The sequence below is a fragment of the Hibiscus syriacus genome, unplaced genomic scaffold (assembly GCF_006381635.1).
Source record: "Hibiscus syriacus cultivar Baekdansim isolate YM2019G1 unplaced genomic scaffold, ASM638163v2 tig00112921_pilon, whole genome shotgun sequence".
Lineage (NCBI taxonomy): Eukaryota > Viridiplantae > Streptophyta > Magnoliopsida > Malvales > Malvaceae > Hibiscus > Hibiscus syriacus.
Window position 1 is genome coordinate 70,673 of NW_024063419.1, and position 72,089 is coordinate 142,761.

Here is a 72,089-nt window from a genome sequence, read left to right on the forward strand (position 1 = left end):
GCTTTAATGAAGTACATCATCCTATTTTTCCAATAGGCATAGTTAGCCCCATTGAAGAAATGAGGCTTGTTGACGGGCATCGAATCGAGACCGCAGTCGAAGTTTGAAGTAGAGGCCATTGATGACTTTGATTATCGATGTAACTCTTCCCGAATCGACTCAAGAGGTGATTAAAACTTCAAATGAGTTAGGCTCTGATACCAATTGTTGAGTTAATATATCGACGAATATAGCCAAGAGGGGGGTCAATTGGCAATTAAAATTTTGGTGGAAGCTTTTGCAGAAAATAGAAAGTAATTGCACAATGATTTAGAGTGGTTCGACTTTCTCAACCAAAGTCTACGTCCACTACCTTAGCTATATACACTAAGGATTTTCCACAAATTCACTAATTTGTCTTTCTTTTGAGGACAAAGAGTAACCTTACAAACCCTCAAGAATTATACCCCAAATTCTTGAGAACACTCTCTCCCAAAGAGAACAATACAAATTTGCAAACTTACAAGGAAAACCTCACAAGGTAAGATGTTTGCACAATTCTAGAACAAGAAAAGAAAACTCAAAAATAATTACAAATGAGCACAAATGGTGTTCTTGAAAGCAAAATGAATATTGAAAGGAAAATTGGCTTGATTTGCACAAACTTGGTGTTTGATGCTTTCTCTCTTGTTTCTCTATGATTTCTTATTGATCAAAGGCTTCAGAACTTGTTTAAATACACCTTGAATCACTTCTGAACGTTGGGGATGATTAGTGAAGATAATAGAGCCATTTAAGTGTGAAATCATTTAATAAAACAGCTTGGAGCGTGGGGGGAATCGGTACCCCTTCATAGGGTATCGGTACCTGTAATGTAAAATTCAAATATTTCGACCGTTAAATGCCTGAGGGTATCGGTACCTAAGTAGGGGGTATCGATACCATATCATGGTGGTATCGATACCTACTAGGGGGTATCGGTACCATCCGAGCATTCTGTTATTTCTCGAACCAAAATGTTCATAGGGGTATCGGTACCATCCGAGCATTCTGTTATTTCTCGGAACCAAAATGTTCATAGGGGTATCGGTACCATATATGGGGGTATCGATACCATACTAAATAAAATTTATTTTTGGCTCGAATATGGCTCGAAATACTTTGTAAAAATTGTTTCAAAATTATTTTAAGATTGAAACTTAATTTTACACTTGAGTAAGGATTGAAAAAGACATTTGAAAACTCGGAGTAATATTTTTGATATTCAAAAAAGTTAATCGAAATATATTTTAATTTTCAATATAAAATCTTAAAATTCATTAACACTTAATTTGTTATATCGAAACATCAAAATGTTTTCAACAGGAACGATTTAAAAAACTTTGTACACGTTGCCCACAACACGAATTAAGTGAGCAAACGTTACTTCAATACTTTTATGAAGTCCTTTTACCAATGGAGATGAAAATGGTGGATACCGCCAGTGGAGGAGAATTAGTCAACATGACCCCAACAACAGCAAGGGAATTGATTTCAACCATGGCAGCCAACTCTCAACAGTTTTCAAGTGAACCCAGCTGACGGGTTCACGAGATAAGTACTTTTTCCCTTAAGAGTAAGTTAGACAAATTAATTGAAGTAGTTAATTCACTTGTTGTATGAAAATCTGGAGCAACAAGAGCATATGAGATATGCATAAAGCTAGACCATCCGATGGATTGCTGACCGCTAATACAAGAAGAAGCCAATGCAAAAATCAATGTCATAGGGAACTTTCCATGTCCTCCACAAAGACAATACAACCCATACAACAATACTTATAATCCAGGATAGTGAGACCACCCAAACTTCAGCTATGTGGCAAATCAAAAACCAACTTATCAGCCAAGACCTCATCCTCAACAGCAAATGCAAAAACCATCTTTGGTGGAACTCATAGGAAAGTTAGAAATTTCACAAGAAAAGTTCATTGCATCCAGGAAAAATTCCAAAGCCGAACCAAAGTATATCTTCAAGAGATAGATAACCAAGTGAACCGACTAGCTCAAACTATGGAAAATTGGAATCAAAAACTACCTTCTCAAACGGAGTTAAATCCGAAAGAGAATGTTAGTGCCATCACACTCAAAAGTGGAAAAGTTATCTCACCCGAAGTTCCAGCAGAAAAAGACGCATATCAGAAAGAACAAGAGAGCACGTCACCTTCAGAAATACATGGTACGTCTATCACTTATCCTTCTCTTTCTTCTCATGAAATCACTCCACCACCTACCCATCAAGATTCATAAAGCGTGATAAAATATCTGAAGAAAAGGAGATCTTAGAGGTGTTCCAAAAAGTTCAAGTCAACATACCTCTTCTTGAAGTAATTGACAAGTACCAATGTATGCTTGATTTCTAAAAGAACTTTGCACTACAAAGAGGAAATTAATGGGGCACGAAAAGGTAAATTTGGGAGAACATGTCTCTGCAATTTTTCAACGAAAGCTCCCACCAAAGATGAAGGATCAAGGTATGCTCGCTATACCTTGCAAAATAGGTGATTTTAAAATTAAACGTACAATGTGTGACTTAGGAGCTTCAATTAATGTTGTTCTATTTTCTACATATAAAATGATTACTAACGAGCCTTTGAAGGAAACAAGAATAATCATACAGTTGGCTTATCGATATGTGATCTATCTAGTGGAGTAATGGAAAATGTCTTAGTAAAGGTCGATGTATTATTTTTTCCTGTAGATTTTTATGTCATTGACATGGAACATGATAGGTCGGATACGTATTCCAAAGTACTTTTAGGCCGACCCTTCCTAAGCACAGCACATACAAAGATTGATGTTAGAAGTGGTATACTGACAAAGGAATTTTATGGTGATATCGTTTAATTTGATGTTTACAAAGCAATGAAATACTTGGATCGAGTTGAAAGAATTAATTCTATTGATATTCTAGATCCTTTAATTGATAAATATATTGAATCTAATTTTTCTTATAATCTTTCCAAGAATCCTGAACTTTGCCACAAAGAGGAAGCACCTGAGATAGAATTGAACAAATGTCGAAACACTTAAAGAATGTCTTTTTAGGAAAAAAATGCTACTTCGCCGGTTATTATTTCGAATAAGCTTTCAAATCTAAAAAAGATCTGAAGAAAACCTATGAGAAAGCCAAAATCTACAAGAAAAAAATAAAAGAATTATACGATCGTAGAATTTCTCATAAGGAAATTCTTAGTTGGAAAAAGAGTATGAAGTGGAGAAAGTATTTTTCTTGAAACCTATAGTCTAAATCAGGTCATCGAGCTAACGACATTAAACAAAAGTGCTTGATGGGAGGCAACCCATTTCATTATATTTTTGTTTTATTTTCAGAGAACTTTATTTCATTCTAATTATTTTATTTTGAGTAATTTTATTTTATTTTTCTCTGAAGAGATTTGAATTCCGATTGAATATTTAACAAAAAAACAGTGCAGAAAAACTGACTTGATTCGAACTATGTAGAAAAATTCGAACAGAACAATGCAGAAAAAACTGATTTGGTTCGAACAGTGTAGAAAAATACACGACATATTCGAACAATACAGTGCAGAAAAAAAAAGCAGATTTGGTTTGAACTATGCAGAAAAGTTCGAACAGAACAATACAGTATCAAACATTCTAATCTACAATAGCTCTCTCGATGTGGCAGCGGTCGCCACTAGATTGGGGATTATTCATTTTCCCTATCTTTGTTTTTAAATTTGATATACGTTTTGGGACAAAACGGAATAAGTGAGGGGGAAGGAAAAACATGTCGTCAAATTTTTCCTTGATTTGTTTAATTGTTTGAAATTGAGTTATTCTGATGTTGATATGTTGGGATCATTGGTTGCTAGTCTTGAATTTTGTTTTATACTCTTACTTCCTTTTGGATTATGACCATGTTTTTGATCGAATTTAATTTGCATGATTGGTGATTGATATAGCTATTGATTTTTGTTGAGTATTGATATTTCATGCTTTTGTTGATAGAGATGAACTTGACTCAATGCACATAAACTTTTCTTGTGAGATTTGGGCCTAACGAGCATCCATTTTCTGTCTTGCTCATTGTTTGAATTGTGTGTGTCGAACTAATTAGGATATTCTAGAACTTGTAATCACAATGCATATCGAGAATACATGTTGAACGTAATGCTTTAATGTGATAGGGCACCTAGGATAAACCCACTTTTCCCAAAAAACTACTCGTTTATATATCCACTAGTGAACCAAATTTGAGCCTATTTCCATTTCTTTATTTTACACCTCATAATTAAACCCGAAGCCTTTATTTTTATTTTTCATCTATTTTTACACCCTTACCGAGACTTGAGATCTTGTATCACTCTTGTTCCACGAATAAAGAGAAAAAATGAGAAAAAAATTCACTGATTCGAAAAAAATCGAAGAAAATAACAAGATGTTCACTATTTCGAACAGCAGAAAAAAAAACAGACACTTGTTCGAAGAAAAAAAGAAGGAAAATCGATCGTTTCAATTATATTTCATCTATTATTTTTTCCTTGTTTTGTTCTTCATTGTGCTTCATGTTAATTCGTGGATTGTTCTTAATTATTTTGATCTCTTGTTTTGGTATTTTAAACCTTTCTTTTCAACCTTTTCCCTACCTTAACCTAAGCCTGTTAACCTTCTTTAAAGACACCTTGATTATTGCATTATGTTCATTTTTCGTAGTGGAGACTTGATTGGATTCCAAGCCTATGGTAATATTTTTGTTTGAGCGATTTCATTTACCCCAAACACTTTGAGATATGTGTAAATCATTGTGAGGTATTGAGTCATGTTTCATTGAAGTTGGCAATTAATTTTGATATCTTGCTTAGTTTAAATTTTCTTCGTTGTATCTTTGCTTGGTTGTAACTTGAATTCGACAAATATCATGGATTTAGGAAGTCTGGGAATCTTGAAATTAAAGATGGCAACTTATGGTTTTGATATGTTAATTGATGAATGTTAAGGACAAGCATTGAATAAGTGAGGGAATTTGATAAATGCTTAATTTAGTTAATATTTTGCTTTTAAATTACTCCTTAATCATTGGTTTTTGTGGCTTAATTGTTCGTTTTGATTCATTTTCTGTGCAGGACGTCAGATTTTGGAAATTGCACAAAAAGGACAGAATTCTACAGTTTTTTATTTTCAAAATCAAATTTGGATTAGTGGGCATGAATTCGGACATGAAACATCCGACAAAGCGATGACATCATCACCTTCTAGAAGATCCAGTCAGCGTTTCTAGAAGCACGAATGGATTGGCAGCACATTTCTGGAATTCGGATTGGATTAAATTCAAGTTTTAGGATAATATTTTAAACATTATATTTTATCTTTGTTTTAGGTATTTTATTTTAAATAGGTTTTAGTATTTTAATTAAGTTTTAGGATATTATTTTTATATTTTTTCTTTGTTTTAGGTATTTTAGTTTAAATAGGTTTTTAGTATTTTAATTAGGATTTAGAATATTATTTTTGTTTTAGGTATTTTAGTTTAAATAGTTTAAGTTTTTAATTAGGATTTAAGATGTTTTAGCTTGTTTTTAAGAATTTGAAGACTATAAATACCCTCTCAGGGTAAGCCTAGAAACATATCTCTCTCATTTGAGAATAAAATCTTCTTTTTCTCTAGGTTTCTCTCTATTTTCGCATTCTCCTTTATTTTTCTTTAAATTTCATTTTCAACAATGCTAAGTATGACTTTGGTCATGCTTAGCTAATTTTCTTTCAAACTGATGGCTAAAATGAAGGCTCAATTCCAAATGTGAGAATTGTAAGGTACTTAAATTGCTTCGGATTTCTCTCTCTATTTTCTGATCTTACTTTTCAAATCAAAATGATTTCGACATTGGTTCGGATGTTGTTATGATTAACGTTTGAAGAAGAATTTGCTCATTGAAGCATACTCGACTTCACAAGAACACACTTAGCAAGATTGTTTGTTAAGAAGAAACTAAGATCGGAATCAGTTATTGTTGAAACGACACAATCTGACTTGGCAGCGAAGAATTGTCCTTGTAAGCCGAAGTAAATCTTGAAGTAAAAATCTGTTTCTATGATCCGAGGAATTTGAGACAAAGCTGAAGTCTGAGGTTGTTTTCACTATAAGTTTCTCTTTATCTCAATCTCTTTACTTTATTTATTTAATTATTTTCCTTTATTTAATTCTTATTTTTATTTTAAAAAACAACTTTTAAAAAACCTCATTTTTATCTTTACTACTACTATTTATTATTTTATTATTTTCCTTTTTATTTATTATTATTTATTTTATTATTTTTTCTTTTTAAATTATAATTATTTATTTTATTTTATTATATCTTTTCAACTTCATCTGGAATTCTACCCTCCTCTAAATCAAAGAGTTTTATTAAATCAAAAAACATAGTCCCTGTGGATCGACCCTACTTCTCTATATTACCTTTTCCTTTCTATTTATTAAGAAGCTGGAATATTTTGATAGCAAAACAACGGTTATCACTGCTTCCACAATAAGTTTTCTTTATCCCAATTTAATTATTTTATTTATTTTTTAATTTAGTTTTTATTTTATTATACTTCGTTAAATAATTTTAAATCCCCTTTTTTATATTTATTAATATTTATTATTTTTCCTTTTTTAAATTATAATTATTTATTTTATTATATCTTTTCAACTTTACCTGGAATTCTATCTTTTCCTAAAATCAAGAAACAATTTTACTAAATCACAAAAATCATAATCCATGTGGATCGACCTTGCTTCGCTATACTATCTTTTCCTTTCTATTTAATTAAGAAGCCAAAATTATTTTGATAACGAAACGATAGTTATCACTATTGTTAGTATGGTTTAATGGCATAGAATCAGTAGTAGACATGTACAAAACAGAATAGAAAGAAGGAATTGCTAGCTCTTTGAACAAACTTTAGTGCTATAGAATTTCTTTCTAGAAGAGGTTTAGCCAACTACGATGAGGGGAAAGGAATTTGGTTATTGGAAATTTGGGTATTAGAGATTTTAAGGATTTAAAGGTTTAAATTTAAAGATTTTAGAGATTTAGGATAGTTGAAATGTTGATAGTAGGTTAGTGTGCAGACGACGATGGGTGAATATCATTAGACGATGGTGGCGGCGATCGAAGATGATCAACAACAATAATAAGAGTTTGAAATTAAGAATTATAGGAGTTATTCTTTTTTTGATTTTAGAGATTTTTTTAGTTTTTTTAATAATAATATTTTTTTTAAATGTTTTGAACGGTTGATGGATTTTTTTAACGGTCAAACATAACGAAAAAACAACTGCCCCACCCGTTTGTTGGTTTATCCTTGCTCGAGAGACTAGGGTATCGGCCCCATAAACCCAATGCTTCGGTAAAAAATTTAGATAATGCATATGAAAAAACATTCGTGAAATGATGCAACCTGTGAATTAATTGTTTAAATAGGACAAATGCTACAGTCGAAGACGGAGTTGCATTGGTAGCATGGAGTCCATGGTGTGTCGCATGGAACACCATATATCTTTGGCCACAAGGGTTTAGGGTCACACCAACTGCAGTGCATCTTCCACCAGCTTGAAGCTGTCTTCGGCCATGTTTATAAGATGGAATGCAAATACAAGAGAAGCTATCTGTAAATATTATAAATTCAGCTTTGATTATTAAATGCAATTAGTGCATTGACTCAACTCTAAGTTTAATTCAGCTTTATCCAAATTTAGATATTAGATGCTTTGATTATTAAAAGCATTGGTGCATTTATTCAATGTATGATCAAATACTTTGTATAAAAAATTAATTTAATAAATAAAAATAAATAAAAAAATCATCTATATTAATTTATGAATAAAATAATCTAAAAAATAAAAAAATTACCTTCGAATATATTTCTTTCTTCTTCTTTTTTCTCTCTTCCCTTATTTCTTCTCCTCTCCTTTCTCTTTTCTTCTTAAATTTGATTTCTGGTTATCCACACTCCCACCCATAACACTCCTATAGATCAAAACTTCCCATCCCCATCTTTATTACACCATTATTGTTGCCATGCCGTGCCATGCATGTTGCAGCTTCACGGGCCATGCAAGTTCACGGGAGACAGCTTCAAGCAAGTGAAAGGTGCACCGCATTTGGTACGCCTCTAAAACTTCATGGCCGAAGACGCATGGTGTTCCACTATGAACGCCATGTTTCCAATGCGATTCCGTCTTTGACTGTAGTATTCATCCTATTCAAACAATTAATTTACGAATTATATTATTTCACGAATTTTTTCACATGCATTATCTGAAAATTTTGTCCAATGCTTCCTTCTCCATAAACCAAGTCAATGTTCGTTTCAACTTGTAGGTTTTTTATTTTACTATTAAAATATTACGTGTTCAACTTTAAATTCGAATGATTTAGCTTGGGGAAATTGGTGGTGGCCGTAGAATATTGTGTTAGTGGGAACATCTGCATCTTCTTCCATGTTTAAAATAAACACATTTAGCAATAACCGAGACGGATAGGAAGCTAGTAAAATTCACTCACAATGTTTGTCCTGGTCAGAATATTCTAATCAAACCACACCAACAAACAATACCAAATAAAATAAATCCACAGCACATGATCCAAAGCTGAATAAAAATGTCAACTGTGAGTTTTTACTTTCTTTGCAATTATTATAATCAATGTGGTAGTTTATTTATGTAATAGCTTTATAAAAGTCAGACATTAGAACAACAACTAGTTTTTCTTTTTCTCTTTTGGACTAATATGGACCGATCATCGTCGTACACCTAATTTTGGTAGGTGAGTCTCCCAACAAGGATTGTCTGCATATACAAGGACTCGAACTCGATATTTTGTTTAAGCGATATCAAACTATTTACCATTTGAACAACAATTAGTTTGTAAGTTATTAACGGTCACGAAGCAAAGAGATCAACCAATCAAGGATAGATTAAAGGGTGTTGAGATCCTAATCAACTTAAAAAGTTGAAAATTTTATATAATTTATTTTTTTATATTTTTAATTAAGAATTTAATTTTATATCTCTTAAAATTTTGTGAATTTGTACCCTTAAATATTTCATATAGTTAAATAATGACTAGGAATGAATAGAGGAGTTGTCGGGTAATACGACTGCACTCCTGAAAACTTTAAATTCTCGTATAGTTTATATATTTTCTTTGTATTTTCTATTGATAATTTAATTTCACACATGGAATTTTATAATTTTGCATCCTTAAATTTCTACTATAATTTTTTAAGTTCGTACCCCTAAATAAATTTTGTAAAGTATACAAATAATCCTCTGACTATAGGATGTTGCTTTGTTGAGTCTCTCGATTATTAAAATTTACAAAATGGTCTCTCAACTATAGGGCACTACCTTTCTGAGTCTCCGACTATTAAAAATTATAAAATGGTCACATCATTGTTCATATGTTCCAAACTCATATTTTTCGTTAAAAATTGACGATCGTTTGAGTTGGACATTAACCTGATGAATAAGATATGATAAAATCATATTTTAATAACATAATATTTCAAGCACTAGCTAGATAAAATAATGCAAACAGAGAGTTGATCTACAAAATATAGTTCAAACGGTTCTGAGATCAAATTTTATCATATCATAGTCAATATATTAACGTTCAATTCAGACGACAACCAAATTTTTTACAAAAAAAATAATTTAAAACATATAAATAATCGAATGATTATTTTTAATATTTAATATTCGGAGAACTCGATAAATAACTACATAGAGACAGAATGATTTTATAAATTTTAATAGCAGTACTTTTGTCTACTTTACCCGATAAAATTCTGCGTTGACTTTACTCGGTAAGATTGAATATAATAAAACTTTTCATCCCAACTTGCTTTTCATTTGCAGTTATATAATCGTATCATTGTCAAGCCTGTCTCCATGAAATTTATTCGATTTCGATACTGTTGTGCTCTCTTTGCTTGAAACAATGGATATATCAAGCGCCGTCGACCTGATAACGGGCAAGATTGTCTCCGTTTTAGAAAACGAAGCCTCGTTGCTGATGGAGGTTGGAGCTGAAATCGACCAAATCAAGGATGAGCTCAACTTCATGAAAACATTCCTTCACGCAACCGACAGAAGATCCGTAGTGGGACCCAACAACGAAACGCATAATCAGTGGGTCAAATATGTCAGAGACATCGCCTGCGAAGTTGAACTCGTCGTGGACGAATTCATGTACCACTTTAACAAGCAACGGCGATGGAGGGGTAAACCCTCGAGGTTCTCTTGAAGCTCGTTCATTTTCCTAAGAATCTGCTGGTCAGGCACCGACTGGCTGTCGAGCTACAAGATATCAAGAAAAGGATCAAGAGCAGTGATGGGAGGAACAAACGATACCAAGTTTGTTCGGAATCAAGAAAATATAATGAGCAAATTAGAAGAGAGTATCATATGAACAACGGATGAAAAATATGAGTGAATCTGCCATTTTCTTTAAAGATGGTGACCTTGTTGGGATCGATACGGCACAACAAGAGTTATTGGGATGGTTGATGAACCAGGAGCTTCAAAGGACCATGACTTCCGTGGTGGGATGGGTGGTCTAGGGAAAACAACTCTGGTCGCCAACACTTTCAACAAGCAAGTTGTCAAGCAACATTTCGATTGTTGTGCATGGATTACTGTCTCGAGGCAATATGTTGTGACGGAGTTATTCAAGTCCATGATCAAAGAGCTCTACCACAAGGCCCAAAAAAACATAGATCCGGCGATCAACCTAGACTCCATGAGCTATCAAGATTTGGTGTACGCACTGGTGAACTTCTTGCAGCCAAGAAGATATCTAATTGTGCTAGATGATGTTTGGAGCATCGAGCTCTGGCAAGATATCAGCATGGCACTACCTGTCAATATGAATGGAAGCCGAATCTTGCTCACAACGCGGAAGGAAGACGTTATTTCTTTTGAATTTGGAGTTGCAAACCACATCCTTAGGCTCAAAAACTTACCTTTTGATGAGAGTCTGACCCTTTTTTGCAACAAAGCTTTTGAACGCAAGGGCGGACAATGCCCTCCATATCTTGTATCTTCGGCAAGAAAGCTGGTTGCAAAATGTGAAGGCTTGCCATTAGCTATTGTGGCTTTGGGCGGTTTGATGGCTACCAAGAACTCTATTGCCGAATGGAATGAAGTTTATAACAACTTAAATAAGGAGCTAAGCGAAAATGATTCATATTTTGAGAGGCTCAGGTATATTTCATTGCTTAGCTACCATGATTTGTCTTACGCTCTCAAGCAATGTTTCCTATATTTTTGCATATTCCCAGAAGATTATGTGATTTAAACGGAACAGGATCATTAGACTTTGGGTGGCTGAAGGCTTTGTTGAACCGTGTAAGGATCAATTCCGGAAGATGAGGCAGAGAGATGCCTAAACGATTTGATTTCCAGAGGCCTACTTCAAGTTGTAAGGAGGACTGGATCAGGGAGGCCTAAAGCATGCAAGATGCATGACATTTTGCTGGAGTTCGCAGTTTCCATATCGAAAATGGAAAAGTTTGTTGCCAAATCTGATGGCAAAGAAGTGGAATATGATGGAATCCGTCGTTGGTCGATTACAGCAAAGGCGAAAGAGATGAAAGCCGGAAGCAAGACAGCGTTATCTCGGGTTCGTTCTTTGTTTGTTTTTCTGTTCATGAAACCTCTAAATCTTCCTTCAATAGGCTGCTGACTGGTTTTAAATTGATGAGAGTGTTGGATTTAGAAGACACTCCAATCGATGAACTCCCAGATGAATTGGTGAATTTATTCAATTTGAGATATCTTAACCTCACAAGAACTCAAGTAAAAGAGCTTCCAAAATCCATCGGGAACCTTTACAACTTACAGTCTCTAGTTATGAAGAAGACGCAAATCAAAGAGATTCCTGCAGGAATTGTGAAGTTAAAAAATCTTCGGCATCTAATCGCTTATCGTTTCTGTGAAAACCAAAGGGCATTTGACTTTTGCTCGGCAACGGCATAGTAGTTCCATCCAACATTTGTTTGCTAAACAACTGACAAAATTTCACCTTTGTGGAAGCAAGTGGCGATTTCATCAAACAACTCAGTAAAATGGCACAATTGAAAAGGCTTGAAGTAGGCAACGTCAAGGGAACTGATGAGAAAAAACTGTGCTTTGCCATTGCAAAAATGACACGCCTTGATTACTTAGGGGCGAAATCATGTAATGAAGATGAGCTATTGAAAATGGATGCAATGGAATCAGCTCCCCCTGTCCTTGGGATACTTTTCTTATCTGGGAAATTGGAGAAGGTACCGCACTGGTTTAACTCGCTTTACAACCTCAAATGTTTATGTTTACATTGGTCTAGATTGAAGGACGATTTTCTTCCAAGCATCCAAGCATTGCCTGACCTTGGAGAAATCAGACTACTGAATGCTTACGAGGGAGAGCAATTAGAATTCCTTGAAGGGTTCCAAAAGCTTAAGATTTTACAAATCGGCGGATGTCCTCGATTGAAAGAAATTGTGATCAATAAAGGAGTAATGCCTGGTCTTCAAAACCTAAAAGTCATTGAATGCCAACAGTTCACGACATTGCCTCATGGTTGGGAAAGCGAATCCAATCTAAATGAAGTTTATTTGTCTGACGTTTCACCTGAACTTATGGAGAACATATGCAGATCAAAAGGGATGGATCGGCAAGCAATCACATCCATCGTGTTAAATAGACAAGAAGGCGCTGAAGCTGTGTTCAATATAACAAGATGGAGCGCTGAAGCTGTACTCAATATAACAAGATGGATTGAATGATTTCCACTGGATGGGTTAATTAGTTAGTGCTTGTGTCTCTAGTTGGTGATTCGTCTGTAGGTAGCTTTGTGATGTTGCTCGTATTGGCCTCGGGGTCTGTCCTCACCTCGATGCTGTTTTGTTTGATCGGTTTGTCGCTAAATCTCATGGTCTTGATGGATATCCTTGTCAAGTCTGTTTGGTCTCCCGAGGGGTTGGTCTTCGTGCTTTGCACCTGGGATGCTTGGAGTGTTAGTGTTCGGAGGGAGTTTGGCTGTTGTTGTGTTTTGCTTTGTCGTTGGTTGGGTGGTTTTGCTTATGGTGTTGTAATTATAAGCAGTTTTCCGTTTTGGTCGAATTCTACTCATATAGCACTGACATGAACACTCTTTTTCCTCCACGAGACTTGGGGAGATTTTTTAACGAGATTCATGTCATTGTTTTCCCTCTCTTGTATGTTTCAGTCATAATCAATCATATATTTACCTTTCAAAAAAAATTATCATAGCCCATGATTATCTCTTTTATTTCATAGCTGCAATGAAGTGATAGTCTGCCAAAAAATTGAATGAGCATTGCATACTGTGCAGGGCTTTTCTGATTTTAAGGCTTACTTGAGGTTTACTCTTCTCACTTGTCTTGCTGAATAGCTTTTGCATCAAGTCTTCACCTTTACAGCATAATTTTCAGGATTTATATATATGTTGTTATGATAATTGGTTCACCACGAACCGTTTGTAAATTACTTTTCTGTGATTTTTATTTTTATTCTTATGTCCAGGAACAAATCTATGCATTGTCCAGTGGGCATGCCTCCATCTTTATATAATTTAAAAATATACATGGGTAAATATCAAATTAGATCTTTTAATTTTAATTATCTTTTCTTTATTAATAATCCTTTGTCTCCTTAAACTGATATCACGACTCCGTCCCTGGTCATGCCAATACTAACATCATCTCTATAGCAACACCCTAGTGTTAAGGCCATGACAAGGTTGGCAATCCAAGTTGTTTCATCATCATTATTTAGTCTTTGTTGTAAGATTTGTTACGCCTTGTTTTCAACTACTTTTCATATTAAGAACCATTTTATTATATTTTTTTCATTTGTTTAAATCATTAATTAATTTCAGTTTTTTAATCATCAATGATTAATCAGAATTTAAGATTTAATTAATCCTCGTGAGGTAATACTCACTATTCACTTGTTCGAATATATATGCTTACACAACAGATATTATATATCTACAAATCATAAAATCACTATTAAAGAAACAAATTGCAAATTCTAACAACAATATATTTATTAAACATAAAAAATAAATAAATATATTTTCTAAATGTATACAATGAAATCAAAACCCTGAAACCGGAAGAATAACAAAAAAAGAATTGAAAATAAAATTTTGTAAGCGTAATTAAAGGTGTTTTTGGAAAGCCACCAAGTAATTAAATTTGTGTTTAATTGCTTGTAGTTATATCAATTTGACATATAATTATATCAAGAAATAAGATGATCATTTTAAGTAAGGTTGGGAATAATTTTAACAGTCTTATGATTTATATCTGTTGGGAAACTGGGTTATTTCCCACACAAACGTAGTTTCAAAATTGACCTAAAATGTCAAGATCAAAACCACCAAAGGTTGCACAGCGGATAAACCCGTCAAACTATTGAATATTGAAACACAATGGAAAACTCAATAAAGAACAATAAATGAGAGAACATACCAAATTTACGAGGTTCGACGAGAATATCGTCTACTCCTCGGGCACCACACCGGATGATAACTTCACTATCAACAAAATATTACAACAAATGGAATTCTTTAGAATTCCCAAAGTGAGATAATGAAGAAAAACAAATGGAAGAGAGAACTTGTTTTTTGGGATGACTTCTAATGAAATACTTAGGCCTATTTATAGTTGAGTTTTAAGGACTAAACTTATAAATAACCTAATATTTTAGGAACAAAATTGAAATTCCCATATGCAAAGTTGGCCACCTACCAAAGATAAAATTTCCAATAAGTTGGCCACCAACCAAGATGAAATTTTCCAATAAGTTGGCTACCAACCAATATGAATTTTCCAACTTGCCAAACTTAATTTCAAGACAAACATAACAAATCTCCACCTTGGCTTGAAATTACCAAGACTACTCAACTTCTTCAACTCCCCAAATTTGATGTTGTGCCTCTAATTGTGCTCACAAGCGCCACACACCCGAAGGTGTTCATACTTTCTGGATGTTAATCAAGTTCAAACAATGATTGAATTTGATTACTGTTACTACATTGGTCATCATGTCTGTAGGATTTTCTGCTATCGCAATTTTCTAAAGCATAATCTTTCCTTCTTCAAAGATCTCCTGCACAAAGTGATACCTCACGTCGATATGCTTAGTCCTTGAATGGTAGACTTGATTTTTCGCTAAGTGAATAGCGCTCTGACTGTCACAATAGAGACTAATGTGACTTTGAACAACTCCCAAGTCTTCCATCAACCCGTTAAGCCAAATTTCTTCCTTCACGGCTTTAGCAAGAGTAAACAAATACCCATTAGTTGATTGACACTTATCCAAATCACCAGCATAATCGGAATCAACATATCCAACCACACACTGACTAAGTGTTTCTTCATGTTCAAAAACTAAACCAACATCCACGGTTTGTTGGAGATACCGTAGAATCCATTTCACAACTTTCCAATGTCCTTCTGCAGGATCATGCATGTATCTGCTCACAACTCCAACTGCTTGTGAAATGTCAGGCGCATACACACCATTGCATACATCAAGCTCCAACTGTATAAGCATATGAAACTTTTGCATATACTCTCGTTCTTCGTTAGTTTTAGGAGATAATTGAGAACTAAGTTTCAAATGAGAAGCCAGTAGGATACTTACATGTTTGGTATTTTCATTCATGCCAAAACATTGTAATACCTTTCTCAGATACTGATTCTGTGTTAAACAAAGCTTCCCTCTCTATCTATCTCTGCTTATTTCCATACCAAGAATCTTCTTGGCCTCACCTAGATCTTTCATCTCAAACTCTTGATTCAACTGAGCCTTTAATTTGTTATCTCCTTTTGAATCTTCGAAGAGATCAACATATCGTCAACGTACAAGAGAAGATAAATGAACGATCCATCTTTGAGCTTTTGCAAATACACAAAATGATTATATTCGCTTCTAGTGTACTTTTGCCTCCTCATAAAGCTATCAAATCGCTTGTACCACTGCCTCAGAGATTGCTTCAATCCATATAGCGACTTGTTCAGCTTACAAACCCATTTCTCACAACCACCATCATTGCATCCTTCTAGCTGAGTCATATAGATCTCCTCTTCTAAATCATCGTGCAAGAAAGTCGTCTTTACATCAAGTTGAGCTAGCTCCAAATTCAACTGTGCTACCAAGGCCAACAATATTCTAATGGAGGAATGCTTCAAGACAGGCGAAAATACTTCATTGAAGTCGATTCCCTCCTTTTGAGCGTAGCCTTTAGCTACCAACCGTGCCTTGTAATGAACATCTTTCTTGCTATGAGATCCATCATTCTTTGCAAATACCCACTAGCATCCAATTGCTCTTTTACCTTTCAGTAATTATGCCAGTTTCTAAGTGTTTTTCTTTTGGAGAGATTGCATTTCTTCATCCATGACACTTTTCCACTTATCACTTTCCAAGCCTTGTATTGCTTCTTGGTAAGTGATAGAGATATCATCATCAACAACTGGAAGAGCATACGACCATATCAACAAATCGAGCAGGTCTACAAATTTCTCTCCATGGCCTTGTAACTGCAAGTGGTTTTGTGTCTCCAATGGTTCTTAGGTTTAAACCTCTTCATCTTCTAATTTTTCTATTGGATTTGAAGAATCAGCTGCTCAACTTCTGGGATCATCATCTTCTGAAACTCCACTTGTTTTGGAGTATGCTCCACCTGCTACGGAGTACTACTTGTCTGGACAACTTCATTTGTTACCTTCTTTACTAGGGCAGATTCATCAAAGGTAACATCTCTGCTACAAATTATCTTCTTGGTGTCTAAACACCAAAGGCGGAATCCCTTCACTCCATGGGTGATTCCCATAAAAATAGCCTTCTTTGCTCTTGGATCAAGCTTGATTCCTTCACATGATAATAAGTAGTGGATCCAAATACATGTAAGGAATCATAATCAGTAGCAGGTTTTCCAGACCATACCTCCAATGGTGTTTTTCCTCCTATCGCTGATGACGGCAGACGATTGATGAGATAGCCAACATATGTCATAACCTCAGCCCAAAATGCCTTGCCTAACCCAGTATTAGACAATATACATCAAACTTTCTCCAATAGTATTCAATTCATATACTCTGCCACCCTATTCTGTTGTGGTGTATTTCTAATAGTGAAGTGTCAGACAATACCATACTCATGGAAAACGTCAAAGAATGAGTCATTTTTATATTCCCCTCCATTGTCCGTCCTAAGATGTTTGATCTTTCTACCAGTCTGGTTCTCGATCATATTTTTCCATTTCAGGAAAATTTGAAACACTTCATCTTTAGACTTCATCGGATAACCCAAACTCTTCTGGAAAAGTCATCTACAAAAGTTACAAAATAATGGTTTCCTCTCGAAGATGATGTCTTTGAAGGACCCCATACATGTGAGTAAATATAATCCACAATACCTTTTGTATTATGTATAGTAGTGCCAAACTTCACTCTCTTCTGCTTTCCAGAACATAATGCTCGCAAAAGTTCAATTTGTAAGCCTTTGCACCTTTCAACAATCCTTTCTTTGCCAGAATTTGCAAGGATTTCTCTCCAGCATATCCCAACCGCATATGCCACAACTGGGTTGCGTCTAAATCATCACCTCCGTAAGCTGTTGCAACTGCTCCAATAATTGCACTACCTTGGTAGTAATACAAATTATTTTTCTTGATGCCCTTCATCATCACAAGTGCGCCATATGTGACTTTTAAAACTCCATCTCTCATAGTGACTACTGAGCCTTTGGATTCTGAGACTCCCAACGATATGAGATTTTTCTTCAAATTGGGCAAGTATCAGACATCAGTCAGAACTCTGGTTGATCCATCTTGATTCTTCAATCGAATTAAACATATCCCAATAGTTTTACAGGCATTGTCATTGCCCATATAAGCAACTCATGCATTTAGTTCTACTAAATCAGAGAACCACTCTCGATTAGGGGACATATGATAGGTGCAACCCGAATCTAATATCCATTAATCTGAATGGAATGTTGTTGATGAAGAAACCAATGATATGTCAGAGTCATTTGCACATGCTCTGCAACACATGCATCTGGAGCAGCTTTTCCTTTCTTCTTCAGCTTCGGACAATCTTTCTTCCAATGGCCTTTCTCATGACAAAAGACACATTCATCTTTTCCCAGTCTAGACTTCGACTTTGATCTCCTCTCCACTTTGGCTTTTGACTTTTCAAGCGACCTCTTGCCACCATGGCCTCCGCTGCTTCGTACTTGCTATCCTTCTTGGTTTTCTTCCCGAGTTCATAACTATACAAAGCAGCAGTTACATCTTTAAGGGTAATATTATCTTACATTAAGTAATGTTGTCTCAAGGTGCTCAAATTCATTTGGAAGAGATGAAAACAACATCAAGACCAAATATTCATCTTTAAAGGTTTCATTCATGCCCAATAAGTCTGCCACTAGCTCATTGAACGCAGTGATGTGTTCATTCATACTGGTGCCTAGTTGATAATCAAATCTGAACAATCTTTCTTCATGTGGAGACGATTTTGAGAGCTTTTCTTTAGAAATTTTTTCTTCAATGCTTTCCACATCTTACTTACATAAGTCTCTTTCTTGTAGCCATACTTTTCTCCCTGAAAAGACAATATCGAATCGTGCTACATGCCAAACGATTTATTGTTCCCCATTCTTTCTCCTCCATATATTCAGGCTTTTCTTCCTCAATGGTGATGTCTAGACCTTGTTGGAATAAAGCGTCTAACATCTCGCCTTTCTACATGCCAAAATGACCGGATCCATCGAACAACTCCACCAAGAAGTTTGCATTTGACATTACCCTCCTCATCGGTCTAGATAAAGAGCTTGATGTCTCAACTGATCCGTATTTTGGCATTTTAATTCTAACGAAAAATATTCAATAGCACGAACTGTATCTTTTCAGCAACAGAACTACCAGAATAACCTCAACCGAAGCTCTGATACCAATTTTTTGGGAAACGGGTTATTTCTCATACAAACGTAGTTTCAAAATTGACCTAAAATGTCAAGATCAAAACAACCAAAGGTTGCATAGCGGATAAACCCGTCAAACTATTGAATATTAAAACACAGTGGAAAAACTGAATAAAGAACAATAAAGGAGAGAACAAACCAAATTTACGAGGTTCGACGAGAATATCATCTACTCCTCGGGCACCACACCAGATGATAACTTCACTATCAACAAAATATTACAACAAATGAAAATCTTTAGAATTCCCAAAGTGAGAGAATGAAGAAAAACAAATGGAAGAGATAACTTGTTGTTTGGATTATTTCTAATGAAATACTTAGGCCTATTTATAGTTGAGTTTTAAGGACTAAACTTATAAATAACCTAAAATTTTAGGGACCAAAAATGAAATTCCCATATGCAAAGTTGGCCACCTACCAAAGATAAATTTTCCAATAAGTTGGCCACCAACCAAGATGAAATTTTCCATAAGTTGACCACCAACCAAGATGAATTTTCCAACTTGCCAAACTTAATTTCAAGGCAAACATAACAATATCAACGTCAAACTCTTTCAAATTTTAAAATAATATATTTCAGGAACTTAATGAAGAAGTAAAAAGGTGAGCTATAGAGGTGTAAAACTATAATTGGTGGAAAAACTTGTAGTTTAATGATTTATCTGTGTTGATTGAAAAATATCTTTCCCGCCTCTAATTCCAGACCGCTGCTAATTTGCTCAGAGCGGTCTTGTTGATCTTCTGATTTATCGAAAAAAGCTTACATTGTGATTTGTTAATACCAAAAAGCAACAACAAAAGGAACCAAACCCAATCCCCCATAAATCAAAAGCACTAACAAATCCCATATTAATTTCTTGTATTTTTCTTCCTAAAATGCCACATCGGCATCGCCATTCTTTTCTTTTTCTCGGAGTAACTTCTTCTTTTCCTTTGCCTTTGCCCCACCCTGCACTTAAAGCATGTCTTTTTCTCCCCCAAAGGATAAGGTATTTAACCAAGAAGTTATTATTGGTTGGGGTTCATGGCGAGCTCCAGCGGAAAGGATTTAACTCCGTCAAAGAGGATGTCTTGGGCTCAAACTATGTTGGTGGAGATTCCTAATGAGGATAACACCACTGCTGACAGTGAGTTGGTCCCTTCTAGTTTGGCTTTTATTGCCCCTATTCTACGTGTTGCCAATAAAATTGAACAGAATAATCCCAGAGTCGCTTATCTCTGTAATTCTTTCTCTTTCCCCACTTTTCCTTTGTATTTACGTTTTTGAATTTGTAATTGATTTGTCTGCCTCTTTGAACAATAACTTGTTATGTAAGTAATAATATGTGCTTTAGTTTACTCCATTACTAGACAGAACTTGGTTAATGGCGATGTTCATAGCAGGGTTTTAAATAGCGGACCAAAAACGCTATAGCAGCCGCTATTCCGTGGTAGCATCACCGTCCAAAATTGTTATCGATGATTTTAACGGTGGGTAACAGATTCACATCAATAGTGGTCTATAACGCCCGTAATTTAAAGGGCAACGGTGGGAAGCATCGATAATGGGACGCTATAAGCGTTATTCCACCGTTATTGCAAAACAAAAAGTCCAGAAATTTCTACGGTTAAAAGAGGAAGAAGAAAGTAAAAGGAAGAAAGTAAAAGGAAGAAGAAAGTAAAAGGAAGAAAGTAAAAGGAAGAAAGGAGTTATATCCAGGGAAATGAAACAGTATCAGGAGGAATCTTCGTGGTCATCTGACTGGAACTTGCAGGAAATGAAAGCAAAGGAGCTGAGAAGTTTAGTTCTGGGTTTGTGAGTGAATGTGAAATAGTGAAAATGTTTGGTTTGTGAGCCGGAAAGTTTGATGAAAATATGAAGATGAAGGCTGGAATTTGGGTATTTTTGAAGCCCACTCGGCTGGTCCACTCCCACCTTATTTTTTTAAATAAATTTTATAATATCCTAATTATAATTTTAACATCTCTCATCATTTAAATTATATAATTTAGATTGTAAAGTTTAATTTTTATTTAATTTAGTCATATTTTGAGTAATCAAAATTTCTAATATTTAAATTTTATACTTTTATTTTAATTCTATTTGATTTAACCATTTTATATTCTTTAAATATATGTCACTTTCACTTAGAAAACATTATAAAAATCATTAAAAACGATTCCTTATAATTATAATTATTGTTATTATGTTTTAAGATAAGTTGTGCGAAATTTAAAAAAATTCACGACCGTGACACCCGCAGTTACCACTATTGCATCCGTAATATCCGCAACCGCGATAAAAGCGACGCGACCGAAAACGTGATCGCTAACGCTATTTAAATCCCTGGTCCATAGTCATCATAGTGGTAGCTACATGTTCTATATCGTGACCCTTGTTTAATTTTTTTCTTCTATTAGGCCGTTTCCACGTCTTCGAGAAGGCTCACCAAATGACCCAACGTCAAGTGGGCGAGGTGTTCGCCAGTTTAAGACTTATTTGCTGCACAGACTTGAGAGGGTAGACTTCTAAAACATGCTTTTATAATATACTCGTTTTCTTGGATGCTTTAAGTACAATTAAATTCTGTAAGCCTCTCACCCCTGCCCCTTTCACAGTAGCAAGACTGACGGTTTAGCCAAGTGAAAAGAAGATATAATCATAATAGCACATACTTATCTAAATGATGTATCAATTGAAGAACATGATAGATTGAATTCTGCGACTCTAGGTTGAGACTATCTCCTTGGTAATATATATTGCCGCTGAACTTAGATGTTTGTCCTGAAATTCTAATATACAGGCTGAAAATTTCTTCTACCTTTTTTTTATCTGCATTACCATTGAGGATACAAAATATATTTAAGTTATGACTCGATTCATATTGAAGAACGAAAATGACATGGGGTTGTCTTCTATTTATAAGATTAGCATCATGTCGAGACGTTTCTCTGCCCGGTGACGGAGATTGCAAATAGTACACCCCAAACGGTATAACTAGTCTTGAAAAAGTAAGTGTTTATTCTCCTTGAATCAAATGAAACACCAAATTGTAGAATCGCCACCAATCTTTTAATTTGGTGAGATTGGACACCAAAATGTTATATTATTCTAATAATATTCCTAAGAATAATATTAAAATAATACAACTCGGGTCTGCTTACTAAAAAATGAGTTCGAGAGTCAGTTATGTATGGGGAAGGATTAACACCACCATAACGCCCAAAATTAGTACCGATGTTTATTAATTAGTGTCTTTGCAGTAAATGATAAACTTGTTTTTAAAATTTAAATAGCTTAATATAAATAAAAAGTCTATTATTAATCCTATTAAAATATTATTATAATCATATAAATTATATTACAAATTATAATGGTAATCCTAAAATGCGAATACTAATAATAACTAGTTAAGTAATAATTAATAATTAAAGCATAAAATGATAAAATTAATTAGCCTTATTTGAAATAATACTAAAATTATGTACTAATTATATAATTTAACTTAAATCATAATTAGGAACTAAAACATAATTTATTAATATTTAAGGACTAAATATGTAATTTATCCTAAATATATATATAAAAAAGAGTAGTGACTAAAATAAAAATAATTAAAATATGAAAACAAAATTAAAACACCTAAAACCTGATTTCAGGACCAAAATGCAAGATTTAAAAACTGAAGTGGCCACGGTTGTAGTTTGCCTATAAAAAATTTACACAAAGCCCCTTCCCCAAAACGATGTAGTTTTGGAGAGGGTATAAATGCACACCCCAACCGGCCCTTTAAGGGCAAACTCTCTCATTTCTCTCTCTAAAAGCCCTTGCCAGGGCACATCAGTCATCGGCGGAGAATCTTACGCCGCCGTATTCCACCGCCGTCGTATTCCGCCGCCGCTGGCCACCACACATGGTGGCCGGAAACATAAAATGACCCCTGAACAACTCTCTTTCGATACTAAAGTCAAATCTGGCCTCCTTTCGTTCTAAAAGTCTCTTAAACGGCCTAGATCGACAATTTTACCTTCTAAATACGACGATATCTGATGGAGTATGGAGGCTCCGATGACCACTGTAAGTCTCTTGATCACTTTTCCTTTTGGCTTTGCTCTGCTTTGTAATTTTTTTTTGCTTGTTGCCTCTGTATATCTCTTTTTTTTGTCCTTGCTCTTGTTCTCTCTTCTTTGAAGGTGATGGGGCTTTATATAGCCCCTGGAGATCCTCTGTAATGATGAGGAAATCTGGTGATTCATCGGACCTATGGTGGTGATTCACCATAGACCAATGTGTTATGCGGTCTGTGTTGATCTTCTAGAACCTTCGGGATGGCTCTGGAGATGCGACTATCGTCGCGGCAGCGTCTGGTTGGATCTGCTGGAGGCGGTGGCCGGAATAGACCTTAGGGTTGCAATGAGTACCCTAGGTTTTGCTAGTTCATTTCTGGACCTTGGATATATCTCTAATCGAACGGTTGAGAGAGAGTGGCGCTGGAACGACTAATGGAAACCCTAGCTGTTGATGGGTTTCTTGCAGGCCTGCTGGAATTGGGCTTGGATGGGCCTAGGCTTAAATCTGAATCGGGCTCGGGTTTGGTTGTAACCGAGCTGTGATTTGCTTTGTAAATGGGCCTCAATTTGTAATAATAAATAATAATATATATATATATATATATATATATATATAATTTAAAAAACACTCGGAAGAAAACTACTGTCGACAGCTGCCCTTCTTTGCTTATTTTTGTGTAAACAAGAATAAAGCAAATATAAACAGACAAAAAGTTTTCGTCGAGTGAACTTCTTGCTTTTTCGGGAATTAGTTCCACTACTCTTTGTGGAGATCAAATTTTGGTCTACTCTTGTTCCTGCTTCACTACTCTTCTGTGAAGGCTAAGGATGACTTTCAAATGATTTGCTTCACTACTCTTCTGTGAAGGCTGAATGACTTCATTACTCTTTCATGAATGCTTCATACTTTGCTGAAAAATCTATTCCACTACTCTTCCGCGGAGATCGAATTTTGATTTGTTCTTGCTCTTGCTTCACTACTCTTTTGTGAAGGCTGAATTTATATTACTTCATTATTCTTCAGTGAAGATTGATTTGGAATGACTTGAACAGAATATGTTTCACTACTCTTCCGTGAATTTTAGACTCAAACTTGGATTGATTCATTACTCTTCCGTGAAGGTTTCATACTTTGCTGAAAAATCTGTTCCACTACTCTTCCGTGGAGATCGAATTTTGATTTGATCTTGCTCATACTTCCTTTTTTGTGAAGTCTGAGAATGATTACTTGATAAGAATTTAATTTCACTACTCTTCCGTGAAGATCAAATTCAAGGTTGGATTTACTTCCACTACTCTTTCGTGGAGTTTGATTTGACTTGAGAAAAATCATCTTGCTTGAGAGATTTTCAATAATTTTATTTTTGGAAAAGATTAAATGAGAAACGTTGAAAATCGCTTTCTCATTTTTGGAAACAACTTGTTGGTGGGCATGCCCCAAAATTACTGCTTCCTCTATATGGATTGCGTCCATCTATTCTTCAGATGTTTGCCTCTCCAAACATGACTCATATGATTTGGATTCTACCTTATACTCGTAAGGTATTTGTCCCTGCATCTTTTTGTGAGAAATGTATTTATGCAAATGTAATCAAATATATCCATGAAATGCATGATTATTATGCAAATAATGTTCTTATAAATGCAAAATATCTATTCAATCCTCAACTGACTTCGAAGTTCACTCTTTTTCCACTCAATTATTCCTTTTCATTTCTGAATAACCATCTAGTTAACTTGTATCTTGGTGTCTTATTTTATCTTAAGAAGAACTATTTCATTTATGGGACTCTTGCCTTACTCAGAACTATGATCTTGTTGCCCCATTTTACTTGATAAAACCAGCTATCTTTACCTGAACTTGTGTAGACATCCGATAAAGCTTTCATCTTTGAAAAGAGAATCTATCATCTTTGAAAAGAGAATATATTATCTTTGCAACATGTAGATATGAATATGCTAAACTCAACAGAGATTAATCAGGACATCAACCATATCTGTTCTGATTTGACTCTTGAAACACTTCACAAGAAGGATTTATCCTAATTCCTTTCATGTCTCCACATCTAATCATATCTCTTGAAATAGCTCATAAAAAGGATTTATCCTAATTCCTTTCATGTCTCCACATCCAATCAGATCTCGAACAAGGTTCTTCAAACCATAACCCATCGTTCAATCTTAGTTGGCTCCACTAGTTTCTTGTTGTTAAAGTTCCAACGTTCTTTCATGGAGAAAAACCTTCATTATTTCTTATCTCTGACTCTTGGAGTGTAAAGAAAAACTTTATCTTGTGTCAACAGATATAATACCCCATGATCGCAATATTGGTTCAGTACCATAATTACTGGTTCGTAAAACATTTGACAACACATTCATCCTTTCTTGTGGTTTCTACATAGATTTCTCAACCAATGAACTTTTTACATGTTGTTTGAAGTCTTTTGCATAACATCTCAATGATATTTCAGTAAGAATATAAATGGGATGCTTTAACTTGTTACCATTATATCAAGGAACATTTTACAACACATTCATCCTTTCCTGTGACTCTGTGGGGATAATATAATTGTATGATGGACAAAACAGTGATGTATAGTCAACTCTACTATCATTGTTTTACCATTTTCACTCTTCATACCTTTTTGTTTCATTGGAAATATTTACTTAAATTAAAGTCCTTTCCATAGGATGATAAGGGCCTTCAACATGCCCCAGCCTTTGCTGATGTAATTATTCAAAATACCCTGTTGGATCATTTTTTGTCTGAAATGGGCCTTCAGCATACCCAACATGCTAAGTTGTAAGGTTCACTCTTAATATCTATTTGATTTGAATCTCAAGCTCCTCACGAGGTCCAACTTTGATATTATCCCCTCGTGGGTACTCGTGGCTCTATGCATGCCAAATTTGTTCATCTTGAATGCTCTCGTTCCTTTGACAGAAATGTGTGATAGACATACATCTTCCGAACGAAATAATCATCTATTCCTTGATTGGTTACATTCTTGCTATTTTGTTAGGGTTTGAGATATGTGCCTTTCTTTCGAATGAAGCGATCATCTTTTGTTTGACGGTTTGTCACAAAGGAATATTATAAGTCCAATTCCCCAGACTTTGGTTTCTCAAGCCACTTGCTTTCAAGAATGTGAAATGCTTCATCATTCTGGCCTTGCTCATTGACTTGCTTCATGAGCCTTTTTCATTTGAGACCATCCTGTTTAAAAATGTTCTTCCTCCTTTCTTTATCAAAGAATGAAAGGATTTTGGAAAATATTATCGGTTACTGGTTCACAATAGAATCAAATCATAAGCATGAATTCAGAGAATACCAAAAGAATCAATAAGTTTTACTATTTCAGAGTTATAGTTCTTTGACAAGTATCAAGATTGAGGGGTTAGTTTCAGGTTGGCATCCATATTTTCTATGGTATCTTAGTGAAGATGTCACTCCTCTCTCGCTCTTTTGTGAACATTGTTACATGTCTCACTTTCTTTGACTTGGTATCTTTAACCGGATGCATATAAAATGACACAACTAGCATAGCAGTTACTAGACCTTCTAGAATACTGCCATTTCAATTCTCTGAAATCCTTGACTCTATTCAAAGCAGTGTGAAATATCAGTCTAACAATGAAATTTATGTGTACAGATATGTGAAATAGACTATAACAAGTATTATTTCACTTTTTACAACTTCTTCTTTTTCCATTTTGCCATTTTGGCTAGCTGAATTCAGCTTTACTGAAATTAGCCTATATTGGGCTAATTGAAACTTATCCATAAAGCTAGGACTATCAATCAATTGCTCTAGAGGGACAACTTCTCTTCTTATATGACTCTAACTCTTTAATGAGAACCTGTTATAGTCTATGTGTTTGGTGGAATTCAGAAAATCTCATTACCAAATTTCAATTTACAAGAAACTGACTCTAGACAAGATTTGTCAAAGTTTCATCGTCGAATCTCATCAATAGAAAATAATCTAGTAAGCTTTGCAATGTCATGAAAGATGCCCCACGTTGTATGATTCTAAATATCAATACCAGTGTTTTGACTAATTTCTTGCATTGGAGAAGGCTCTCTCAATTTGTGGGAGGGTGTAATGTCGGGTATATTTCATCTGAGGTAAGGTTAGGGTCCCTTTTTTTACTGGTGTTCAATCTTAATACTTTTGTCAAAGATGTATAACTCTACTTGTAAAGAGTTTTTTAATCTAATGATACTCAAAGAAATGCAAGATTGTAAAATTGATTCAACGCTCATAACCTTAAAAACAACACATTTTATTTCAAAAGGCGGAGAAAGGAACCAAAACATGTTCAAACAAGATGCTACAAATGAAAGGTACAATAGTGGTAGATAACAACTTCCACTGCCCAATTATTCATTGGATGTCTGGTGTATAATCAGACCAAGATCTTTGTCGATATTTGCCCCCCATTTCTTGAACATTTCTTGGGTAACTTCTTTTGATGAACCTTCAGATACACAAATCTCTACTTTCTCCTGAGCTATTTCCTTGTCAAATTCTATCATCATCTTTTCTGACTGACAATTAGGTTTAGTTTAAATTTCAGTATCAATCTCCTTGGTGACAATAGTTGTATCTTGATTCTGAATGCTCATTGCATCTTTGATTGGAGTAGTATCCATTAAATTCTTTAAATTGCGCCCTGCTTCCCTTGATTTCAGAAAATCTAATACAGGTGTCTTCAAAATTGTATCTAAGGTTGCTTTATTCCTTTTCAACCTTGTTGGCCAATCTTGAATTACTTTTCCTTTTGGTTTTTCATTTTTCCTTTTTGTTTCACTCATCAAAGAAGTATCAAGAATTAAATCAGCCATACATACTTAATTTTCCTTGATTTTGCCTTGTCCTCCATTTGTCTTGACACTATGAACTTTATTATGGGGGTTAACTCCATGATGTTTGATTAGAATGAATTTACTATTGGCATCTACTTCTATAATTCCATGAGTCAAAAGATCTTGAACTTGTCTTTTGAAATTTCCATAATTTTCAATGGAGTGTCCTTGGACTCCAGCATGATACTCACAAAAGACCTTTTTATTATACCATCTTGGGTAAGGAGGTACCAAAGGTTTAGTCAGACATAGAGCAATAAGTTGGGCTTTATGTAATTTGGCATATAGCTTGTTGCATAAGACCGAAGGAAAACAGGGTAGAGATTCCCTTAATATGACTATTTCTTTACTATTGCTTTCCCGAAAAATGTTTTCTTTGAATGTCTGACTTTTGATCATCGTCTTGAGATAGATGATGACTTGAAAATTTCTCTTTTTAATCCAGTTTTGAATTTCTGAGGAGCTTAGGTTTCCCATTTTCGAAACATAACAACCCTTCTTCCATAAGGTATTGGACTTTTAATTTCAGCATTATGCAATTTTCTGTAGAGTGACCAAAATCTCCAGAATGATAATTACATAGATTCTTGATATTTTTCCAATTTGGATGCAAATAAGTACTGGGAGGAATGGATGTTACAAGACCACTTTCAAAGAGAAAGGGTAACAACTCTGAATACGAAATTGGAATTGGAAAGAGATATGTCATCCTTTTTTCCTTCTTGCCTTTTTTATCCATTTTCAATGGGACTTGTTCCATGTTTCTCTTCTTTGAACCAACTTCAATGTCCATGTTTTCTGTCATATTTGCCGATCCATAAAGTTGAGTTGGATTTCTAAATTCAACAACAGGTTCTTGGTTATTTGTCATTATATCAATAACTATATTATTAAAATCTAAACTTTTTCTCAAGGCTTTCATCTTTTCATGCTCCATAGGGTCTTCTAACATCTTCTCCCCATACAGTAGAGTAACCATCATATCCATCATTTTAGACATCTGTTCCCTTAACTCAACTTGGAACCTTCTTGTTTCTTCAAGCATTTCTCCTTGGATTTCTACAAGTTGTTCTTGGATTCTTTCAATCTTTCCAACTCGAGCTAATAATCCATTCATTGCTTTCAATCTTTTTTAAGACCTGCCCCAATTCTTGAATGTACTTTCAGAATTCCTGATTCCAAAATCCTTTACTAATTACTCTCATGCTTTGATAATTAACATATGCTATATAGAACATGAATATATGTGAATACATGTATGAAAGGTGTAATTTAAGAGTAATCATCTTAAAACAGCTTTTATTGAACACAAAAAGGGTTTTTCTCATCAAAAGATCATTACATATAAGGGATAGCTTTCCCTCCAAGTTTCTCTATTTACTTAAAAAGCCAAGTTGACTTCCATTTATGCTCAGGAGTTGATTCGTCATTCTGCTTCAGTTCCCTTGTAAAACCGGCTAAGTTTACCAGCTTATGAGTTACATTGCTTGCTTGGGCATCAGCCTTTTTCATGTCATTGTCTTTTTCTTGAATCTTACCTGCCATTTCATGAAGTCGTAGACAATAGTGCTCATTTTCCTTCATCAGAGAACCTTTATGTTCAAGAAGTTCTTGTACTAGATCTCCATAATCATCCACCATTTTCATCAATGTGTGGTTCTGAGCTCTAGTGGATTTTAATTCAGTATTACTCTCACATTGATGGATCAAGTTGGTTATATCCTTCTTCAATATCTGGTTTTTAGCTTGACATTTTTTCAAATTGGTGATAGTTGCATTGTATATTTCTTTAGCAATTTGAAAGTCATAGGAGAATTTCTTTGTTTGATCTTCGTGTATCTTTTTCCAGTAATCAACATCACTCTTTAGTTTAATGATTTATGTCATCCATTCTTCAGGGGTATTTCTAAGTCCAACATCTTTAAGGTTTGACTAACTTTTTGGAAATCATCAAGCATCACTTCGATCTCTATGCTCAATTTCTTGTTTTCGTCTTTCCAAAAACAGGTTTGAGCTTCATAAAAATTCTCTCCCTTGTGACTGCTCCCATTGATGCTCTTACCATAAAAAGCTTTCGATACCAATCTAACAGGATTTTTGTATACATACCCTCCATTATTTTAAAATATTCCTTAAGATACCATTCTTTGGCTACTTTGTCGTTTACTTGATCATAAAACCCTTTGTCCATAATAAAAACCTTTAATTTTGATAATTACTCTTGAATCCACACCCTTGAGTATGTCATGATTATGAAAATGCAAACAGAACAATCAATATATGCATATTCAGAATATATACAAAAACTGGTTAGTAAGAAAAATCATATCCTAACATCGTGCTTTCTAGTTCCATGCTTTGTTTGGAAAAATAATCTAACCGCATGATTTCTAATTCGTATGTATTTATTCAGAAAATAAGATAATAGTAAATAAAGGTCTCAACATGCTTTCCCTTGTGTACTTAATCTTACAAGACTCAATCGGGTTAGGCTCCACCTAGACTCTAGTTCTAGATTTTATTATATGATGTGTATTGGCTCTAGGGTAAAAAGGTCAACGAATTGTCTTTTGTTGGTGTCCCCTTGGATTGCCAAGCTCTCAATCCTGGTCCATTACAGACTATCAGATTAAGTTGAATTCGAAGGAACACACTTTCTTACGTCCATACGGAGGTGAAAACCACACGAGGAACATAAGGCGTGAGCTCAAAGAATGTTCCCTATCCCATACGAAGGTGAAAACTACACGAGGGAGTAGTTTCTCATTCACTTAAACAGGATAAGAGCGGGGTTTTAACTCAAGCCATGAATACAGTGCACAGTGGGTGAGGAAAAGCATAACAAGAAATAAAATAATATACAACCTATTATCCTATTTTAATAACCCAAAATTAAATATGTACACATAAAAACAAAAGGTTAGTAAAATAATAAAATAATTTAAAACTAAAACAAATTTATTATTTACTATAAAGACAAATAATTAATAAATTGGTGGTTGGACTCTCTCTTTTTAAAAAAAAAAGTCACCAGTGGAGTTGCCAATCTGTCGAGACGTTTCTATGTCCGACAACGGAGAGTGCAAATAGTACACTCCAAACGGTGTAACTAGTCTCGAAAAAGTAAGTGTTTATCCTCCTTGAATCAGATGAAACACCAAATTATAGAGTCGCCACCAATCTTTTAATTTGGTGAGATTGGTCATCAAAATGTTATATTATTCTAATAATATTCCTAAGAATAATATTAAAATAATATAACTCGGGTTTGCTTACCAGAAAAATGAGTTCGGGAGTCGGTTACGTATGTGAAGGATTAGCACCCCTATAACGCCCAAAATTGGTATTGGTATTTATTAATTAGTGTCTTTGCATTAAATGATAAACTTGTATTTAAAATTTAAATAGCTTAATAAAAATAAAAAGTATATTATAATTCCTATTATAATATTATTATAATCATATAAATTATATTACAAATTATAATAATAATTCTAAAATGTGAATACTAATAATAACTAGTTATGTAATAATTAATAATTAAAGCATAAAATGATAAAATTAATTAGCCTTATTTTAAATAATACTAAAATTATGTACTAATTATATAATTTAACTTAAATCTTAATTAGGAACTAAAACATAATTTATTAATATTTAAGGGACTAAATATGTAATTTATCATAAATATATATAAAAAGAGATGACTAAAATAAAAATAATTACAATATGAAAACAAAATTAAAACACTCAAAACCTGATTTCGGGACCAAAATGCAAGATTTACAAAACTAGAGTGGCCACGGTTGTAGTTTGCCCATAAAAAATTTACACATAATCCCCCTCCCCAAAACGGCATAGTTTTGGGGAGGGTATAAATGCACCCCAACCGGCCCTTTAAGTGCAAACTCTCTCATTTCTCTCTTTTTTCTTTTCTCACTAGACGAGAGATGCTCTGGCAACACTCTAAAAGCCCTCGCCGGGGGCACATCGGTCACCGGTTGACAGCCTTACGTCACCGTATTCCGCCGCCGCCGACCACTACACATAGTGGCCGGAAACATAAAATGACCCCCTGAACAACCCTCTTTCGATAATAAAGCCAAATCTGACCTCCTTTCGTTATAAAAGTCTCTCAAACGGCCTACATAGACAATTTTACCTTCGAAATACGACAATTTACGATGGCGTATGGAGGCTCCGACGACCACTGTAAGTCTCTTGATCTCTTTTCCTTTCGGCTTTGCTCTGCTTTGTGGTTTTTTGTTGCTTGCTGCCTCAATATATCTCTCATTTTTTGTTGTTGTTGTCATTGCTCTTGTTCTCTCTCTTTGCAGGTGATGGGGGTTTATATAGCCCCTGGAGATCCTCTGTAATGATGAGAAAATCCGGTGAGTCACCGGACCTATGGTGGTGACTCACCATAGACCAATGTGTTATGCGATATGCGTTGATCTTCTGGAACCTTCGGGATGGCTCTGGAGAGGCAGATATCGTCGTGGCAGCATCTGGTTGGATCTGCTGGAGACGGTGGCCGGAATAGACCTTAGGGTTGCAATGAGCACCCTAGGGTTTTGTTGGTTCGTTTCTGGCGCTTGGATCTATCTCTGATCGAACGGTTGAGAGAGAGCGGAGCTAGAACGACTGATGGAAACCCTAGCTGTTAATGGGTTTCTCACAGGCCTGCTGGAATTGGGCTTGGATGGGCCTGGGCTTGAATCTGAATCGGGCTCTGGTTTGGTGTAACCGGGCCTGTGATTTGCTTTGTAAATGGGCCTCCATTTGTAATAATAAATAATATATATATATAATAATAATAATAATAATAATAATAATAATAATATTTAAAATAACACTCGGACGAAAACTACTGTCGACACATCAGTTTATTGGGGAACTTTTTACTTGGATGTTTATGAGTCTATATCAATTATCAACTCTGATCGTTTCTCCAAATAACTCAAAATATAAATTTAGGGATAATTTGTTCATCATAGGTTTCAAATGAAAGGTTATTAAGACATTATTATACTACTACCACTAATTGATCTTGCTCTTTAAGTGAAATTCATGAATTTGTTTGCTATATTTTCTGATATATTCTTTAGATTGTTTTTGGTGTACATGTAAATCATTGGGTCATACAATGTCAGATAGTCCTCTTTCAGTCCACAAATCCCAAGATGGAGCCTTAAAGCTCTAACCATTGTGGTGTCTCCTTAGGGACATACCCTTTGGAAATTTAAAAGTTGAGAGCAATTAAAATTTTATTTCTTTCAGGAGGAAGACGTGACAAAACCTCTGCTTGCGAGAAATGATCCAATAGAAATTCAGATGTATTATCAGCAGTTTTATTTGAAAAACATTGCAGATGGCCAATATACAAAGAAACCGTGAGATCTTTAGTTTCACATCAAGATATGTTCCAGCTTGGCATGTTATGCATTTTGTCTAAGTCTTTTTTTTTTGCTTGCTCTTGAAGGGAGGAGATGGCTAAAATTTATCAGATTGCTTCAGTATTATATGATGTTCTGAGAACAGTTGTGCCTGTTGGAAGAGTTGATGATGAGGTTTGATCTGTATATTCTCGGTTTTCTAGTACAAAATTATGAAGAACGTGTTTCATGTGGAATATACTCAAATGGTTTACTTTTAAGTTATTTTGTTATTCCAGACTCAGAGATTTGCTGAAGAGGTTGAGAAGAGGAAGGAGCAATTTGAACACTATAACATTCTTCCATTGTATGCAGTTGGAGTTAAACCAGCTATTATGGAGCTTCCTGAGGTTGTATATGTGCATAATATATAATAATAATAATTAACTTGCCTAAATGGATAACCTTTTTAGGAAAATTTCGCTTTGGTAATGTTCTCCGACAAACACTGCAGATTAAAGCAGCACTTTGTGCTGTACGAAATCTGGATGGTCTTCCTGTGCCCAGAGTTCATACCACATCCAACACTCCTGATGCTATCCCTCAGGAGAGGGAAAAACCAGTAAATGATGTACTTGATTGGCTTTCTTCCCACTTTGGATTTCAGGTAATACCTTAAATTACTAATTATATTGCATTTATTTTAAACAACACTATGTACTATAGGTTCCGGTCACTTGTCAATATAACTGTGTATGTTGGACCTACAAACCTTTAATGTATAAAAAGAACCATACTTCGATCTGCATCTCCAAAGAGTGTTTGCTATTTCCACATCCCTCAAATTTGATTTTTGTTTTATTTAGAAAATTTTCAGCATAGGATAAAAGTATGGAGCTTTATGAAGGTTATTGGAAGTAGTAATAAACATGAGATTGGGGGAATGGAAACTACGAACTCCACAACAATGAAGGGTCCAAACATCCTGAACAATTTGTACATAGGTTCCAATTTTTCCTTTTTATAATCTTTAACCTATAGAAGAAAAGAATTGTTTCCTTTATTTATTTCAAAGCAATGTCATCATCTATAAATTCTTTCACAATGGAATTTTAGAAAATTAATAAGGCCTTGAACCATTTCGTTGTAGACTTCGGCTCAATTTTATGTTCTTGACCAAAAAATTTCTTTAGATCTTTCAACTTTTTCTTGTGTAATTTAGTCTATTGATAGAACTGTTGCACGGGTCTTGCGTTTCAAGGTGGATTGAGTTAAAAATATACATAAATGAAGTAATCAAAATTTTGGAGGTTGTTATGGATTTAGAGAATAAAGCCACCTCAAGTTAGGGATAGTGCATAGAATTATAGAAAGATGGAAGTGCTGGGAATAAACTAGAATGGTTTTGATTCACGGGGAATAAATAGAAGGAGCCTCCCATTTTATGGCTTTCCCCATGGGTGGTTCCTTGAAAACTTAGAAAAAGAACAGACGTAAAGGCATGCAGGATCCTCTGCTTATAGTTCTGCATCTCTACTTGATCTTGAGTTGCACATTTTTGTTTACAAATTGCTCCTCATTCTAATAGGACAATGACAATATGTGGCTTCCCAAATGTCAGGATTTATATATAGAATGGATGCTTTTACCAACATGATTGCAAAATTTTCACTATTGCATTTTAGCAGTAGACTGTTTCTCAAAAGTATAGCAGCTCCCAACATCAATGATTTCTATTTTGTTAGTTTTCCTGGTAATTATGCAAACCCCCGAAGGTTGATATTAGGTTAAAGGAGGCGAATAGAATGCCTGTGTTTAATTCTCATAATTATTTAGTGGAGGCAATCACAATCTGAATTCCATTATTCTGTGCTAACAAATGCTGTGTTTCCTTTTTACCTACCATCTCTTAGATATTGAGAGTGCTTTGGATCATGTCCATTCACTCTCCTATCACGCCTTGTTTTTGGGAAAGTACATATAATTCCTAGCATTAAGTTTTTTTTCTCTTTCCCCTCCAATCTCCACCCTCTCTGTTGTCTTGTAGAAGGCATGTCTGCCATCTTTGCTGATTTAGGAAAATGAAATTTGTATGTGCCCCTTAATGGAGATCCTTGTTTCTACTCTCATGTAGAAGTATAGTGGATAAGGTTTGGCAACTCTTTGTATCACAGTATCACTTTATAAGGTTATAATTTATTTGTTCATTTATTTAGTGTTCATGTAGAGGAAAAACATTATTGTATTAGACTCTTGGTATATGTATGACAAATCTTCCTAGAAAGCTTGAAGTTGGCTTAGATTTTACAGAAGTAGGGGATTTAGGGTTAATATTGATGAGTTTTGATGATAAATGACGGCTAAAAATCAAAAGATTAAGTACTGAGATTCTGAGACAGCAATCAAAAAGAAAGGCAGTGGGTTTGTGGTGGATTTATTCAAATCTTTGATTGTGAAGATCCTGGACGATGCCCAAAATTTTGAGAGAGAGAACATACAGCTTATGATACTACCAATTAAAAGACTACAAAGCATGAGCTGTAAATGTAAACAACTAGAAAACTGGAGTTGATCAGGTAACCAAAACACTATGGATAGTTTACTTTAAACTAAAACCGGTACTTGTGATAAAAGTCAGAAAGACCTTCATTTCATGACTTGTGTCACCCTTTATATTTTTCTGGTTAAATCTCATCACAAGCTTTTATTGTCTAGTTCAGGTTTCCCCTGGTAAGTTAGCTGTAGAAAGTTTTGGGAATGAAAGAAGTTATACTGTTGTGAGGTACTTAAAATCATTAAATAGTTTCTGTGTAAATTGAGTAACTAGTTTTGTTTTGTTTCCCTATAGGTATATTTTATGGATGCTCAATTATGGTATGCTATATTTTCTACTCTTTTTGGTGGAATTAATGGTGCTTCCAGCCATTTGGGTGAGGTTAGTGGCCAACTTGTTCTATACCTTCAAGGCACATGTCTAAAAGAAAAATATTAGTTGCCCTATGAAATCTATGTGATTTTGTGAAAAGAATTATTTCTGCATCTCTGGTGGTTAGACAATCGTGATTGTCTTTTAATGTTTTTTCCCTTAAATTGTCATTTTCAGATACGGACATTGGGGATGTTGCGGTCTTGATTTGAATCTGTTCCTATAGCCTTTTTTCGTCTTCTTGTTCCATCATCAAATCATCATAACAGAAAAAGGCCTCTGGTAGTGCTCAAGTGATGCTGCACTGTTAATGTGGTTGCTCTTAATTGTCTTAAACATCAGTTTATCGAAGTTGAACTGTGGTTCCTTTTAGAAGGCAATATCTGGATAGAGTGGTGGAGCCTGTACTTTCTTTTGTTGTTTCTTTGCTAAAAGTGATAATTTCAACATGACAGGATGAGACAACAGAAAGAAAGAATATTGCAAGTTTTTCTCTGGTTTGGAATAAGTTCATACTTTCTATGAGGATGCAGGATCTGATCAGCAATAGGTTGGGGAATTCCTCTCTAAATTGTCTGTCAATGAAATTTATTAAATCTTAAATGCAATATATACAGAATTCTGATATTTTCTTTTGACGTTATTTTCCAGGGAGAAAGATTTGCTACTTGTACCATCTTCATCAAGTGATGTCTCTGTTGTCCAGTGGCCCCCTTTCTTGCTTGCTAGCAAGGCTGATAGCTGTAGCAGTTTTCTATATTAATTTTAAGCTCAATGCAAGATCCTGTATCGTACTTAGTGTCTGGTTTATAACACATGACAGATTCCTATTGCATTGGACATGGCAAAAGATTTTAAAAAGAAGGATGATGCAGACTTGTTTAAGAAGATAGCGGCTGATGATTATATGCACTCAGCAGTCATAGAATGTTTTGAAACTCTCTCAGATATAATATATAACCTTCTGGAAGATGAAGCGGACAGAATGTAAGACTGAAGCAGTCATATTATGAACTTGAACTACTTCTAAACGTGATATTAAATCGTTCATGGCTTGTTTAGCAATGAAAATATCCCCTTTTTCTCTATTAAAATGTCTAAGAATTTCTTTTCTCTTCTCTTTACTTCTAGGATTGTTAGAGAGATTTGTTATGAAGTCAACCTTAGCATACAACAGGGGAGATTTTTGACAAACTTTTGGATGAGTGGGCTGCCAGCACTCAGCAATAGGTTGGACAAGTTTCTAGGGATCCTGGTAAGATTAACTTCTGTAGGTATATAAAGTTCATTCATGATATGTTATTTTCCCATTGCTAAAGTCTCTCTCTATGTTGACAGCTTTCCGATATGGAAGATGCTGATACATTCAGATCTCAGATAATCAATGTACTGCAGGATATCATGGAGATTATTACACAGGATGTTATGCTCAATGGCAGTGAGTAAGTTTTGGAAAATAAAAACCTTTTGGGATTTGATATTGTGTCAATTTTATTGGGAAAAAAGTAACCTACAAGTTTTTCTTTGTAGAATCATTGGAAGAGCTCACCGTCATGGTGGAAGTTCTCAATATGACAGGAAAGAGCAGAGATTTGAAAAGATAAATATTACCCTTATACAACAGAAGATGTAGAGGGAGAAGGTATATTTTAGATGGACTCATATTGGTCATTTATCATGTAACTATTTTCAGAGAATATTTTATTCCTAATATGATTATATATATGTTTTTTTTTTTTTTTTGCAGATCAATAGGCTATATTTGCTTTTGACTGTTAAAGAATCAGCTATAAATGTGCCTCCAAATCTGGAGGCTCGGCTCTGGATCACATTTTTTGCAAACACCTTATTTATGAATATGCCAAGTGCTCCGAAAGTCCGTGACATGCTTTCATTTAGGTCAGTTTGCAGGATACCATATTAGTAAAATGTCACTGTCTGCTTACTTGAAACAAGGACTGGGAAAGAGGCAAGTTTTCTTTTAATGATATTTTTTATGTTAGTGTGCTAAAAGTCGATTTTACAACAGTCAGTGGGGGTTTATTGCTTTAATTGGATCATAGCCAAGGTTTTTAACTTGTTTAAAGTACAATAAGCTTTTATTTTCCTTTTAAGCATCGTCACAATCAGATACTATCATTCTGAATTCTGTATAAGATGAACATTGGGCGCTGTTGTTATCTCCATTAGAAGAAGTGTTATTTAGATGGATGCCTCTCTACTCTCACTCATACTGCTTCTCTGATTCAGTGTTTTGACTCCATACTACAAAGAAGATGTTCTATATTCAGATGAGGACCTCCATAAAGAAAATGAGGATGGAATATCAATTCTGTTTTACTTGCAGAGAATATATCCAGGTAATTTTCAATCTCTTGCTATTTTGTGCCTTCTGCTGTATAAAAAATGTACAACTGGACATCTGCAACTGTATACTAGATGAGTGGAACAAATTTCTAGACCGAGTGCCATCTGTTGCATCAAAAAGTGAGAATGACGAGCCTCAGAACAATGAAGAAATCCGAAAGTGGGTATCTTATAGAGGACAGACACTCTCCAGAACAGGTATGGGAACATAAAAAAATATCATTTTATTTTCACCAACTTTAGTTATATTGATTCTTACTTGAGCTGTGTCATTATGTCTTTCTTCCAGTGAGAGGGATGATGTACTACAGGCAGGCTCTGGAACTCCAATACTGTTTAGAGTTTTCAGAAGACTCTGGTTTGTTTCTCTTGAAGTATTCATTTGTTCCCTTGTAGCAATTTTGGGTGGCTTCCAGGTCTTTGAGAATGATCCAAGATACATAAAACAAGCTGGCCAATATGAAGTTCACCTATGTTGTTTCCTGTCAAATCTATGGGGCTCAGAAAAAATCTTGTGATGCGCTTGACCGCAGTTGTTACCTTAACATTCTAAATCTCATGTTAACGTAAGGTGGTGCTTACTATTTCCATCTCATGGGTCAACAAGTAGAATAAAATTTTGAATGCATCTTTATATTTTTGGAAACTGCAAAGGTATCCATCTCTGCGTGTTGTTTATATCGATGAAAGAGAGGAGACGGTACAGGGAATATCTCAGAAGCTTTATTATTCTGTTCTTGTCAAGGGATGTGAAAAGTTGGACGAGGTCTGAGACATCACTTGTCTAATATCAATTTAACTTACAATGTAGAAAATGTATTTCATGGCATCCTGTTATACAGATAAAATTTTCAAACTGTATAGGGGTTGAATTTCATGCTATCTTAACCTAATCATGTTTCGAAATCTGCATATTGTTAAGAACTGGTACAACACCACGAGTTTACAAAAATGTCACAAGACACCATAGACAATAGCCTGTTTAATTGGATGAAATGAATTAACATTTAGGTAGAAAATGACATTATTAATATATTAAAGTACAACTAATTGTTAAATACATAAATTTTAAATGTTTGTCTTTTATAGAGGCGGGGCTAGGACGGCGCAACGTGCGCGACGAAACAGGGCCCCAGAATAGCAAGGACCCAAAAAATTAGATTTATTATTATTGTTACAATAAAAAAACAAACAAAGTATTATGGATTAGTGGTAAAATTTTTGGGCCCAAAACCACAGAACTTGCGATCAAATCTTGTTGAAGTCGTATCGGAAATATCAATAATTAGTATTGTGCTACAGCTGTAAAGATTATCTCATTTTTTTTGTCTAACTCCACTCTACGAGAAAGGAGCTCAGGAAGATGTTTAGGCCTCTATTTAAGGGTTTCTTTTTAAGAATTTGCACAGGGCCCCCAACGTCCTAGCCCAGGCCTTGGTCTTTTACATGTGATATCAGTTAATCCAAGGGCATGATTGTACAAAGTCCAAAATTTCTGGCCTTGCAAGGTTTTGTTGAGCTTGAGCAGCCTTATTGTTGTTGCTTTATCATACATGTCTCTCTTAACTGTTTGTATCTTATCATTCCAGGGTGAGATTCCATTATGGTCATCCTGATATATTTGACAGAATCTTCCTTGTAACAAGAGGTGGCATAAGCAAAGCATAAAAAATTATTTACTTGAGCGAGGATATATTTGCTGGTAATCTTGAGTCAGCTCAATTCTCTAACTTAAAAGCTATAATCTGCTTGTTAATTATGTTATCTTGTTCGGGGTTCAATTCTACTTTGCGTTGGGGTTATGTAACACATCATGAATATATCCAAGTTGGTAAGGGGCGTGATGTTGGAATGAATCAGATATCTGCTTTTGAGGCTAAGGTTGCCAATGGAAATGGAGAGCAGACACTCAGCCGTGATGTTTATCGGCTTGGCCGTCGGTTTGATTTCTATAAAATGTTATCATTCTATTTTACAACTGTGGCCTTCTATTTCAGTAGCATGGTATGTTAATTAGAGTAAATGGGACTGCTCCACATTCTTGGTGACTAGGATTCTTAGCTAGGAATTTTATAGTCTGATTAGTTTTCAAGATGAAGCATTATTCTTAAATGATCTGGGTAACATTCTTTTGTTGTAGTATTTAAAGTTTTACCACTTCATTGCTGAGTAGTTCAATGGATTACCATATCACCGTAACTCGGCTGCTTTTTCATTTGAAAAAAAAAATGAAGGGAAGAAGAGCCAAAATAAATGACCCTGTATGTATGCAAGTAAAAACTTGCAGCATTGGGAATTACTATGTTTCAGGTTACGGTCCTTACAGTATCTGTATTCTTATATGGACGTTTATACATGGTTATGAGTGGATTGGAAGAAGAGATTAATACAACCGTACGTCAGAGTAAAGCCCTTGAAGAAGCTTTGGCAACACAGTCCGTCTTCCAGCTGGGCCTGTTGCTGGTGCTGCCCATGGTTATGGAAATTGGCCTGGAAAAGGGGTTTCGTACTGCTCTGGGTGACTTCGTCATCATGCAGCTACAACTTGCCTCTGTATTCTTTATTTTCCAGCTTGGCACAAAAGCACATTATTTTGGAAGAACTATCTTGCATGGAGGTTCTAAATATAGAGCTACTGGTCGTGGCTTTGTTGTTTGTCATGAAAAGTTCGGGGATAACTACAGGCTGTACTCTAGAAGTCATTTTGGAAAATGGTTGGAGCTTCTCATTCTATTGGTCCTCTATGAAGTTTATGGGGAATCCTATCGCAGTTCAAGCCTTTATATGTTCATAACAATCTCCGTGTGGTTCCTTGTTGGGTCCTGGTTGTTTGCCCCTTTTGTGTTCAACCCGTCTGGTTTTGACTGGCAAAAAACAGTGGATGACTGGACGGATTGGATGAGGTGGATGGGAAATCGCGGTGGTATTGGTATCCAGACTAATAAAAGTTGGGAATCATGGTGGGAAGAAGAACAAGATCACATCAAATTCACAAATATTAGGGGAAGGCTGCTTGAGATTATCCTAGCATTTCGCTTCTTTATTTACCAATATGGGATTGTCTACCACCTTGATATACCTCATCACGGCAAAAACATTTTGGTATAATTTTCAAAGTTCATCTTGCTACACTTTGCTTTTGCCTACTAATCCTTGTCTATTGTTGTGGGAATTTTTCATTATTTTTCTAGTTCAGACTTCCATCTCCTTATCTTCTAACTTATTATCCTTGTAGGTTTATGGACTTTCTTGGCTTGTTATGTTAACGGCACTGCTAGTGTTAGAGGTATGCAATGAAGCTTTAAGCAAATTTGTTCAAGCATAAATGAGAGATCTGTTCAGAGTAGTTTCATGTTTAAAGAACTGGAAATATGCTCCTCCAATCACAGGCTACTCATGACAGTAGCTTCATGTTTAAATAACTGGCTACTGTAACCATGTCCTCATATTTTTTTAACCTTTTTTAAATACCATAGAATGTGAATGTTTAACTTCTCTTGTTTATATATCACCAATGTTCACAGATGGTATCAATGGGTAGGCGAAGATTTGGTACCGACTTTCAACTCATGTTCAGGATTCTTAAGGCACTTCTATTCCTCGGGTTTTTGTCAGTCATGACTGTGCTATTTGTAGTATGTGGACTAACAATTTCGGATGTGTTTGCTGCCACCCTTGCCTTCTTACCCACTGGATGGGCAATTCTCCTCGTAAGTTTTGATACTTCAGAGTAGCAGCTGCTTGGTTTAATTATTGCATGCTTATTACTGTCTCACTTGACATGCTCAGAATATGACAATAACACTAAAAAGCTTTTAGAATCTATCATGAAGAACAAGTATGACTCATGCTTTAATTACAACCAATCTTCACCTTTTCTTACCTGGATTCCAGTATGCTTAATTTTTTTATAAAAAGAAATCCATATATTTGGAGGGTCATACTTTATAAATATTTTTGAATATGTCTCGGGAATAGGTATGGAACATATATATCTTATGGAAGCAAAGAGTTCAGGTAAAACTAGCAGTGACTCCTAAAGTTTGTAAATATTTTGCTCGAGTATGGCTTTATATGTCACACCCTGGGGTTAGATTTATTTTAGTTTGAAATATGTGAGGATATAAAGTATGATTGGTAAATAATTGTTTTAGTATATTATTATTTTATTAATCAAATTGAGGGCCACTCAATAAAAGATATCTTTCTTTAGTAAGGGGCAATTTAATTTTAAAAGAAAACCGTGAATGAGATGATAGAGTAGGTAGAAGTGGACAAATTGTTGGGTGAGATGGGATTTAATTAATGATAATGGCATTGCCTGGAATCCATTGCTTCCATATTTCACTTTCGGCCAGTATCCACCAAAGCCTGAAATCGAATAAAGAAATTTAATCTTAATGGTTCAATAAACTCGCAAAAACAATCTGGAGTTCGGGGATATTGAGAAATTGAAGAGGCAAAAACAAAGGAATATTGGAGTCTGGGTAGACGTTTTTCTTTCCTGGAAATTTGTTTCCTTCATCTTCTGTATGAAGAACAAGCTTCATTCAAAGGATTGTCAAGTCGTTGTAGATTAATGCTTTTTACAATGAGGAAATACCATGACAACAATGGATCCTCAGGCTTTCATTAGGTTGTCAATAGACTCACTAGGACTGAGGATTCGTGGAACGGCCCTGAGTTCTTCGAGAGCCAGAATTCGTTCATTCTCGGCCCCATGTTCGTACGAAGATACACGATCTGTCCGGCTCGGCTGTTGCGGCAGCCTTCATAACCACGCCCTTTGTATCATCAACAGGTTGCGATTGGGTTGCCAAGTACAACCCGGGAGCTTGGTTGATTCTTCGTCCCGACGATTTAAGGCCAGAGAGCTGGTTGCCTTGGGGGAAAGCTCGAGGCATGGCGTGAGCGTGGCATTAGAGACTATGTGTGCTGTCGATTTCACCCATTGTCTGAAGTCCAGGACAGAGCAGAGGTTCTCATGTCCGAGATACATATTAATGCCGAAAAGGGAGAGAATTTTTTTATCGACACCGACAAACAAATGCGTCAAGTGGCGCCGACTCCTCTACCAAGTGCACAAAGCAGCGAAGACTTTTCAGTATTAACCCCGAACCCGGGCGACTTTGTAATGAGCTGTAGAGTCCACGGGGAAAGTAAGAGAAGCAAACCGTCGGTGCAACTGGCCATGCGACACGTAACATGCATAGAGGATGCTGTCATCTTCATGGCACTCGCGGCTGCCGTTGACCATAGCTTTGGTCTTTGGTTCATTGCCACATGGATACAACCAGAATTAATAATTGAGAGTGGTGCATTCAAGGGACACTCCACGTGGGTTATATGGCAGTGCCCACACACTAATTACTTGTAAAATGGGGTTATGATTCCCAAAAGAAAAATCACGTGGGTGGTGATTTAAAAAAGAAATATAGTGGAAAATCGCATCATGAGTGTTTGGTAAGAACTTGGCCTTGTCTCATAGTTTCCTTTAGTTTTAGTTTATGGCTCAATAGTACAAATTAATTCGGTTCATTCCCTAATTTTAGTGATTAATTATTTTAGTAACCACACAAGTATTCTATTATATTAATTGGGTTTCCAAATTATTATTTCGATTCTAATAAGCTATCTTTATGGCGAGGAAAAATTATTTCGATACGAGTTAGTAATTTTGATGGTATGGATCAAGAGGAAAATATTGGAAGTTGAATCAAAGATCGAGGGTGTTCGAATAGAATTTAAATGGTCGACCAGTATGGCACAAAAATCGAGGTAATATTTTACTACCACTTTATGCTTTATGGAACATGTTGATATTGATAATTGCATGAATAAGATAATGGTTGGTCTCATCTGGGTAGTTAATTAATTCATACACTCGATATGAATGCGGTAAAAATTCAGTAACTGAATATGACTCGGATGCCTAATATAAGAAATTGAGGGATTGTTAGAATTAAATTACAAGTTCTGTGATTAATGATAAAGGATTCAGCTCTGGATATGACTTATAATTATATCATCAAAGGTTAAATGTTGAAGGTACTTGGATAATAAATTATGAGAATATTTTGGTTAGGTGAAATTATGAAATTACGAAATTGCCCTTGAGAGGTAAAAATAGTCCGAGTTGGCCCTGAATGAGAAATTACTTTGAGGATTCATACTTAACTCGATAAATTACGGATTTAATTGTTAAGATCCTGTCTTTGTACAGAAAATTCCAATAACCTGTTAGTAACTTTTGAAAAGGTAATTGACAAGGAAATCTTCGAATTAAGAATAAATTATCGAGGTTGTTCTTTTGTCAAAATTGTTCGCAAGTACTGGAAAAGATGATACGTTTGAATTAAATAATAAGATCAAGTGGAAGGAAAGGATTGAAGCAAGCTGGATCAGTAAAATGACCAAACTACCCCTATAATGGAAATGACCCAAGAATATCACCAAGCCCAGAAATGAATGGATATCCTCAAGCTTTGAAATGAATGGAAAAACATTGAACACCAAAATGACCAAAATGTTTTTATGGTTTAGACTAAGTAAATGTCTTGAGTTAATTAAGGAATTCAAATAAACATAGATGTTGTACTACCCTTAAAAGTAATGGAACACAATTTAAGTGAGTAGATCAACCTTAATGTTGTGTCAATACCTGAATGACATAGATATCACTTAAATGTGTGTTCGTCTTCTCCAGTTGGGATCGATGATAATTCTGGAAATACTTAGCTCAGCTCAACTATACTCTAGAGCGCATTCGGTACTAAGAAGAGGATATTCGTTAGATAAGTCAACCGCAAATACCAGAATGACTATTATATGACTAAAGTGAACTGAAAGGAAGTACAATATGTATCCAAAATCCAGAAACGTCTGAATTACTCTAGAAAACTCTGAAGTAACCGGGATAGACTTGATTGCTAAATGAACTAAGTAACCTTAATGACTGAGGATTAAATAAGTGATTTGGATGAGTCTGGAAACATTTTTGAATTTACATGATGAATTGTCCTTATGGGTTATAAACCATGAATCAAGTACGTAAGTATTTCCTGATATCATTGAAACGTGGAAATGAAATAAAGACCATAGGAAGATCTATTCAGCGATGATTACGAAGATGATTAATGGACAAGAATTGTTAGTACTAAAGAGTGAATACCTTGGAAAGGAAATAAATTGACGTGTTTACATGCATTAGTTCTGAGAGTTGTTCAGTTCGAATTGTTTGATAAATCGATCGATTAACATGGATTGTAAATGTATTGAATCTCCGTTTCTCCTTTGTTAGCTCAAATCATTTCGGTCATTCCTGAACGCTTTCCTAATGCACATGAAAACATAGTGGAATTCTAAAGTATCAATCTTAAATGTCTGATTAGATCAGTTAGTAATTGATTCTCATCAATAGGACCTTGTTCCTGGAATCCGATCAAATTGCACAACTTCCATGTTATCCATACTGATAACTACAAAATGCCTCTGAAAAATATTTGGATTCTCTAGTGTGTTCCATATTTATTAATAAATTGTTTTATTGTTTTAACATGAGGTACACTGAAATCTATGGTTACTGTTTTATGGATGCACTGACTTAATAGTGATGGCTTATGGAATTGTATCACGGTATAAATTGTATCTTAGAGATACTGATTTGTAAAGTACAGCTCTAATCAAGATGGAAAATTTTTATGGAGCTAATGTGACTCTTAGGTAGGCTCTACGACCCTGAGATCATTCTCGGGTAGGCTCTGCAGCCCTAAGATGTGTTCTTAGGTATGCCCCATGGCCCCGAAAATTTCTTGGGTAGGCTCTCAGGCCATAAGATATTCCCTTAGGTTAACTCTTTATATGATGATTTTAAACTACGAGTTTGAAAAGCTCCACTACAGTATGATTTATGAAATTTACTGAACTATCATTTGATCAATGTACCTATTATGATTTTATCATACTGTTGGAACACACTAAACATCCTATTCGATCTCCTAAAAATGTCATACTTTGAATGCTTTTTATGACCTAAGATCTTCATGGATTCTACTCGATGAACTACCAGTGAAATCCTAGATTATTCGAACACCGGTATATGTCTGATTCAATAAGGAAATTATATGGTTTCCATTTATCTGCATGACCTATAGCATTATCTGGTAGTTATGTATTACTGAGCTTTTCGAAGCTCACTTTGTTACTCACCATTACAGGTTAAAAGAATTGTACCAGTACAATTATGAATTTCAGTAAGGGAGTTCTTTCGGCGTTGCTTGCAGAGAATGATATATGTGATTAGGGGGCATGTAATTCTATTTTGTTTCATATATATGAAATCTGTTTTATCTCTGCATACTGATAAATCATTTTATGAGTTTACATGTTTAATAAAAGTTTTAAATTTTTCGTTATTTTTACGGTGGGTCGCTCCGGTGGCCCTAATGTGACACCCTAGATCGGATCGGGTTACTCGTATCAGTCTGAGGGGGTTACATTATATATGAGTTAAAATCCTTTCTTCATTCTACCCAGTTGATGCACTGTAGAAAACAACTAATGCATGAGTTTATTTTCTTTCTGAAGATGGTGTTAAGAACTTCAAAGATTGTTAAATATGCTTGATAAACCCTTGTTTCATATACTATTTGAAACATACGATAAATTGTCCTTTTTATGCTACCTATGTTACTAGGATGTGAATGTCATATACGAATATGTATCCATAATTGGTTTAAGGGTCATATGCCCTTACCCATGTCCGAATATGCATTGGACAATGGACATAGGTGTCGGACACAAATACTTAAATGAAGAGTCCAAAGCAACATAATATTCTACTGGTTAATTGCAGTATTCTCATGTTTTTATCTTGTTTATTTTGGTGGTAGCATTCATAGATTGGACAAGCACTGAGGTCAGTATTGAAAAGCTTAAAATTCTGGGACTCAATAAAGGAGCTTGCAAGGGCATACGAGTATATCATGTGTCTGATATTGTTCATGCCCATAGCTATCTTATCATGGTTCCCTTTCTTGTTCGAGTTTCAAACCCGATTGCTCTTCAACCAAGCATTTAGCAGAGGACTCCAGATTTCGATGATCCTTGCTGGAAGAAAAGAGAAAGACAACATCTCCCCAATCAAGTATGCTGGAAGATTCTTTTGCTGTCTAGCAGCCATCGTTATCCTTTTTGTAAGCCTTTTTAGCATTTCTTATGACAAACTTTTATCATTTAATTTTTTTTATTTAAATATTCAACATATGACTTGAATTGTTTTTATAAATTTAGATATATGATGGATAATATTTGATTTGAATTCGAAAAATCATGCCTAAATAATTTATAGATAAATAAATATTCAAAATTTTAAATAAATTTACATATTCAGATAATTTATAAAATAGAAATAATTAACATATTACCATTTTAAACACATTTAATGTGTACCCAAGTATTTTCCCCTTTTTTTATTATATTTCACCATGTTTATTACACATTGTCGTAACCGGTTTTCGCCCGGGCACGAATTTTTACTTCGGCGGGAAAAACAAAACGAATAAATAAATGATTTTGATTTAAAAAATATTTTGGGAGTCGCCATTGACCTTTTTGGGTTAGGTAGGTCAAATACCTAAAAACAATCTTTTAAAGTAGTTTTTAAGAAAACATAATTTAAAAGATAAACTGATATGCGTATAACCAAAAAAATTTAATAAAAAGGATTCGTGGTCGGTTACGTTTAGGGAAGGATTAGCACCCCTATAACGCCCAAAATTGGTACTCATTAATTATAATTTGTCTCTATTATTGGAAATTTAAAAATTTAAAAATATATTTAATTTATAATCTTGTTATTACAAATTTATTAGTATCTTTAATAAAATCTATTAATTTATATATAAATAAGATATTTATTTATTAAGAAATATCAGAAAATGACTTCTAGGTGTTTTAAGACAGTTCTTTTCTTCGATATTAAAATAAATAAATAAATATTAATAAAAAAAAATTTAAAAATAGATTAATATATAATTTATAAAAATAGGATATTTATTTATTTAAAAATATCAGAAAATGGACATCCAGTTGCTTTAAGACTTTCTTTTCTTAATATCAATAAATATATATTAAAATATGATTAAAATGATTTAATATATTAAATTTATAAATAGTAATTCCATAAAATAAATATTATTTATATATATATTTATAATACTAAATAAATATTATTTTTATATATAAAATAATAAATAATAATAGTAATAGTAACGATATATATAAATATATAAAAGTAATATATGATTAAACAATGTTTAAAATAAATGAAATTAAAACATAGTATTAAAATGTAAAAAGTAATAAAGCTTGTAAAATAAATGAAAATATTAAGTTTAGGAACTAAATTATAATCTAATAAAATTAAATACCTAATTTGTAATTAATTATTTGAAACTACAGGGATTAGACATACTATTTTTCATTTATTTAATTTAGTGACTAAATTATAATTATATTAAATTAAAACAAATTAAAACATACTTTCTGGATTAAAATATTAATTATTAAAATTAAAGGACTAAATTCATCATTTACCTAAAATATTTATATAAACATATTAGTGACTAAATTATAAAGTAAATAAAATTAGAAGACCAAATTAAAATGTTTAGAATTTGATTTCAGTGACTAAAATAGAATGTTACAAAGCTAATGGACTGCGGACGGGATTTGGCCAAACGCGAAATTACGGATATACCCCTCCCCAAAACGGCGTCGTTTGGGAAGGGGTATAAATTCCCCAGACAACTGGCCTGAAGGGCCAGTATTCTCATTTCTCTTCTTTCTCTTCTCTCTCTAACTGAGAGAGAAGAAAACTCTCTCGCCACTCTCTAGGATTCCCTCACCTGAGGGAATCCGACGTCGATCACCGTCGCCGGTGGACGGAAAACACCAAAACTTCTCAAAACGTAGATCGGACCGTCCTAAAGATGATTCCGGTGTCCTTTTTTCTTAAATAGCTACCGATCAGAGCAAATCCTGAATTCTGATTCTTATGAGGAGAATAAACTGTTATACTTGACAAAAATAGGGTACTCAGATGCTGAGTCTTCAATAGTCATAGAAAAATGTGGTCCGGATTCATCAATTGCAGAGTTGATAGATTTTATATGTGCTGCTCAAATGGCTAAGGATGCTGATGCACTTCTTCTGGTAAAAGATAGGAAGCCATTATGCAATGATCCCAATTACAAGAAAAGGCGAAACTTGGGCTATGCTTTTCTTAGAAAAAGAAAAAGCAGAGGTAGCTTGAAAAGAAACTTCTTAATGAAGACGATCATGCAGTTCATCTTCCTAATCCAATGATTGGTTTTGGAGTTCCTACCGAACCAGATCAGATAACTCAAAGAACACTTTCAGAAGATGCTATTGGGCCTCCTTATTTCTACTATGATAACATGGTGCTTGCTCCAGTTGGTGTTTGGACCAAAATGTCATGGTACTTATATGATAGAGACAGAATTTGTAGATTCGAAGCTTTTTTGTACTGATGCACGAAAAAGGTGCTATATTCATAATCTGCTAATTGAGAACAGATTTCCTCTTGTTCCACTTCCAAATAACTCTATGATGGTAATAATTTGTTTACTTTTCAACAATGATTGCAAACGTTGATAAGACTTACTTTGGATTCCATGCACTTAAAAGTATTAACATAAAGTGATATTCAGAAATCTTTAGCTTATTTCAAAATTATGTTAATCCATTTACAAAATAAAAGAATAAATTGAATTTCAAAAATAAATTGAATCTAAAAAATGAATTTAGAGAAAATAAACTTAGAATTTATTAAGAAATAGATAGAATTGTATTCAAAGTTATGGCAAGAATAGGAAAAAATTCAAATGACTCAACCAATTATTAGCATAAGTATTTCTAAATTAATCAACTTGATACAATTTAGAGCATTGATGTAAGCTAATGTCTGGAAGATCTCAAACGTTGCTAGAATGCTTGTAGATGTAAAGTTCCTCCCAAAATATCAAACTTTTAAGAGGGTTCAATTGCCAGATGCCTAATATCAACATGCATTTGAGCCGCCCTTTCAGGTTTTCAGCTCAAATCCTTCCTTTGGTTGCAAGACGCCCTTTGCGGGTTTTCATCTTGACCCTCCTTTTTTTCAACATTTTTTTCTTTTTTCTTTTTTTCTTTTTTTTTTCTTCAAGCATAATATTTCTTGACAGAATCTGAGTTTATTGGGTTTCTCAGAACTTTTCCATCCATTTCTGCCAAGATCAAAGCTCCTCCATAAAAGGCCTTCTTTACAACGTATGGCCCTTCCCAATTAGGCATACATTTCCCACAGAAATCTTTATGTATAGGCAAGATCCTTTTCAGCACTAGATCATCCTCTTGGAATTCTCTTGGATGTATTTTCTTGTCATGAGACTTCATCATCCATTTCTGATACATCTATCCATGGAAAATAGTTTTCAATCTCTTCTCCTCAATAAGGTTCAATTGATCAAATCGAGCTTGGATCCATTCAGATTCATCTAATTTTACTTCTCTCAAAATTCGAAGTGATGGAATCTCAACTTCAATCGGTAATACTGCTTCCATCCCATAGACTAAAGAAAAAGGCGTTGCCCCAGAAGATGTTCGCACAGTAGTTCGGTATGCATATAAAGCAAAAGGTAACTTCTCGTGCCAATCTTTGTAAGTTTCAGTAGTCTTTGTAATGATTCTCTTGATGTTCTTATTTGCTGCTTCAACTGCCCCATTCATCTTTGGACGATATGCCACTGAGTTTGCATGTTTGATCTTAAATTGTGCACAAAGTTCGGTCATTATTTTGTTGTTCAGATTCAGAGCATTATCTGTAATGATCCTTGCTGGTAGCCCATACCAGCAAATTATTTCTTTTTTTATGAATTTGCAGACTGTAAACCTCTTAATATTGGCATATGAAGCAGCTTCAACCCACTTGGTAAAATAGTCAATTGCCACAAGGATGAAACAATGTCCATTCAATGCTGTTAGGATTTTCGGAAGCTCAAATCGACAACCAGAACGGTTTGCAAAGAGGGTCGGAACGGTTTTGTGTTTAGGGAGTAAGGAGATTGAAAAATAGAGAATTGCACAGCAATTTATAGTGGTTCGACTTTCTCAATCAAAGTCTACGTCCACTACCTTAGCTCCTCACCAAGGATTTTCCAACAAATTCACTAATTTGTTCTTTCTTTTGAGGATAAATAGTAACCTTACAAACTCCCTAGTTTTTCCGGGCTAAACTAGAACCTTTCCCTAGCTTTTACACGGGCTAAGCTATAACATTTCCCCTTTACAAAAGGATAAGAAATGTAAACAAGAAAACCTCTCTAAGGTAGGTGTTCACAAGATTGAGCTCACAAGAACAAAATATATACAAGAGAAAGATGAAATAAGAATGAAAAATTCTTCTCTTGTGTTTGATTCCTTGGATAGTTGTTCTATTACTTCTTCAAGTGTCCTTAGCTTGTATTTATAGCTTGGAATGTGTTTGAAGTCATATCTAGCCGTTGGGGATGTTTTGGAGCCGTTTAGGAATGATTTTTCTGCAAAAATAGGCTGTCCAGAATGGGGGGAATCGGTACCCCTTCATAGGGAATCGATACCCCTTCATAAAATTCAAATATTATGACCGTTGGGCTGATGAACAGTGAGGGAATTGGTACCCCCTTGGGGGGAATCGGTTCTCCTTTTACATACTGGAATTTTTGTGCTCAATTTTAAATTAAAAGAACTTTGAATTATTTTTGTAAATTTTGAATGAATTCAATTAAGTCCAAATACATTTTGTAAATTCAATTCAAGTCCAAAAACCATTTTGCCTTAAATTGTTATATCGAAACATAGTTCAATAATCTCCCCCTTTTTGATATAACAAAATATTGAAAATTTGTTTTTGGCAAAAACTCCCCCTTAATAAAATGTTTAATGAAAAAGATACTAGTTGTTGGAAAACATATGAAAATGTTAAGTTTCCCCATTTTTCATTAAAAAATTTAATTTTTCAAACTAAACTTCTCCCCCTTTTTGTTCTATCAAAAATAATTCGATCTTTGAAGTTTAAAATAACTTTGGAGAGTAAGTAGTAAATTTTACATTTAAAAATAATTTGAAAAATCAAAGCTCCCCCTCAATAAATGTATTCCAAACAAAATTAAGCTTTTAAGATCTTGACACTTAAACAAAATATTGAATTTCTAAAAAGAATAACAAACATGTTTGTAGCACATGAAATTCAATATATCCAAGTCTAAAATACTTTATGCAATACCAATTGTTGAAATTTGATATTAATACCAATTGCTAAAATTAAGTGTATTTGCATAAAGTTTTCCAAAAATGTTATGCAATTTTAAAAATTTGATATCAATTGCTAGAGAGATATCATTTTCATTTAGACCACATGCATAAACATTCAAATTTAGGCCAAAAATTAAAATTTATAAAATCAAAGTATTTTGAAATTTGATATCAATTGTTAGAGATATATCATTAGCATTTAAAACCAATTTTGACCAAAATTCATTATGATGAACTAAAAATTCTCAAAAATAAATGTTCATCATAATCATCTTTTCAACATACATGAGATTAAAACAATGATGCATAATCATTTAAAACCAAAACTCATGCATGCTTAAAATCAAATGAGCAACCAAATAACAAAAATTAAAAGCATTAAGCTTAGAGGTTACCCATTCCTTTTTCATGTGTGGCTAGAGCATCTTGAATATCATAATTTTCATCACAATTGCTTCCACACACCTACAAGAGACATTTAAGTAGATCTTGGTATCCAAATTGCTTTGGATCCTTAAACGTTAGTTACAATGCCCCTTGTTCCTTTTGGAACCCATACTTACCTAATTTTAAAATGTTTTCCTTTCTTCAAAGGACAAGTATGTTCCATATGACCATGATAATGGCAATGTGAGCATTTTGCCATTTTTAAACATAATAGATTGTTTTTAGAAATTAATTCTTTTTCTTTTGTTAAGCTTTCAAGCTTAACTTCTAACTCAAATATTTTCTTTTCTAAATCATTTATTTTGATTTTTGAAAGTTCTAAATCATTTTTCAAAATTTCATTTTGATTTTCAAAATCAACTCTAGCTTTCAAAATCGATTTATTTTCAATTTTGAGTTTTGAAATTAATTTCGTATATTTGGAATTCATGGTCTTAAATTCAAAATACAACCTATTATAAGCATCTTGTAACTCATCAAAAGTAAATGAATTAAATTCATTTGAGTTAGAAGATACCTCGAATTCTTCTTGAGTGGTCATGAGGCATAGGTTGACTACTTCATCTTCATCATTGGAATCATCTTCATCACTCCAAGATGCAACAAATGCCTTCTTCCCCTTTTTCTTTAGAAGAGGACATTCATACATGACATGCCCCTTTCTTTGACAATCAAAACATACCGGGGGACTCTTCTTCTTGGTTGATTCATGTTTCACTTCCTTGGAAATCATGAATCTCTTGAGTTCCTTCAAGAGCTTGAGCATCTCTTTTTTTTGTTCATCGTCGTCTTCACCCACCTCATCACTTGAATCTTGATAGTTTTCATTGATGCCTACGTCCTCATTCTTCTTCTTGTTTTTCTTCTCTTCCCTTTCTTCATCTTCCTTCACCATCATCTCATGAGTGAGAAGGGAACCAATTAGCTCGTCGAGAGTGAGAGACTTTAGGTTTCTTGCTTCGATAATGGCCGTCTTCTTTGATTGCCACTCCTTTGGAAGAGAGTAAATCATCTTCCTCATAAGCTTCTCATTTGGGATTACTTCTCCATATCCATTGAGACCGTTGACAATCATAGAGAATCTATCTGTCATAGCTTTGATGTCTTCATCGGGTTTCATCTTGAAGTTCTCGTAGCTATGGTTGAGAAGACTTTTCTTTGATTCCCTCACTTCGTCGGTTCCTTCATGAGTGACTTGGAGCTTATCCCAAATCTCTTTGGCACTGGAACAAGATGAGACTCTTCCATATTCATTTGGGCCTAAAGCACAAAATAGAATATGTATAGCCTTAGAATTAAGCTGAAAATTTTTCTGCTCTTCTCTACTTCAATTGTTGTACTTGCCGGGTGAAAATGAGTAACCGTCCATGATTGAGTACCAAGCTCCTAGATTGTATGATTGAATGAAGTACATCATCTTATTCTTCCAATGTGCATAATTTGCTCCATTGAAGAAGGGTGGCTTGTTGACCGGTTGTGAATCCATAATATGATATTCTTCAAGATAATAAGCACCGGAGAAAAAATTCATTTCTTTGTCAGTTGCGTCGGGAATTGGTAGAGCTTCTTCTAGGATCGTCTCAAGGTGGTTAAACCTTCTTAACGAGTTAGGCTCTGATGCCAATTGTTAGGATTTTCGGAAGCTCGAATCGACAACCGGAACGGTTTGCAAAGAAATGTCGGAACGGTTTTCTGTTTAGGGAGTAAGGAGATTGAAAAATAGAGAATTGAACAACGATTTATAGTGGTTCGACTTTCTCAATCAAAGTCTACGTCCACTACCTTAGCTCCTCACCAAGGATTTTCCAACAAATTCACTAATTTGTTCTTTCTTTTGAGGATAAAGAGTAACCTTACAAACTCCCTAGTTTTTCCGGGCTAAACTAGAACATTTCCCTAGCTTTTACACGGGCTAAGCTATAACCTTTCCCCTTTACAAAAGGATAAGAAATGTAAACAAGAAAACCTCTCTAAGGTAGGTGTTTACAAGATTGAGCTCACAAGAACAAAATATATACAAGAGAAAGATGAAATAAGAATGAAAAATTCTTCTCTTGTGTTTGATTCCTTGGATAGTTGTTCTATTACTTCTTCAAGTGTCCTTAGCTTGTATTTATAGCTTGGAATGTGTTTGAAGTCATATCTAGCCGTTGGGGATGTTTTGGAGCCGTTTGGGAATGATTTTTCTGCAAAAATAGGCTGTCCAGAATGGGGGGAATCGGTACCCCTTCATAGGGAATCGATACCCCTTCATAAAATTCAAATATTATGACCGTTGGGCTGATGAACAGTGAGGGAATCGGTACCCCCTTGGGGGGAATCGGTTCTCCTTTTACATACTGGAATTTTTGTGCTCAATTTTAAATTAAAAGAACTTTGAATTATTTTTGTAAATTTTGAATAAATTCAATTAAGTCCAAATATTTTGTAAATTCAATTCAAGTCCAAAAACCATTTTGCCTTAAATTGTTATATCGAAACATAGTTCAATAGATGCTTTTGGTGTGATTGCCCCAATGACTTCTATTCCCCTCATAGAAAATGGCCAGGGTGTTGTCATTACATGTAAAGGAGATGGGGGTACATGAATCTTATCTGCATATATCTGGCATTTATGACATCTCCTTGCAAAATCAATGTAATATGTGTGCATGGTAGCCCAATAATATCCATATCTCATTATTTTTCTAGCCATGGAAAGACCATTTGCACGTGTTCCACATATCCCACTATGGTCTTCTTCAATGATGCTTCTAGCTTCGCTAGTATTTAAACATCTCAATAGCATTTGATCATTGCTTCTTCTATACAAAGTCTCGCCATCAAGAAAGTATCCAGCAGCCATTCTTCTCAAGGTTCTTTTATCAATTTCAGATGCATTTTGTGGATAGCTTTGATATTTGATATATTTTAAGATATCATAATACCATGGTTTGCCATCTGCCTCTTCTTCCACATTGTAACAATGTGCAGGAATTTCATATACTTGCATTTTGATTGGCATCATATCAACTTTCTTAGTTGCCTGAAACATAGCAGCTAAGGTAGCTAAAGCATCTGCCATTTGATTTTCCTCTCTAGGGAGATAATTGAAGGTGACTCTATCAAATTCTTTCACTAATTCGAGAGTAAAATTTCGGTATTCCAATAATTTGGGATCTTTTGTTTCCCATTCTCCTCGTAATTGATACACCACTAATGATGAATCTCCATATATTTGGAGAAATTTAATTTTCCTTTCTATGGCTGCCTTCAATCCCATGACACAAGCTTCATATTCCGCCATGTTATTAGTGTAAAAGAACTTCAATCTGCTTGTGAAATGATAATAAATATTTTCTGGAGAAATCAATACTGCCCCAATTCCTCTTCCCAAAGCGTTGGATGCTCCATCAAAATAAAGCTTCCATGATTCATTATTTGTTATGACTTCTTCATTCATGGATATGCACAATAAATCTTCATCTGGAAAATTAAAACTCAGACTCTGATAATCATCTGATACATGACTGGCCAGGAAATCAGCTATAACACTTCCTTTTATTGCTTTTTGGTTAACATATACAATATTAAACTCGGATAATAACTTCTGCCATCTAGTCATTTTGCCTGTCAAAGCTGGAGATTCCATTACGAACTTTAAAGGATCAAATTTAGATATCAGCAAAGTGGTATGATATAACATGTATTGTCTGAGTCTTCGAGTAACCCATACCAAAGCACAACATAATTTTTGTATTAGTGGGTATCGAATTTCATAATCAGTAAATTTCTTACTCATATAATAAATGGCTTTCTCTTTTTTTCCAGATTCATCGTGCTATCCCAGTACGCATCCCATTGATTTTTCAAAGATTTGTTAAGTAAAGAATTAACGGTTTGTCAGGCACTGGTGACACTAAAATGGGGGCATTGGATAAATATTTCTTAATAATATCCAAAGTTTCTTGACATTCATCATTCCAGACTTCAGGATTGTTCTTTCGGAGTAATTTGAACACTGGATCACATTTTTCAGTTAATTGAGAAATGAACCGAGATATATAATTTAATCTTCCCAAAAAGCCTCGGACTTCTTTCTTAGTATTGGGTGGTGGAAGATCTTGGATTGATTTTACTTTATCTGGATCAATCTCGATTCCTTTTTTGCTGACTATAAATCCCAAGAGCTTCCCCAACGTTACCCAAAAGTGCATTTAGCGGGGTTGAGCTTTAATTGATACTTTCTCAATCTCTGGAAAAGCTTTCTTAGATTTTGAATATGTTTTTCTTCGGTTCGGGATTTGGCAATCATGTCATCCACATATACTTCAATCTATTTATGCATCATGTCATGGAATAAAGTTACCATTGCTCTCTGATAAGTTACCCCTGCATTTTTCAATCCAAATGGCATTACTTTGTAACAAAATGTGCCCCACATGGTTACAAATGTTGTTTTTTCCATGTTTTCAGGGTTCATTTTTATCTGGTTATACCCTGAAAAGTCATCCATGAAGGAAAACCATGTATGTCTTACCGTATTGTCCACCAATGTGTCCATGTGAGGTAATGGAAAGCTATCTTTTGGACTAGCTTTGTTAAGATCTTTGTAATCCACACACATTCGAACTCTCCCATTTTTCTTTGGTACTGGAACAATGTTGGCTACCCATTTTGGGTATTTGGCTGCCTGTAGGAAACCTGCATTAATCTGCTTCATCACTTCTTCTTTGATCTGCAACAACATTTATGGCCTCATTCGCCTGAGCTTTTGTTGAACCGGTTTATATTCTGGACTAATTGGAAGTTTGTGCATCATTATATCTGTACTCAAACCAGGCATATCTTGATAAGACTAGGCGAAGATATCTTTAAACTCTTGAAGGAGATTTATCAATTCTTGTTTTATCTGGATTGTCAGAGTAGTACCAATTTTCACCTCTTTCATTTCTTCATCTGTTCCCAGATTTACAGTCTCAATCTCTTTTTTGTGAGGTAAAATTTGTTTATCTTCTTTTTCTACCAGTCTTAATAATTCAGTAGGAACATCACATTCTAGTTCATCCTCACACTCATTGATTTCCTCCATACATATGGGCTGCTCTAAATTTATCTCTCGATTAAATTTAGGAATAAACATGCTTCTAACATTGCGACACCTGCAAATTTAACTCGGACATATTTCCGAAAGGTTATAGTAAATTTATGAAATAAATGAAAAATAATGAATGTAAAAAAATGTAAAGAATGTAAATAATGATTGCCATTTGAGAATTTTAAAGAAAATTTCTTATATTTAATATTAGGTGAACTTAACATAATTTCCTTTACAAGATAACAAAAAGTTTTCATATTCTTGGGCTAAACATAAAGATTAGTTCTGAATATTACTCTATGTTAATATTAAAAACTACAGGGAGGTCTTCAGCATTCCAATTGTTGAGTGTTTCTCCAGGAAAACAAGGGCGAATCTTAGCCAAGTATTTGTCAGTCTTGTTGTCATTCATGATCATGTTGATAAATAATCCTTCCATAGCTTCTTCAACTATGCTTTGATCTTTTGTCAACTTTTCTTCTTTAAATGCCTCAACAAGCTGTTGTTCTACATTAACCGTTCCTCTTGATCTGAGCGTGGTCTTTAACTGTGGGAAAAACATGTGTTCCCAAGGGATTTTTTCTCCTTTCAACCTTGCCTTTCTATCTTCACATCTTCTTTTCATCTCTTTGTTCTTTTGCTGAAAATTGGGCTTGAATCCCAGACCAAAATGATCTTTCTTCATCTTTATACTTACAGGAACTGAACTCCCTTGAAGATTCTTTTCCAAACCTTTCCCAGTTTTAGCTCCGATGCCTAAAGTCTGTCGTACAATCATCTTGGTGCAATCAGACAATCTGGGATGTGGAATTTTGCTTCCCTCTGCAATAAAGGTTACATTGACAAATTCAAAAGCTCGGAAAGAGAATTCGAGAGCATCATCATTGGTTTCAATATACGGAACATCACTTGTTATAGACCCAATGATTTCTTCCTCAGCTCCTACGCATATTAGTTATCCATTAACAACGAATTTCAATTTCTGATGTAATGAAGAAGGAACAACTCCTGCATAATGAATCCATGGCCTCCCTAATAAACAATTATATGTAAGGTGGATATCCATCACCACAAATTCAATATTGTACACGACTGGTCCGATCAACAACGGTATTTCCATTTTCCCAAGCACCTCTTTTTGAGTGCCATCAAAAGCTCGCACTACATTCTGATAACTTTTCATGTGCGATTTATCCACCGGCATTCTTTGAAGTGTGACCAGAGGCATCAAGTTAAGAGCAGATCCATTTTCAATCAATACTCCTGGCAAAACATGACCATGACAATGTGTGGTAATATTCAAAGCTTTTACTGACCCCATTCTGCCTTCAGGTATTTCATCATCCGTGAACGTTATGGAATTGTTAGCGGCTATATGTCCCATAATTCTGTCAAGCTTGTTGAGGGATATATCTTCAGGGATAAAGGTTTGATTAAGCATTTTCATCAAGGCATTTCTGTGTTCTTCTGAAATCATCAATAGATCAAGAATAGAAATTCGTGCTTGCTATTTATGTAGCTGTTCAACCACACTATATTCACTATGTTTCAAGAATTTCAAAAATTCTTACGCTTGTTTTTCTGTTACAGGCTCATTAAATGCTGGAGGGGATTCATCATCAAATACCTTTTGGGGTATTACCATGGCTTTTCCTTTTGCTTTCACCTGTTCTGATGCATTTGATGTTTCGGGAGAGTAACATCTCCCACTTCTTGTAAAGAATCCGACTTCACTCACTGCTTCAGACGTCGAATCCACACTCTGTATTTTCTCTTCTGCTTTTTCCAGAGAACAAATCCTCATACCATTGAAACATTGGTAGTATAATTCCAAGGTACCCTGCGGGTATCCTTATATGGAAATGGTAAAGGAGTTGTGATAACCACTTTCGGCTTTGTTGGTGCAGGATTCACTATAGATGATTTCACATTAATAATCACGGGATCACTTGTTCTCTGATTAGGTTTAGAATCTTCTGATGAGAAAATGTCATCTTCTTTTTTCCCTGGTTCTTCTTCAAAGAATTCTATCTCTTTGTTATTCATCAATTTTTGTACCAAATCCCTAAATTCATGACATAGTTGAATTTTGTGTCTCTTCTCTTGATGATATTCACAATAATTCTTGCCTTCATTATGCTTTGGCCTGAATTCTTGTGGAATCATACCGGATAAGGAGAGTTGTTGAAATATCCAACCAAAAGGAGATTTAATCTCAGAAACGTCAGTTTTTGCTTTCTTTCTGTTCTCTTCCTGAATTTCGTTTATGTTTTTATCTCTATGATTTGGCAGCGATGGTTTGATGTAGTTGGTGAATTGAATTCTAACTTTTCAGTGTTGATCAAATTTTGGACCACCCTTTTGAATGCCAAACAGTTTTCAATAGAATGACCCATAATTCCTTCATGGTAAACACAATGCGCTTTTACATCATACCATGGAGGGAATGGTGGTTGCATGGGAACGAACGGATAGGGCCGTATGAAATCTTCTTTTAACAACGAATCATAGATTTCAGCATAGGGTACTGGTAAAGGTGTAAAAGACAACCTTTCACTTTCCCTTCGAGATCCTCTGGACTCTACTCGATTAGTGTTTGTTTATTCTTTCTTAACCCTCGGCTGGGTTATTGTAACACTTTTCGAAGTATCCTTGTTGTAAGAGTTTGCATTGTTGACTTTGTTCTCTTTTTTCCGGTACATAGGTCTTTTGGAACTAGTCCCCTCGTTTGATTCAATTTTGCCACTTTTCAAGACATTTTCAATGAGTTCTCCAGAAATGATCAAATCTGCAAAATTTCTGGTTGCATTCCCCATTAGATGACTTAAATAAGGAGCCTTTAAATTATGGACAAACATTACTGTGGCCTCTTTTTCTGATAGAGGTGGCTGAACTTGGGCTGCTGTGTTAAACCATCTCTGAGCATACTGTCTAAATGTTTCATTATTCTTTTTCTCCAAATTTTGGAGAGTCCATCTATCAGGGACCATATCTGTCACGTGGCGGTACTGCTCTAGGAATGCCTTTGCCAGATCCTTCCAGGATCTAATGTTGGCTTTGGTCAGTTGAGTATACCATTTTAAGGCTGGTCCTGTCAAACTATCTTAAAAGCAGTGAATTAACAATTTCTCATCTTTCACATGTCCTGCCATTCTACGACAAAACATAGTAATGTGGGATGAAGGGCATGTGGTACTGTCATATCTCTCAAATTCAGGAACTTTGAATTTGATTGGGAGGATTAGGTCTGGAACCAAACTTAACTCGCTAGCGTCAAACCCATAGAATGATTCAGTTATTTCTACGATTTCATTCGTTCCTCTAAGCTCCTGATCTATCTGGTTAATTCTTCATTTATTTTTTCTTTCTCATTCAGCTCAATCAAATCTGGAATCAAATGCTCAGCATTAAAATCCCCTATTTTCACATCTGATATAAGTGGATTTTTACTTGAAGATGCAGGATCCACTTGTTGACTATCACTTGGTTTAGTTTCTTGAAGTGCCGATGTGCGGGCATGGATTTGTATAGGTGTAGTACCAGAGTGATAAATTGGTTCCGGTGGCAAACCTAGAGAATATATAGGTTCTTGGTCGAAATATGCAGGATTTTCATGAATTTTTCCAATGGTAGCCTGCTTTTTGAGCATGTCTTCTATTTTCTGCATCATGCTGTCTTGTGAGTTTGCAATACTGGCTTCAATTTTCTCTAGCTTCATTCTCATCTCCGCTTGTTATTTATTATGCTGTTCCTCAAGACGTTGCATTTTGTCCTCCATAATTTTCTTAGTAGCTTGTCTAGTACCGTAGTGATGTTGAATTTCTCGTTTAGCTAGAATAAATGTGATTGAAATTCTTTTGATTTTATTATTATTTTTCAAATTTTAATTAATGAATGTTTATCTTAATGTAAATTATACATAAAGAAAATAATGCAATGAATAATGAATGTATGCAAAATGCATGTATGCAAAAGGTATTGATCCCAAAAAGTTAACTGTCATAGAACAACTTCCATCGGCATACAAAAGTTTCTTTATAATAGTTCATAACTACAGATACGGCGTAGCTTTCCTATTAAGCTCTATTATTTCTTTCATCATCCATGACATCTTCTTTCCGAACTTAGAAACTGGATCAACGTGATGTTCAATAATCTTTTCTTCAGTAGCTAACTCCCCAACATATCTAACAACTTCGCTCATTTGTACCATGGCCTCGAATACCATACTGCTTCTTTCTTCATGGAAATCAGTAGATTTTTGCCATTGTTCATTAGTTCCCTCGAGAGTTTGCTCTAGTTCAGTGATTCTGAACTTGACAGCTATGCAGAGTTTTTTCCAGATCTCTAATGCATCTTCGCAGTGAAGCATTTTCCTCATAACTTTCTTTAAGATCATTAGGTCCTAGACGAACCTTTTCTTGAAATAATGACTCTTCAAGTTGCAAAATGTAATCATTAAACTCTAAGTTTTTTTTCTAGACTAATCCAGATCTTCTTCGAGTTTTGCTCGTGTTTCTTGCATCCTTTGACTAAGCTTCTGGATTTGAACATTCTTGTTTTTGCATCGTTGCATCCAAGTGCAGGCCACTTCTTGCTCTACCTCAAGTCTGGTGTTGAAACTCTCTTTTCCAATTCCCATTTTTCTTTTTCAACATCGAACTCTTCAATCTTTTGGCCCCTGACTTCAAGTTTGGCAATCAGATTGTTCATTTCATATTCAAATCCCTTGAACATGGTATTTTTCTCACCTTCAAAATTCTCAAGCATTCTGTTTTTCATTTCTTCTAGTTCTTTGGCTCGATCCCTTTCTCTATGCATTTCATTCATGATTTCGCGGCTTTCAGCTTTGTGATTTATGATTCACTCCCTTCTATCGACCTCAAAATCCTCATTTTCTGCTCTCCTTTCTCAAGGCTTTTGAACAAACAACTATTATTTTCTTTCAAATCTTCAACCCGATTTTTCTCGATGTTTAATTCTTTGGTCATCTGCAGTGTTGATTTGCTTGATCCTGATGCTCTCCGAGATTGCGTAGCTCATGGTAATTCTTCTTTAATGTTATGAATTCACCATCTTTCTTTGTTTTCCCTCAGCATTGCACATTGTGCTGAATGAAAGTCAATGTCAACACCCAACATAGCTTTATCTCGTCTCATTTGCTCTAATTCTTTCGACCAACCTTCTCTTTCTGCTTCAAACTCAGCTCTTAGGATTTTAATCTCTGATGGAACCACCTTAATGCGATCTTCCATAGAGATATCCTCATTTTGGTCTGGTAGAGGAATATTTTCATTTTTCCTGATAGATCTCCATTCCTCATAATCGGGAGTTAACATTTCTTTTGCTGCTTTAGCTCGGATACAAAAAGTTATTTTCCAAGCTGTAAAGGCCTCCATGATATTTCTTTTATAATTTTTACTGTGGAATGTGAACTCAGACGAATGTAATCCAGCAGTGACAGGAACAAATTGACGACCTTCATATTGCCTTATGACCAGAAGTGGTGCATATCCGATTCCTCCCCACAATCCGAGCAATATCACCCAGTTGTAATCACCACGTTTGTAAAAGAATTCCCTTTGGATTTGCCACGGGGCTCGCCAAACAATGTCATCGCTTTGCAGATTTCGAAAGGCATTAATCCACATATCTTTCGTAATTTCTTTCGGCCATTCTTGCTCCAAAAATTCTTTCAATGGTGAGTAGTCCGTATTAAAGCGCCGGTATGAAACCTTTTTTGTCCTCCAAAAATGGCTACGGATCCAGACATATAACAATTGGGCACATTCTGAGAATCATCCACCTCATAGCTTTCTACAAGTGTTTAACGATCTGAAAGTCTCTGCTAGAATTGCGGAAGCATGATTAACCTTTTTGGTAACTGCTCAAACAAATCTACTACTGTAGCTTCAATATATCCCAATACTTTCGGGAAAATGACCATACCATACATACCCAGAGCAAAGAGATCGAATCGTACTTTATCATCTGGATGACTCTGAATAAGTTCTTTAATGTTGGTCCAAGCAATGCCTTCGCTTTCGCCCTTTTGTTTTGTACGGGATACCACCCATTCCTCTCGTACTCCGGCAATCTTTGCTAATTTAACTTGAAAAGGTTGAGTTTTAATTGACCTTGAATAAATTCAATTCTCCAAAGCCCATTTTATATGTAGCAAAGTTGTGTACTCTTCAATAGTAGGAACCAAGTCCTCCTTATTGAGAGTAAAGCAATTGTACCCTGGATTCCAGAATTGAATTAGGGCTCGAAGTAAGTCATCATCAACTTCAACATAGAGCAAATATGGGATGTCCCCGTAAGTCTGATAAAACTGCAACTTTTTGTTTGAGTCCAACTCTCCCAAATGCCTCGCAAATCTTGCATATCATTTCTTTTTAGCGAAACTGGAGCATAACTGGCTAACTCAGATACATAGTCATCTTGCAAACTGTCTCCCCCTTGTCTTTGTAAGTCCTCAGCCCTGTCTTACTTCTGAGTTTAGAACTATTTGATTTGAACACTTTTTATCCATGGATGAAGGTTTTCCAATAAGACGATTAACACGAGGATCAATGCCTTTTATCTTGTATGATGCTATGCAAATAGAAGAAATAAAGAACACACAAAAATAAATGAATTAGTTTACATAATAAAGGAAAAAATTAATTTAATAATAATGTCTACCTAAATATCTTTATTTAAACATGCTTTCTTCATACTTTAAATAATTTAAATTCACATGCAATTTATTCAGTAATAAAATAAATAAATAAATAAATTAAAAGGAAAAGTTAGAATTCATTTCTCCTGTGTGTACACCTATTTTGGATAAAATTTCGGCATGGCTTCAGATCAGAAGAGTTTCTAGGGTTTATTATATGCAGGATTTCATATCTAAGAATAAAGGTACCTGAATTGTCCTTGTTAGTGCCCCCTTGGGTTGCTAACCCTCAATCCTAGTCCATCACAGACTAAAGTGGATCGAGTTCAATTTGAGGGGATACACTTCTCTATGCCTGACACGAAGAATAAATTCTCACGAAGACATAGAGCATATGAACCCCGAAAGCTACTTGCTAGGTCTAACACGGAGAATAAATTCTCACGAAGACGTCGCTTTCACTCCCACTTAAAAGGGACAAGCTTGATTAAAAAGCTTATGTTATGCAATGCGTGTGTTGTGTGTGAGGAGAAATGTTCAAACCTCTGACAGACAATAAATAATGAAATTTAATACTTGAAAAATAAAGCATTAATAGAATAATATAAATATTATGAAAATAATAAGTATATATAATTTATTTATTTTTTAAAAAAAATAAAAAAATTAAAAATTAAAAATATGAATTTTTAATTTCTAATTAATAGAGACAATTTGTAATTGATTTTAAAGTTTGACCGGTCCCAGCGGAGTCGCCAAGCTGTCGTAATCGGTTTTCGCCCGGGCACGAATTTTTACTTCGGCGGGAAAAACAAAACGAATAAATAAATGATTTTGATTTAAAAAATATTTTGGGAGTCGCCATTGACCTTTTTGGGTTAGGTAGGTAAAATACCTAAAAACAATCTTTTAAAGTAGTTTTTAAGAAAACATAATTTAAAAGATAAACTGATCTGTGTATAACCAAAAATTTTAATAAAAAGGATTCGTGGTCGGTTACGTTTAGGGAAGTATTAACACCCCTATAACGCCCAAAATTGGTACTCATTAATTATAATTTGTCTCTATTATTAGAAATTTAAAAATTCAAAAATATATTTAATTTATAATCTTGTTATTTCAAATTTATTAGTATTTTAATAAAATCTATTAATTTATATATAAATAAGATATTTATTTATTAAGAAATATCAGAAAAGGACTTCTAGGTGCCTTAAGACAGCTCTTTTCTTCGATATTAAAAAAAATATTAATAAAACATTTAAAAAATAGATTAATATATAATTTATAAAAATAGGATATGTATTTATTTAAAAATATCAGAAAATGAACATCCAATTGCTTTAAGACTTTCATTTCTTAATACCAATAAATATATATTAAAATATGATTAAAATGATTTAATATATTAAATTTATAAATAGTAATTCCATAAAATAAATATTATTTATATATATATTTATAATACTAAATAAATATTATTTTTTATATAAAATAATAAATAATAATAGTAATAGTAATAGTAACGATATATATAAATATATAAAAGTAATATATGATTAAACAATGTTTAAAATAAATGAAATTAAAACATAGTATTAAAATGTAAAAAGTAATAAAGCTTGTAAAATAAATGAAAATATTAAGTTTAGGAACTAAATTATAATCTAATAAAATTAAATACCTAAGTTGTAATTAATTATTTGAAACTACAGGGATTAGACATACTATTTTTCATTTATTTAATTTAGTGACTAAATTATAATTATATTAAATTCGAATATTAAATTAAAACAAATCAAAACATACTTTCTGGATTAAAATATTAATTATTAAAATTAAAGGACTAATTCCGTCATTTACCTAAAATATTTATATAAACATATTAGTTACTAAATTATAAAGTAAATAAAATTAGAAGACCAAATTAAAACGTTTAGAATTTGATTTCAGTGACTAAAATGGAATGTTACAAAGCTAATGGACTGCGGACGGGATTTGGCCAAACGCGAAATTATGGATATACCCCTCCCAAAAACGGTGTCGTTTGGGAAGGGGTATAAATTCCCCAGACGGCTGGCCCGAAGGGCCAGTATTCTCATTTCTCTTCTTTCTCTTCTCTCTCTAACTGAGAGAGAAGAAAACTCTCTCGCTCTCTCTAGGATTCCCTCACCGGAGGGAATCTGGCGTCGATCACCGTCGCCGATCTCACCGCCGGACACCGTCACCGGTGGTCGAAAAAAACCAAAACTTCTCAAAACGTAGATCGGACCTCCCAAAGATGATTTCGGTGTCCTTTTTTCTTAAATAGCTACCGATCAGAGCAAATCTAGGAAAATACCTTCGGTTTTCGAAGGTTTTTGATGACGTGTCGAGACTGGTATGAACTCCGGTGAAGGCGTGGCTTCCTCGGTAAGTATCTCTCCGTCTTTTCCTTACTATTCGTGGTTGTTGGGTTGCTTTTTTTTTCTCTCTGTGTGTTCTCCTCTGCCGTGGGTGGTTCTGTTTGCAGGTGGTCGATGGCTTTTATAGCCATCGACGGTGTGGCTCTCGGATCGGTTAATAAGGTGGCCGCTTGGTGAGTCACCAGACTTCCAGTGGTGACTCACTGTTAAGCTATGTGTACGGCTGGAAGGGCTCTTCTAAAAACTTTGACGGGGCATCGTGGCAGCGGCGGAGCGACGTGGAGCGGCTGGAAGTAGAAACGGCGCCGCGTGGTCCCTAGGGTATCATCACCTTAGGGTTTGTTCTGGATGCGTGTGGGCCGTTGGATCTCTCAGATCCAACGGCTGTGATACTGAGGCGGCTAGGGTACTGAGATAAAAACCCTAATCTGGTTTTAGGGTTTAGCTGGGCCACCATGTATGGGTCGATATTGGGCCTGATGTATCTGGGTTGGGCTCGTAATGTATTTGGGCCTGTAATATGTAATAATATTTATTAATAAAATAATAATAATAGTAATAATAATAATAATAATATATAATATAAATAATATTCAAATGAAAAAAATGAGTATCTTCACACATTTTCTTAAAATTTTCGTATTATGTCTTGTTATTGTTAGAAATATTGTTTTTAATATTTTCTCTAATCAACTCAAACATTAATGAGTTACCTCATCATCTTTACTATTATACTGATTTAAAATGACTCAAAATCTATCCAAAATTTATTTATGTTAAAACGACTTTCATCTATAGTTTCTATCATTCAATCAAAATGAAATCGAGATATAATTTTTCTCCGTTTCTTACACCTTTCTATTATTGAAATCTCGAAGAAAATATTTTAACTTGTGTATATTAAAAAGAGTTTGAAAATCTAAATTTAAGATTTATAAAGAAAAAAATTATGAAAAATTTGCATAAAATTACAAGTAAAATTTATTTTTTTCATGAAATTAAAAGAAAAATGTCACACCATCACAATGTTGAAGAATTACAAGTGATTTAGAGAAACATATTTCAAAAGTTTGGTGGCTAAATTAAATTGTTTTATTGTTATAGAGCCAAAATAGAAATATTTGAAAACAGAAATTTGTGATCGGAATCAAATTAAAGTGGGAACAGGCAAGTGAAGAGCAGAGGGATTCAAAGGGTGAGCGAGGAAGGCAAAAAGAAGCGAATGATGAGCTTAAAACACCATAACTCCAACTCTGCTTCTCTTCAATCTCTCTCTTTTGAAGACGTCGCCGACTTCTTCTCCCTTCCTCTCGACGACGCCGCTTCCACTCTTGGTAATTTTTTAAGCATTTCATTTGAGATGTCAATTTCTTTTATGCTTTTCATCTCTATATTGATTCTCCATCCCTCAGGCGTTTGCACCTCCGTTCTCAAGAAAATCTTCCGTGAAAATGGTCTTGACAGGTGGCCTCATCGCAAGGTAACTCCCCTTTCTTCTCTCTATTCTTTTACTTGTTTTTTTTATCACTCAAATGCTTAGATATCGTTATCTGCTTTGATGGGTATTTTGGTTTTTTCGTATACAAAAAGAAATTTCTCTTCTTTTCTTCCTCGACTATCTGCACTTTTGTGGTGATAATTGTCAGAGTTTCATCCAACGGTTGAATATTGTCATATGACTTGACGGGTAGTTTTGATTTTTAGTGTAGAAAAAGGAAATTTTGATTCTTTACTTGTCTGCACTTTCATGTTTGTGTTTTATTTGTGCCCGCTTTACATTTGTACAGTTAAATACATCTGTTATTTTTTTCCCTTTCTATTGTTCCCCTTTGTAGGGAAAATCTTTTAATTTTGTGCTGTTTCGTTTCAATATATGTGATTTTTTTAAACGAGGTCTAGTTTTTAGCTGGGAAGAGCATTGAAGAAATTAAGAAGCACGCAGATAGAGAAAGAAGAAAAGAAATCGCAGAGCTTTCTAAGGCTCATTGGCAAAGGTATAATGTCAAACGATTTGCTTGGTTTGGTTTTCTAAGGCTCATTCATGATAATTTGGATTTATTTATTTTAGCTGTGGGGGTTCAATTTGGTGATTTTATTTGGATTCTTCTTGATGATGCCTTGTGTGTTTTGTGAATTTTGTAAACAAATAATTCACCATAAGCTGTGTTATCGTCAATCAATTATGTTGGAGGGAGAATTATTTAGTTAACTTCTAAGAAAAGCTATTGAAGACAATGCTAAATGAACTTGCATTTTGTCTATCTTGTCATAGGAAAATGTTGTCATAACTATTTTATTTCGACTAGGGTGACTGTTGGATATGGGCACATGTCAAACACGGTTATGTTCTATTTCTCTGTAAATTTTTCCATGTGTTTAGAGGGTTCTTAAGAGGGTCATAGTGTCAAACATCTGTACCTATGCTTGGATATGAGTAATGTGTTAGATATTACTGTTAGACACGAATGTTTTGAGAGAAATCAAGAGTGGGAGTAACAGTGTCATAGCCTCTAAGGAGTAGAAAAATCTAGTATATTGTAAAAATTTAAGTTATGAGTTTTTCCTTCTTTTTATAATTTTATTTCAAGGAAAAAAGATATCCATGAAACTTATGGCTTTGTTAAGCTCCATCATAGTGCTTTGTGGAAACATTAGCAAACCTGTGTTAATACATGTAACAAATCTGTTCTTCTTTTCTTTTCCTTTTTCGGTAGTTGAGCTCAAAACGAAGATTCTGAGCACATTTTTTTGTTTGTAATATGCATGTTGATTTCATGTTTGTTTTCCCTTCTAAAAAATCTCACCAGGATTCCGTTAATGGTGTAGATTAAAAGTTCAGACAGATGATGAAATGAGATAACACAAATATATCACCATATCATCTATGTTAAACTTGTTAATCTAACTTGGTGTGTGTGTACTGTGTATGGCTGTAAATGAACCAATCTTGAACAAACAAATATATGTTCATGTTCGTTTGTTTATTTTGAGCTTGCTCTTGCTCGGTTCATGAGCTGAGTTGAAGGCCATTCAAGCTGGTTAGCTTTGTTTGTGGAATCAGAGTGGTGTGGTAAGGGTCGGTTAATTATAGAGACTGATTCTGCAATTGCAGTGAAATGGATTAAGACTCCGGAAGTGTGTCCTACCGTGTTTTCACAGCTAGTTAAGGAAATTGTCAGTGCTGTATTGGAGCATAGTGTTATTATAATGTTTGTAAAAAGGGTTGTGAATTGGGAGGCTGACAGTTTGGCTAAGTCGGGGATAGGGTAAATGTTTAGTAATTTTTGTTTGGATGATGTGTTTGTTGGGAGGGTTGAGGTTAAGGTGGTGGGTGATGTTTGTAATAGCCTGTTGTTGTATGAGGTGTAATTTCTTTTTGGAATAATATTTGAGGCACTCTTTTCCTCCTTCGAATGTCCGCTGCGGTACTTTTGTACAGCGGCGGTTATGAAGGGGTTTTTTAACGAGGCCTCATTTCTTATAAAAAAAATGTATATTAAAGTTATGCATGTTTGTGTTCGTCGTATTAAACTAAATGAACTTGTTCAGGAACACTACACGACATGTTCATGAATATAGAAGTGAACATATTTGCAAACAATTAAAAATGTGTTCATGAGAACAAACCATAAATGAACATTTTTCTTATTTTTGGATATAAACATAAATGTTAATAAATAATCACACATAAACAATAGTAATATTCGATTATAATAGTAAACGAGCTTCAAACAAATGTAAACCAGATTGTTCATGAACATAAATGAACCAAACATGCCTTGTTCGTGTTCATTTCATTTAATAAACAAGGGTCAAAATCTTCTTCATGCTTTGCTTATTTAGCGTGATAAATGCACTTACTGAACTGTTCATGACATGCTTTGTTCATTTGCAGCCCTATATATGTGTGGATCTAAGGTTCAAAGGCCATTCATTGTTGTAAAACAAAAATACACTTTTGCTTGGTTGCTTCTTCACCCTTGATTACTGCTCCTCAACACTTTCACTCACTGATTTTGCAGTCACCAAGACTGTAAAACTTTCTTGCATGAGAAACGTATGGAGCTCATGCTTCTTTGCGAACGATTACCGTTGTTGAACCGCAATGTTCCTCTTCTATCAGCATGACAGTTTTTTGGTATTATTGACAGTTGAAACTTTCGTATTACTACTATTTCATGGTTCGGCATACTGCAGCTCTCAATCTCAACCACAAAGCAACGAACAACCCAAATTACAAGATGGTGCTGTTGTGCCAAACTTACAGCAACAAGGAGCAAAAAACATACAAATGGGGCAGACCCTGAATTTTAACCACCAAAGCTTGATGATAGGAACGAAAATGTCAGATGAATTTAAGTTTGGATTCCCGGCTTATCTGTTGCTACAAACAAGTGGTGGGGAAGTAGCAAGTCCGATGGCGATGAAGCGGTCGACGTTGATGGAACTGAAACCGAGGGAGAAAACAAGCATCAAAGTAAAGAATTGCCTGACGATATGGCCAATGACAAACCCAATGAAAAT

General features: G+C 34.6%; 1 protein-coding gene and 2 pseudogenes across 1 annotated transcript; all 3 read left to right on the forward strand.

Moving 5' to 3' along the window:
* Positions 1–10,528: 10,528 nt before the first annotated feature.
* LOC120184505 (disease resistance protein RPM1-like) lies at positions 10,529–12,006 on the forward strand. Its single transcript, XM_039188948.1, has 3 exons — positions 10,529–11,232; positions 11,434–11,661; positions 11,706–12,006. The coding sequence occupies exons 1-3, from the start codon at positions 10,529–10,531 to the stop codon at positions 12,004–12,006; spliced, it is 1,233 nt and encodes a 410-aa protein (XP_039044879.1).
* An 8,729-nt stretch (positions 12,007–20,735) lies between these two features.
* LOC120184506 lies at positions 20,736–47,926 on the forward strand (annotated as a pseudogene).
* Positions 47,927–67,523: 19,597 nt separating this feature from the next.
* Positions 67,524–72,089, forward strand: part of LOC120184507 — a 4,932-nt pseudogene continuing 366 nt past the window's right edge.

Bases quoted from the DNA above. Each gene is read 5' to 3' on its own strand.
- LOC120184505 (XM_039188948.1), top strand. From the start codon at position 10,529: ATGGTTGATGAACCAGGAGCTTCAAAGGACCATGACTTCCGTGGTGGG. The intron at 11,233-11,433 runs GTATATTTCATT...TTTGATTTCCAG, and splicing joins TCATATTTTGAGAGGCTCAG to AGGCCTACTTCAAGTTGTAA. The intron at 11,662-11,705 runs GTTTGTTTTTCT...TTCCTTCAATAG, and splicing joins TTATCTCGGGTTCGTTCTTT to GCTGCTGACTGGTTTTAAAT.